This window comes from Lathyrus oleraceus, chromosome 6 (genome assembly GCF_024323335.1).
Source record: "Lathyrus oleraceus cultivar Zhongwan6 chromosome 6, CAAS_Psat_ZW6_1.0, whole genome shotgun sequence".
NCBI classification, from domain to species: Eukaryota; Viridiplantae; Streptophyta; class Magnoliopsida; order Fabales; family Fabaceae; genus Lathyrus; species Lathyrus oleraceus.
Genome location: NC_066584.1, coordinates 472511420 through 472583508, shown reverse-complemented (window position 1 = coordinate 472583508; position 72089 = coordinate 472511420).

The window sequence follows — 72089 nt, the reverse complement described above, 5'->3', positions numbered from 1 at the left end:
TCTGATCGAAGAGTTTTAATATTCTTACCTAGTTGGTTTTGTACTTCATTCTTGAATTCCTTGAACTTTTCAAAGGACTCTGATTTGTGTTTCATTAAATACACATAACCATATCTACTGAAATCATCAGTGAATGTGATGAAGTACTGAAAACTTCCTCTGGCTGGTATGTTCAGTGGTCCACACACATCAGTATGTATGAGGGCCAAAAGATCATTAGCTCTTTCACCTTTTCCTGTGAATGGAGACTTTGTCATCTTTCCAATTAAACAAGATCTGCATGTCTCATATGATTCATAATCAAAAGAGTCCAAGAGTCCATCTTTATGGAGTTTGGAAATGCGTTTCTCATTTATGTGGCCTAATCGACAATGCCAAAGGTAAGTTGGATTTAACTCGTTAGGTTTCATCCTTTTAGTATTAATGTTATATATAGGCATTTCGAGATCAAGGACATATAGTCCATTGCTCATTTGTGCAGTAGCATAGAATATATCATTCAAATAAATTGAGCAACAGTTGTTCTTTATTATAAATGAAAAACCAAACTTGTCCAAACAAGAAATGGAAATAATATTCCTGCTAATTGCAGGTACATAATAACAGTTCTCTAACTGAATTATTAAACCACTAGGTAAAGTTAATACATAAGTTCCTACGGCTAAAGCAACAACCTTTGCTCCATTGCCAACTCGTAGGTCAACTTCACCTTTTGCCAAATCTCTACTTCTTTTTAGCCCCTGCACATTTGTACAAATGTGAGAACCGCATCCAGTATCTAATATCCATGATGCAGAAGTAGATAGATTTATTTCAATAACAAAAATACCTGAAGTTGAAGTCTCTACTCCATTCTTCGTATCTTCCAGGTACTTTGGGCAGTTTCTCTTCCAGTGTCCGGTCTTACCGCAATGGAAGCAGGTGCCTGCCTTTGCTATGCCTCCAGTAGGCTTCAAAGCAGCAACAGTGGGTCTGGGTTTGGCAACTTCCTTGCCTTTCCCTTTATCACCCTGCTTGGTGGGCCTTTTGTTCTGTCTCTTTCCATTTCTGATCATCAGAATGGACTTCCCTTTTGTCTTCAGATTCTGTTCAGCTGTTCTTAACATGCCTAGCAGTCCAGGAAGAGATTTATCCATATCATTCATATTGAAATTTAGGACAAATTGACTGAATCTATCTGGCAACGATTGCAAGATCAAATCAGTCGCAAGTTCCTTTCCGAGGGGAAAACCCAACCTTTCAAGGTTTTCCACATACCCAATCATCTTGAGCACATGGGGACTTACAGGGGCTCCCTCAGCTAACTTGCTTTGAAAAAGGGCTTTTGAAACTTCAAACCTCTCATGCCTTGCTTGCTCTTGATAGAGTAACTTCAGGTGTTCGATCATATCGAACGCTGACATGTTCTCATGTTGCTTTTGCAATTCTGAGTTCATGGTAGCTAGCATGAGACAAGCAGTTTCATTGGCATCATCGACATGCTTCTTATAAGCATCTCTTTCTGCCTTAGGTGCAGAACTAGGAGGTTCCTCTTCAGGAACAGGAGTCTCCAAGACATACAGCTTTTTATCATGTTTGAGGACAATCCTCAGGTTTCGGTGCCAATCCAGGAAATTTGTCCCAGATAATTTTTCCTTGTCAAGGATTGATCGCAAGATGTTGTTAGAGGTGTTTGTTGTCATGGTAATCTACATAAGAATTAAGAAAATATAAGTATCATTGACATATTTAATTAGGCCTTTAATCAAATATGCTCCCACTATTTTACTCAAAACAAATGACCCTCATCATTTGATTCGGAAAATCCCGTTGGAAGATTTTCTAGTGGGTCGAGATCCATATTTCACTTCGTTCTAAGTCCGCGTAGGCGGATTACACAAAACTAGGTTATTTAGGTAGGAACTCCTTCCAGTTGTATCTCATACAACTCTCGAAAATTTCAGTTGGGTGAATAACTCCTTATTCCAATCCATCATATGGATTATTCCCAACTCTTACTTCTAAAACATATATGATATTATTATAATTAAGTTTGACCCATTGTCTTAGCAGTTGGATATTACAATTATCCCATCGCACCTTACTAATATAGAACATGCACCTCGCTTTGGCGAAACCTACATTATCCGATACTAGTCTTGATGAGTGCTAAAACTTGGAAAGCAAACACATATAATATCATCATAATTTGTTTAGTTAAGTTTGATCCATTGTTTTAGCAGTTGGATATTACAATTATCCCATCGCAGCTTACTAATATAGAACATGCACCTCGCTTTGGCGAAACCTACATTATCCGATACTAGTCTTGATGAGTGCTAAAACTTGGAAAGCATAAACTTAATATTTTAGTTTGAGGGAATTGCAATTGTTATGATCTCACCGGTTTGTTTATCATATAAATTGTCTCTCACATGCATCAACATACATTCACATGCATCAACATACATACAAACAAAATGAAACAGTTATGGCCCCTAGCGCAATTGTTCTCCCAAGCCAATGAGAGAACCTAAGCTAACCTAATAACGATCTAAGCTTCTCCAAGCAAGATCTTCAAGGTTGTCCTCCATTGATATTGAATTCTTCTCTTTCTTCATATCATTATTCTCCTTTGATATTGAATTCTTCTCTTTCTCCTTTGATATTGAATTCTTCTCTTTCTTCATATCATTACATTACAGAGGAAACTCGTTTTACATACGAGGGTTTGAGATGAGAAAAGAAGTTACATTAAGAGATCAAAAGGAGAGGCACGACACGCAGGTCGTATTTAAAAAACCCAAAACAAAATAAAGGACAACTAAGGCCATAACTGATCACCACAAGGCAATAATAATAAACACATTGTTATTATTAAATTTTAATTCCTTTAATTAATTAAAACCAAATTAAATTTCGGCGACCTGTCCAAAATTTTAATGAACAATTCATTTGAAATGGACATTGTTTTGCATGAACACAACCCTTGCGTAGTCACAAAACAAGGAACCCCAAAATTTTGACTCTGGGAGTGTGACGACCGTCACAGGCGTGTGACGACCGTCACAGGCAATGTGAGTGTGACGACCGTCATGGGTGTGTTACGACCGTCACGCATCCAGTTTGTTACGCCTGTTACGCTCGTCACACGAGCTTCACGCGGCCAAACTAATAGGACTTTGAAACAGTCTACGGACCTCTTCCAAAAAGCCCTAAATTCACAACTCCTTGACGGCACAACCCTTGCGCCGTCACCAACCCTAATGCGCCAATTTCAGACCGTCAAACACACCTCGATTGTTGATTCAGTATGATTGATCAACAGGTCATTGCTTCACCATACTAATGTCGGATTCCGAAGCAAATGACCATTGATCGCTCAAAGGAAAACAATCATTTAGTGTTCAATGAACGAAACAGAAACAGTATATCACATATACTGTATTTTGCATTAGGATTACTTATATCATATATAAGTTGATCGGTCTCAATTGCGTAACCTATGGACGATCGATGTATCGCTGCTTCACCATACTAATGTCGGATTCCGAAGCATAGTCAACATCAATCATCCAACTCGTACACTCATGATGCCAAATTTAATTACTCGTTTAATTAATTGATTCATTCTGTCTTTTAATCATATTAATACAGAAATTAAACACCTATCCGATTCATGGTTTCGTAAGTGGCTCTGATACCACTGAAGGAGAATTGCGGTCCAAAACGCAGCGGAAATTAAAATTTTCTCCTTTAGAGATCCTTACGAATGGTCATGATCAGTGATAGAATATTTACCTCTTGTGACGGTTGAAACCTTTGGTGCAGATCTCTTGTGACGATCAAAACCTTTGATGCAAATCCACGAAGCGATCACGAACGTTGAACGATGACAACGTCTCTACTCAGTCCACACGAACGGGTTCCTTCAATCCCAGTGCTAGCTGGTACGAATGAAGGCTTTGAGTGAGAGAGAGAGAGAGAGAGAGAGTGAAAACGAAAAGAATGCAACCGCAAATTTTTGCTTCTGCACAAGGGTTCTATTTATAGAACCACTTGTGTGGGCTTCAAGCTAAAAGCCCACTTAAGTATATTTTGGCCCATATCTTATAATATGCCCAAAATCACTTAAGCCCATGGTACCTTACCATTTTTCGTATTCTACTCAAGTACACCGTACCTTACGATGTTCTATAATTCACTTAAGGGCACCGTACCTTACGGTATTCCTTAGTTACTCTATCTCTCATCAATCCGTCCTTTGTGTGTGACCCTGTAGGTTTTCGTGACGTTGGCAATTATATTAAATCACGTATTTAACATAATAAACAGTGAGCGGTATCTAGCAACACATCACTGCTACCCAAGACACGAAAATGTCAAGTGATCTGACAATTCCTTCTGTGATAATAATTATGTGTATAATTACCCTTTTGCCCTTATGTCTATATTGAACACAAGGCATAGACCGTGTCATCCTTGTTCAGTTCAATATTTGGCCCGTAGACATTTATCCTGTTACGCAGGATGGGCAAATTCCATCTAGGACACTCATGTCCCTCAGCATGCTTTGTGGAGTACCCATCAACTGTCTTTATGGTTATCCAGTTACGGACAACGTTGGATCAGCAATAAAGCACTCGACTCTACATCTAGGATCCATAGTGGTTTCAGGTCGAAGAGTGGAATACACTATTATCACCATGAGAACAACTTATGACACCTTGCATAACTTTCTATATAGTATTCTCATAGCGGGTCAATCCGGTATAAATATTACTCCTAATATTCATACCTATGTTTAAGACTTGATAACTCCTTATCCATGATCCATGAGATGTGATCATCAGTCTATATACATAATAGTCTTAATGCTTTAATGTCATCCCACTTCACAATAAAGCTCGACTACGGATACTTTAAGAATAGTGTCCTTATGTTTAATGTGATCTCATGATTAAGTCATACTTGATACATTAAACAGACTAGCTATTCTAGGGACTTTATTAAACAAACGTAATAAAGAAAAAGCCTTTTATTATTAATAAATAATTCGATACAAGTACCAAAAGTATTGGCCTCTAGGGCTTACACCAACAATCAGCTCATTCATTTTGTCCTTCAGCTCGAGGATATCTGTGCTCGGGAGATCCATTAGTCTGGGAGTATTGCGCCTTGTGAAGTATCTGTGAGGACGGGTTGAGTGCAAAGGTACAGTTCTGCGAGCACGAGCAATGATTCCTGAAACAATCACGCACGTTAGCAACAGATACCTGCAAAATAAAGCACAAGTTATTATGATCATGCATGAATGCAGTGTTTATCCACATGAGGAACACTTTGTCTCTTGATCCTGGTTTCATTGAGACAGATAATAATCTGACAGCAATATTCTGATATTCAGCATTCAATTTCATCATACAGATCAGAGGTATACGATTCAGCAAAAATACCCCCAACCACGTGTGTGCTTGTGTGAGTGCATACGGTAACGCAAATAAAGCTTGAAGATCAATCACTGAATGAAAACAATCATCACATAACAAAATGCACAATAAGTGCCATAGTCATACATCAAATCAGATACAAATCTCCGGAATCGGGAAAGAAATACAAGCAAATGAATTCCGTCAACAAGCCTGACGGTAATCCAACACGAATGAAAGATCTAGCCTGATGAGGGTCCCACAAATGGCCCTATCTCATCAACCATCTTCGCGAACTCTGCGGCGAACCTGAGCTCTGTATTCTCCTGCTGTAATCTCCCCACCTCTTTCTGGTGAATCTTCATCTGCCTGAAGTAATGATCCCTCTCAGCCATGTAATGATCCCTCTCAGCGATGATCTTCACATTCTCTGTTTCCTTAACCTTCAGCTTGACCTCCCACTCAGCAATGAGGACTCTGACTTTGTCGTCCCTCTGATCTCTCACGAGGATTTGCCTCCTCTTCTCGTCTTCAATGACCTTTGAAGCTCTGGCTAGCCTCTCCTTCGTGATGTCGTGCTCTCTGATAGATGACGTTAAGGCTTGACTGATCTTCCCATAGTAAGCAGTATCCATCTCAAAGCGCTTTGCTTCCAGGGCATGTCGCTTATCCTGATCCTCCATCCTCACTCTAATCTCCTGATTAGCTGACTGAATCCGAGCAACACTCATCTCCAATTCAGCTTTCTCTGCAAGCAACTGATCTCTGGCTCTCTTCATCTCGAGGAATTCTTCCATACTGACAGAAGAACGCGGACCCTCAATCAAAGGACACCCAGGATCACCTCCCGGAAATGGTAGATGTGTGATCTCAATCCTCTTCCGAAGCCAATCATCGAATAGAGGAAAATACCGACTGTTGATCTTCCCATAAGGAACTTTACCCTTCCTTTGAATGTCACGCCACTCATCCAACACTTGCCTCAGCTTGGCCTGATTGCCATCAATCGGGAAGTAAAAGGACTCCTGAATCTCTTGACTAAGAGGAGGACCCTCCACAGCAAACCCCATCTGTCTCCCGAGAAGCACCGGGTTGTAATTGATGCAACCCTGAACTCCCACAAGAGGCACATTGGGTAAACTCCCGCAACTGTATATGAAATCCCGTCCAGCCAGACCATTATGAGTCCATGCTATATCATCAGCCCGCAAACCCATCAACCTGAAGGACCACTTAACAGTAGGATCAAGATGAGCAAAAGCACCTCGGGAAGGCAAATACCCCATAAACCACCTGAAGAGCATCTAAGCACAGCACCGGATCAAACCCCCTCGTCGCTTCTCGTTCCTGTTATGAACTGAGTAATAGACATCTCCGATCAGAATAGGAATAGGGTTCATCTGCATGAATAATCTGATAGCATTATGGTCCACAAAACTCTTCTGATTAGGAAACAGAATAATCCCATAAATGCTTACAGCAATCAAAGCACAAACCGTCTTCCAATTACCCACTGCAGCATATTCCTTGGCTCTAGCTTCCAAGAAACTCAAGTGAAAACCAGGTAATTTTCCCTTCTCTTTCAAACCCTCTCTGATCATCTCCGGGCTCAAATAAAGAGCGCGGGAAATCCCAAGGACATCGGGCTCCACCCTAGTGACATGGAAAGGAATCTGATCACGGATCTGCATACCCAGGATGCTAGCATAATCCTCCATCAGAGGTCCCAACAAATAATCTGGAAAAACAAAACATCTCAGCCCCGGATCATAGAACTGGAGAAGAGTATGAATGGCGCTCCTGTCGCTGTCAGTGAGTCTGAAAACCATCTTCAGGATACTACCGTATGCCTCCCTGAACATCCCCACATGGTCGGGCGTAATCAATGCTATCATCTCCTTCAGCACACCAATCTCTGGGTCGAAGAAACTGTAGGCAACATCATGCTTCAAACCGGTCCTCATATTTGAGCAGAAAGTCTCTCTACCAGGATCTCGATCAAAAATGTCCCTGCATATGGGTAAACATGTGTTAGATGCAGGTAAATGCATTATGAAATGATGCTGATGAATGAATGCAATGCATTGCCATCCTCCAAGTCATCTGATCATCTGTTGCTCTGAATCACGGCTCGGATCTCTGAACTGATCACAACCATCTGAGGGAACATGTAACCACAAATCCATCTCAAGGGTTCCGAAATAAACGGAAGACAGATACATCATCATCATCACCAGACAAACTCTGAGCAGATAATCACAACAATCTCTGAATCGGCCCGGGGAATCCTGAAATAAACGGATCCCCACTGATAAATAACTCGGACAACACTCCGGCGTCTCAGAAATAAATGACCCATAAATCCGACTCATAAATAGGACTCTGATCACCAGAACCAAAAGTCACCATCTGAGTCACCAACAGAACATCTGAAAGAATCACCCCTCACAGGTACATTCTAATCAGGTCATCCTAAGGCGGATAATAGTCTCGACAATCGGGCAAAGATACTCAATGGGTTTGCCCTTTCGGGTGTGCCATTGTAGCTCTCTTAAGATCGTCTAAACCAAAGATCCGGGAAATGATCGGTCACCAGAGTCAACAGCTCAAATGAAGTAACTCAACCAAAGTGGAGTACCCCACAGAGGAAAGCACTATCAAATGAACCTCGTCCGGCTTGTGGTACATCATGTTGCCAGGCACATGTTGACCTAACATGAAGGAGGCAACATGAGACCACACTAGTCCTAGGTGTATACTCGGGCCTGGATTTTAGCCCCACTCAGAACACCCACCCCAAAACCAAGGAACCACCTGCACAGAGGACGGCAACAACATGATAGTATGATGCATGCAAAGATTTATGCAAATATATACACTGTTAGAATAATAAATGCAATAAATAAAGCAAAACAAGCAACCTAAACTATCCTAGCACGCTAGGAAGGACTCGCTTAGGGAAGATGGACCAGCACAGGTCAACATCTTGCGAAGTCCCCAGCAAAGTCGCCAGCTGTCGCATCCGCGAAAAACAACCGGCGGGCTAAAACAAAAACAAACAGAGCCGCCACTGCGCGTTATTTATCCCAAAATAGGGAAAGGAAACGCTCAGAGAAACCTGGAAAGAGCATGGTCTCACGACCAAAGAGAAAGGGTACGGGAGTCGGTTACGCAAGGGGAAGGTATTAGCACCCCTCACGTCTGTCGTACTCGACGGGATCCACGTTCTAAAAGAAAGAAAAGGTTGCTAAAACATCACACACACACACACAAGGAACGCAGGTGGGGTTAAGAGGAAGAGGGCTCGCTAGGACATCGCATCCTATGCCTACATATCTCATCTGGAACGAGAATCAGAGCTACTGTAGTTCGGCTCACGCACGCCAAACAACACAAACACCCAAACAGGCAAACATGGAGCCTGAATGCCAATCACTGGGCTTACATCAGCATCCGAACCAAAACAGACACACACTGGAACCCAGATGCCACTTGATGGACTTACACCAGCTTCCAATCACACAACAACCAAACAAGCACAATCAGGATACGGACAGCCAATCGCTGGGCTTATATCCATATCCTGACACACCAAAGAGTTAACAAATAAACACACACAAAAAAGGAAAAAAAGTGCCCGGAGAGACCTCGCGCGGTCTCCTGCCTACGTACCTCATCTGGTATGAGGATCAGGGCGACGTAGTTCCCCCCAACGGGGAAGAAAGACTAGCCAGACACAAAGGGAAGACACACTACCAGGGAGTTGTACTCGAGCCTAATGTTATCATGCATCATTGCCCTATGTTATGGTTTCTACCTACTTGCACAACAGCAAGCTAATCCTATCCAGGAAAAACAAGCATGCAAGCATCAACAGATCAAAACAAACATTCACATTTCAGATAGCACACACTATATCCAGTCAAGTGAGGCTCAAACAAAGGGTTCGACTGCCTAAGCAAGTCATCTGTACAAGGGTAGTGTTAGCTCTTAACCTTGCCATTGAGGGGCTAAGGTGAAGCCAGATGAAACGTAAGTGAAGATTGGACTTCACAGCTCTTATCCCTGTCCAGGGAGAGCTTCAGACAAAGGAGTGTGGGTTCAGAAAGATGGAACCCTTCTACACTCAAAGACTCTGACACAACTGTACAAAGTACAAGATCTTGGGTTTGTGCCCCAATGCATCAACACAGTGGTGTGAGCAGAGGGACGACTCAACAGAATAGTGGGAGATAGACTGCATATCTCTATGATCCACCAATTGCCTTAATCAAGGTCTTTACCTGCTTAGGGACAAAGTTAAACAATCACAAACATCGCCTCTTAAGGAGGACTTCAGACAATTGCCTGGCCAAGTAACAGGCCAGGTCTTCCAGACTACATGGAGAATAGAAATCTACCTCAATTGGTTTAAAAACCAAGCAACAGCAAGCAAGTTCTCAAGGAACTGTAAGCAACTAAATGTACCTGAAATCAATCAAGTATCATCAGTACTCAGACAAACCAACAGTAAATAACAAATGTTAATCTGTACAGTCAACACAAGTTAATGCACATAAGTGCAAGCCATGAGCTCAAACTCAAGCATCAAACCCTACAACACAAAGTCAATGTTAGTCAAAAACAATTCATAAGTCAACTCAAATTGACTTGAAGCAATCTCCTTAAGCATTGTGCATTTCATCCTGAAAATCCACACCAAACATGAGAAACTAGACCACTAGGCCAAGCCTAGGGTCCAAAGGAGATAAAAAATTCTAAACAGCTAGTGAAAATTATCCAAAATCACATTCAAACAAATTAAAAGCAAATGCAATTGGTCCCATGCTCATATCAATCACCATTATCATTTCATGACCTAAAAGGTACAAACTAGGCAATGTGCAACCTCAAAGGACCAAACAGAACTATCTCAATCAAAAGCATACCAAAACAATTCAATTAATTCCACAAAACTTCACACCTAAACAGGACACATTCAATGCATAGCATGTCAAATTTCAGCTCAATTGGACAAAAGGAAGTAGGTCAATGAAAATCAAGAAGTTCAGACAATTCCAAACAAGCCAACACAAGGCATCCAAACAATCATCAACTTCCAAAAATCATAAAACAGTGACAACAATTAAGAAATGAATGGGATCAAAACCATAATGACCTTTAAGGTGTCTACCATCCACATACCAAATTTCACATTCATCCAATACACTATGAGAATTTCACAAACAAAATGCCAGCATGTGTCACACAAAGTTACCAAATTAGCACATAGGGAAGAAAATATTCAATCAATTAGAAAATGCAACCAATAAATCCAGTAAAATTCACATGTAATCTTGACATATCAATGCTCAATCATGCAAAAAATTAGCTCAATCAAACATCTCTAGGCATGGAAAATAAAATCATGAAGTTGACCTAGCTTGGTGTGACACAAATTGTCACACCTCAATTCAAAAATTCATATCTCCTTCACCAAGTATCCAAAAATCATAAACTCTACATGAAAATCACCATCAAGATGTCCAGAACAAGCATAAAAATTTTCATCCATTTCTTTGAAAGTATCATCATTTCATGAAGGATATGGCAAGACATGTGAAAATGTGACACATACAATCCAACCCTAGGCATTTTAATTTTCTACACATGCAAAAATTCCACAAAAATCATGATTAAATTCTACACATCTCAAGGAATATCATGCAAAAAATCTCACCAAAATTGGATAAGAAATGAGGAATCTATGAATTTTCTAAGTTCATGTGATCAAATGAAATAAAATAAGAAAAAAGAAAATGAAATAATAAATAATTAAAGCTGAAAATGGCATTGTTGTAATATTAAACAACTCGGCCAAAACGACGCCGTTCCAGTTAGATTACATGGCGCGCTATGAATGGCTCATACTGGCGGCAAACACAATTTCAAACAAGGCAATGGCAAATTTGGATCAAAACGTGTTCATATCATGTTCTTCATCAAGAACTTCCAGGTTTTGCAGAAAAAAATGAAAATCATCAAATCGCAACCAAAATCTACAAACTCCATATCCACGTGTTCGTCTTTCAACATAGATCAAAGATATGTAACTATTTTGCCCTAACTCTAACCATAGCGACGAGATCGAACGATTTAAGTTTGGACATCAAACATTCAAATCACAATATCTCTCTCTACACTCAACCAAATCACAAGCCACGAGTATCATGTTAACCTACACTGAAAGATCTACAAAAGCCACCTAATGATTTACGCAATTAAGGAAGTCGAATTTTGCACCTTATGATGAAGCAGTGATGAATCTGGATGTTTCCTCGAGCAAGAGCCAAAAACAGATGATGATTATGGATAAGGAAGTGGATTGGAACTCGTGCTTCAGCTCAAGATTGCTTCAATTGCAAGAATTAGCAAAATTCCATTGATGAACATATGCATGACAGTCGCGATTTGGCAAGGTTATGGCACCAATTTTGCAAAACAGTTGTGGATTAAGGCTTGTAGAAGATGAACCAAAGAAGAATCGTGCCAATTGATGAAGAATTGATGAAGATTGATGAAAAAAAGTGATGAAGATTTTGAGAGAATTTGGCAATTTTGGAGGGAAAGTTTGTTATGATTCTTGGAAGGTGCAATGTAATTAACAAATTTTGTTACAGTTAACCCTTTATACCTCACACTAATCCATCTCTTAACCTCCATTATCCAAAACCAAGTGATTAGTGTTAATTCATTTTCAATGAAAGTCCAAAAATGACCTTGCCAAATATTGCACCATGACAGCTCATGACAGTTGGAACAAGTCATATTTTGCATTTGGAGTGTGTTGGCATTGGTCTCATGTCCATTGGCCTTGTATTGCTCAAATTCACTATCTCACACCAAAAATTCAACATAGTCCACTTGAAATTTGACTTTTTGCATTGACCATTTTTGATGAATTTAGACCATTCATCATGAAAGTACATGTGAAATGGGGTTTGCTCATAAAAAGATCACTCAATTTGGACATTCCATGTGAAAGTTATGCCACTTTGATTATAGGCATTTTTGGAAAATGAATGGACCATAACTTGTCAACCATACATGAGAATTTCAAGTTCTTGGACTTTTTGGAAAGGTGAGAGCAAGATCTACAACTTTCATGTTGAACAAATTTTCATTTGAAGCTTTTGTGGACATGTAATTTTGTGGTGAAAAACTTTCCATTTTTGGAAACTTCCATTACAAGTCACTTTCCATTTTTGGCAATTTTTCTCCTGACTTTATTTTCTTCATTCTTGAGCTTTGACATGTCAAATGAAGCTTGTTTCAACATGAATGAAGTGTATCCAACTCTCTCCCACCTCCAAATCCATAAAATCAAGCACAGTTGACCACAATTGACTTTTCAACTAATAGATGAATTTGGCAATGCACTGATCAAGCTGAGCCCCAATTCTCTGATGAAATGGCTCAATGATGAAACCCTAGCTTCCATAAGCTCAATACAATCATATTATGATCCCCATATCCATTGTAGACCTCATCTCCTTGCCATGCCCTGATTGGCCCAATGCAACTGATTAGGGTTGACCAGTGGTCAAAACCCTAATCCCAAGGAATATGATCAATCTCTTGAACCTCTTGGATGATATCAAGACCATGATGATGATGATGTATCATTTCAACCAAGATGAAGACCCATCTCCTTGAGAACCAAAACCCTAACTCATAGCCCAATCCTCAGATGGCTAATGATCAGTCAATAAAACCCTAGGCTTGCCTCATAACCTCTTATCTTCTGACCAAGACTTAGGAGGATGATTTGCACAATGTAACCACATGATATGCAATATGCAATGCGTAATGACCTACAAATGACATGCAATATGTTAAACCAGTCCCAAGAGAGGAGGGCAAATTTTGAGGTGTTACATCAGTCTACTGTAAAATTTGCATCTCAGCTACTTGCCTGACACGGGTCGTGTCAGGTGACACGGGCACCCGTGTCAGAGCCCTGTTTTAAAAAAAAAAACTGTTTTTTTTTCACTATTTCCCTGTTCTCTGGTATCCAACAATCTTTTATGAGTTTAGCTCAACCTTCTTCTTCTACACTATGTGATGTACCTGTGATCCTACAAATAAACGTGTAAACACACCAAACATTGAAATAGTTAGAATAAAACCGCATGGTTTTCCTCCCACGAAGCGTTGCATTTAACGTCGCATGGCTCGAAGGTCGTCTCCCTCATCCTTGGAGACGAACATTATCGATCAGACCACTTTCCTGCCCCTAATAGTAGTGTTTCAACCTTTGTCCGTTCACCTTGAATGTATCCCCATTATTTGGATTTTTCAGTTTCATTGCTCCATGGGGAAACACTTTGTGAACCACAAACGGACCCGACCACCTGGATTTCAACTTTCCTGGAGGCTTTAATCTGGATTTGAACAAGAGCACTAGTTATCCCTCGACAAACTCTTTTCTCTGTAGCCCGATACTGTCAGAAATAGGATATATGGGACCTGCGTCCAATAATTTTACCACCTCTTTCCGAACTACCTCTTTCATTGCTTGGATGAGCTTCTCTTCTTTGACATTCTTTAAGCTCGATTTTGTAATAGCAGGACCTTTTCCTTCAAAATATAAAAATACATCTTTGAGGTTCTCCGGAAGTTGTTTCAACTCCGTTCCTTTCTTTGGCTCTTCGTCCTCCTCACTAAAGTGAGGTAGGCGTAAATCCTCCCACTGGTATGGTCAAGATCCTTTCCACGGGGGTTGTACATCCAGCACGGCTAGCACTTTGGAGTCCCCGTTGTCCACTTCTTTATCACTAGCGGAAATGGACAAACTCAACACTCTTTCCAAAGGTGATTGTGATGCATTCAAATGGCTATCATATGTCATCACCTTATCCAGAACCTCTATAGTGTGACTGGTACAAATATCATCCTTGTCCTTCATGGTGTTTCGAACATCGATTTTCAATTCCTCATCATAAACCTTCAATGTCATGGTTCCTTATTCTATGTTGATTACACACCTTCCCGTCTCCAAAAAAGGTCTACCAAGAATGAGAGGGATCTCTTCATCTTCTGGAATTTCTAGAATTACAAAATCAACCAGAAATACAAACTTTTCAATTTTCACCAAAACATCTTTAACAATACCATACGGTTTCTTGATCGAGTGATCGGTGAATTGGAGTGTCATCCTGGTATCTTGCACAACCCCTATACCAAGCTTCTTGTAAATGGATAACGACATGAGACTCACACTAGCTCCTAGATCAATAAGGGCTTTGTTGAATGACCTGTCTCCAATAGTACAAGGGACGGTAACAACTCCTCGATCTTTCTTCTTTATCGGAATCTTCATACCCTGCAAAATAGCACTACAAGTTTTAGTTAGAATAATCGGGTTGGTGTTGGCGGTTCGCCTCTTCGAAATGATGCCTTTCATGAACTTTGCATAAGTAGGCATTTGTTCAAGTGCCTCCAACAGAGGAATGTTAATCTCTAGCTTCTTGAACAACTCTAAGAATTTTTCAAAGTTTTTCTCATGTTATCCTTTTTTCTTATTTCTAGTGGGGGAAGGGAAGCTTAACAACCGGCTTGGGCTCAATGGCTGTTTCTTTCACAACAGGTTTCGGTGCTACCACTTCTTCCCTAACAACTTCATTTTCTTTGATCTCAAGGTCCACTTCGATCAATTGGTCTTCCTCTTCATCCACCTCCTCGACAACTTCATCCAATTTACCAATTCTTATTGTTACCGCGCTCACATTATTATGCTCTTTAGGATTTGTCACGGTTGCACTAGGTTGAGCGCCTTGTGCTTGAGAACTCGAAGCTAATTGCTGAGCAATTTGACCCATTTGGACTTCAAGATTTTTTATGGATGTTGTGGTGTTTTTCTGATAATTCCAGGTTTCTTCTTGAAATTGAACATGATGAGCTGCCATTCTTTCAATGGCAATCTCACACTCAGCTTTCTTAGGTGCCTGTTGTTGTTGTTGTTGTTGTTGTTGATATTGAGTTTGGTACGGACCATGTTGAGGGGTTGTTCCTTTTTGGTCTTTCCATGAGAAGTTGAGATGATTCTTCCAACCCGGATTGTACATGTTGGAATAAGGATTATTCTGCTTCAAAAATTTGATTTCCTCCACTTGTTGAGGAGTTGCAAACAGTTTGGTGCGGACCATTACGAATTTCACAGTAGACAGTAGGAATCGGTTGGACATGCGCCACCTGTTGGGTACCTATATTCATCGCCTTCAGCTTCTTATCAACTTCAGCAGCTATAATATCTTCAATACGAATTTTATTAGTTTCCAGCTTTAAATCTATAACCCCTTCTGGTTTGCTTTGACACCTATCGTACAACTCCATGTGCTCATTAGCAGCAATAGCTTCAATGATCTTTTTGATACCGGTGGCTGTTGAAAAATTTGCGAAACCATTGGTTACAGTATCAATCAGCTATTTGGTCTTTATTTTGAGACCATTCACAAACATCTGCATTTGTTCAGTTGCATCCATATTATGAGTTGGGCATGCTACTAGGACTCTCTTGAATATCTAATAAGCGTCTCCCAAAGTTTCCCCGTCCTTCTGCTTAAAATTCAGAATTTCATACCTCTTCCATAGAAATACCGATGCTGGAAAATACTCATTCAGGAAGGCTTTTTCCATTTCTTCCCAAGATGTGATGCTACCGAAAGGTAGGGAATAAACCCATTCTTCAGCTTCTTCTGCTAAGGTAAACGAGAACATTCTCAATTTCTTGCCTTCTTCGGTGTGACCATCAATTTTTAGAGTATTGCTCATGGTCAGAAACCTCTGCAAATGCTTGTTTGCATCTTCATTCACTTTTCCAGTAAAATGCTTCCTTTCAAGCTGATTAATGACACTCAGGTGCAGCTGGAAATTAGCCACGTTCACTGGTTGGTTGACAATAGTTAATCTGCCGGTTTGTGCATTTGCACCTCCGTAGTCTCCCAACAGTCTTTCTGGTGGCGGTGGAGCTTCAGCCATAATTTCGATCTCTCTATCGGAACCTGAATCTGAACCTGAATGGATGGAAAGTTGTTCTTCGTCTGATTCCAATCTGGCTAGTCGAGCTTGTATGAGTCTTGCCCGCAAGGTTCTCTCGATTCCTGCATCAAAAGGAAAATTAGCTGAGGCCTTACCTCGCATACAAGTATCATACACAAATTAGTTGATATAATCGAAATAAAATATTCAAAATAACGGAAAATAAATTTTAGTTGCAGAGCAACAAAATTTCAATTGAGATAATTTCAACTTATATTTGGCAATCCCTGACAACGACGCCAAAAACTTGATCGGGAAAATAGCAAGTGTACTATTTTACCAATATAGTAATAATAGGGAAGTTTCCTAAAGATCGATCTCGAGGATTATGCAACAGTATATGTGTAAATTATCACTCAATTGAACAAAACTAATAGTTGAGGGTTTTGGTAAAAATCACCGTAAGATAAAATAAAACAGAATAAATATTTTCACAGATTATAATAATATGTCAAGGATGGTGTGCGAAAATCTCATGTAATGACCCTTGAGTGTATATCTCCTTAGTAATGAGAATTGTTTCAATTACCGGATCTTAAGATTGTTTCCCCCTAAGACCTCAGAGGGAAACCTTTGGTATTCAATCTAACCTCTGAGTCCTTAGGTGATTATGATGAACCCAAGTCATTTTAATTTAACAAGAATAACCCGGTAACCATAGGGTATCCCTAGTCCTAGGTGATATCTACTATGGTTTCACTGTATACAAACCTTAACAATTGCAATCCTGCTAATGTTAACCATACATCAATCTTGATTTTTCTGATAAAGAAAGCATTATGCAAATTATGCAGTGAAATTGATAACAAATAACATATATTAAAGAAATTATAACATCAGAGTCATTACATGATCAATTCAGGGACACCCCTCTGGCATTGGGGGGTTTAACCTCTCATATTATTCAAATAAGATACAAGATAAAATTGAGACATTACAAAAAGTTTGGAATTCCATTGATCTTCAATCGCGCCCGCTCTTGAAGGATCTTCGTTCTTTGTCGCTTTCCACTACTTCAATCTTTATCATCTCTAATCTTTGATCATCAAAAAAGTCCATTTCTCCATATTCAAATCTCCCCTAAATAGTTCCTGATGACAATTTTTATCTAGCAAAAGTCCATAATGCCCTTCAGGATAAGTCGTGCCAAAAACAACAAAAAACTGGAAAATCAAGTGTCCAAGCCAACATTGGCCGTGTCAGGCAACATGACAGGCCGTGTTAGGCTTCTGATGTGAAAGGCTAGACACGCCCCTTCAGGGAGGCTGACACGGGCCATGTCAGCTCCTTGTTTTCCTCTTCCAAGTGTCCTCTCCTGACACGGCCCGTGTTGGGCAACACAGGTGGCCGTGTCAGGACTACTGTACTATCCAATTTTCCTCTTCCGACGGGCCCGGAACATCTGATTTGCTTGTTTATCCCTCCAATACTCTTGCTTACACCTGAAACCAATAAAACTACCACAAAGGGATATAAAATGGAGTATAATGATACAAATAACATGTAATCAACAACTGGAAACAACAATATAAAACATCTAAATTACTAAATAAAACAATAAAATAAGTAGACTAATGTGTTACCGACTTCGTACAAAGGTGCCGAATGAGTGTTAGAAAACAAGTAGAATTGGAGACTGATCAACAAGCTAAAGTCGATGTTGTTGATGAGGAATAAGAAGAAGACGAGATATTGGTTGATGAAATGGTGAGCGATGAAACTAACGACCACCAGCAAGAGCCATTACCATCTAGTCATGTATATTGTCCACCTTAGCACATGACAGGCTTAAACTTGGGTGCAGATGAACCATCGTCAAATATATTTCACAATCCTTATGTGCAAACTCAAGGATCATTGAGAGAAGGAGACAAATTTTGCACAAAAGAATACTGTGTCAGAGCTATTAAAAAGCATCACATAGAATTATCAATTGATTATAGGGTCGATCGAACTAATGTGATGAGGTATAAGATTTTTATCGTAATGAGTTATGCCTGTTTCGGTTGTCAGCATCTTAACAGAAGAGGAGTGATTCTTGGGAGATAGGTCCTATAGCTCCAGCTCACACTTGCATAATCACCAACCCGATGCAGGACCATCGTAAACCCAGCTCTCTATAAATATGCGGTGATCCGTCATTGAAGGTGAGTACAATAATCTCGCATATCGTTACATAATACAATTATACTCCCTCGTATAGGAAGGCATGAATAGTTAGGACTAAGGCGGTTGAAACAGTGTTCAGAAATTGGGAGAAGTCGTACAAAAAATTCCAAAATACTTGGTGGCACTTAAGCATTATGCTCTAGGGACTATTGTCAATTTGGAAACCTTGTCGGCATATACCCTAGACGGAACTTGTGTTGGTGGAAATGGCATATCTCACTGACTCTTCTGAGCGTATGAACCATGTATCAAAGGTTTTGCTTTCTGTAAACCTATTATACAAATTGATGGAACATGGTTGTACGAGAAATATAAAGGAACATTACTAATGGCAGTGGCATTTTTCCAATCGCCTTTTCTCTGGTTGAAGGGGAGAATGATGGTGGATGAGGTTTTTTCCTAAAAAATCTTCGATTAGACGTTGGTCCTCAACCTAACTTATGTTTAATCTCAGACAGACATCCATCAATTGTGAGTGTCTATAAAAACATTGATAATGGCTAGCAGAATCCTCCTTCAGTGTTTGTCTACTGCATTAGACATATCACTCAAAATTTCATGCGGGAGATCAAAGACAAAACATTGCGGAAGAAGGTTATGAATGCAGGGCATGCATTAACAGAACCTTCCTTCAAACATGATAAATGCCCAAAAATGGATAAAATTCACTTATAAAAAATAGCATTTATCGAATTACGGAAACACTTATTCATGAAATAATACACACTTTGTCAAGAAAATGATACTTCTAATGATGTTGGTTAAATATTGCAGGAATAGATCAAAGGAAGGAAAAAGCAAAGCAAAAATCATGTCATGTTTTGCTATGCGGGATCTCGTTTGCTTCGCGAAATCAAGACAGAAGTAAAACATCCAGATTCGCTAGCAGCGAGTAGCAGCGAAGAAATAGTGAAGGCCTGATTCGCTAAGCGAGCTCTAGTTCGCTTAGCGAAACCAAGTCAGAAGCAAAACATCCCAGTTTGCTTGTAGTGAGGCACAGTAAAGAGGTAGCGAAAGCTCTATTCGCTAAGCGAGCTCTGGTTCGCTTAGCAAAACTAAGTTAGTAGCAAAACATCTCAGTTTGCTGGCAACGAAGAGCAGTGAATGAAGTTCGCTTAGTGAAGTTTTGCGGCTCCTGGAAGGCGGTTTGACAACTCAAAAACTTAATGGAGAAGAAAGGAAGTTCTCTTAGCGAACTATACTTTGCTTAGCGAAGTTTGGCGACTCCTAAAGGTGGTTTGACAACTCAAAACTCAGTGGAGAAGAAATGATAGTTTGTTAAGCGAAACTTAATCTCGCTAAGCAAACTCAGGCGGCCAGAACCATTATAAAAAGGGACCAAGAGCAATGCAGAAGATATGTCTAATTTTCATGGATAACAGTTTGTAATATTTAGTGTATTCTGTAAAAGAGAGTTGTAATAGAGACTTAGGGGGTGGGTGGAATCAAAGAATCGAGCTAGATAAGCATCAAGGATCGAGGAATCGTCATTGATGCTCATTCATCTCCAATTCTTCATTTTTGTACAAGCTACCATGAAAATGGCTAGCTAATTTCCTCCTCTTGCAGAGATTGAAAGAATCTACCGTAGTCGTATGTATATTTATCGACTGTGTTCTTAATATAAACATGTTTTCATGATTATTGATTCTATCTTGATTTTATCGTCAAATTTTATGAGTTCGATTTGTTAATGAAAATTGCTTTCGAGTTTATGAACCAGAGATAATGAATCGATTAACCTCTAATTGCTAGACATATAATTAGTTTTAATATCCATCTCCAAATACTTGATCTTCATATAATCAGATTGTTTAATCGGTTGAGACATCATCGATTCAACAAAGTGATTGGAATCTTGAAACTTTCATGTAGACATACATGTTGTTTTGAAAAGTATGTGGAAATATGAATGAACACATGATTATGCCAAAATTAATCGGTACAGTGCATACATAAGCGGTATAGGACATCCAATCCCTGCAAGATAATTTGTCATATTACAATCCTACTTATTTTATTCTGTATATCTTACGTTTCGCTATTACTTTCTATTGAAACTTTTAAATTGTCCAAAAAACTTGAACTTAAACTATATCAATAAACATAAACATTGGTAATATCGCTCCAGTCTCTGTGGATACGATAACAAAATACTTCTTTTGATTTACTCAACATCAAAACACTAACGCGAAGACATAAAATTGACAAACGCAGATGCATCAAGGTGGATCGATAATATTCCATTAGAGAAATGGACTAGGGTATACGACAACAATCAACGATGGGGCCACATGACAACAAAACTCGTGGAATCAATGAACTTTGTCTTCGAAGGCATTTAAAACTTACTAATAATTGCTTTAGTCATAACAACCTATTCTAGGCTAGGGGCATTGTTTGAGATCAGATGCTCCAATTGGAGTTTAGTGTTACAATTGGGGCAGTTATTCAATGATGCTTCAATGAAATTCATTAAGGAGGAAGCTTCCAAAGCTAAAATACATGTGGTCATAGTGTTTAACCGTACTAAAGGTTGGTTCAGTGTTGCTGAGTCAATGGATAATAATGAAGGGAGGCCAAAGGGACACTATTGAATGGAACTAGATAGAGGTTGGTGCAACTGCGAGAAGTTCCAAGCCTTTCGTATGCCATGCTCCCATGTCATAGAGGCATGTTCAAATGTTCGACATGATCCTTCCAACTTACTATTTATCGTTTACAAAATCATAAACCTATGTAATGTTTACAACATTAGCTTTTTGGTGGTAGCAAACGAGGATTATTGGCCTACATATCAAGGGAACATACTCTGGTACAATGAAAAAATACGAAGAAAGAAAAAAGGGTTTCCATAACAGCATACATATTCAAACCGAAATGGATACGACAAACAAAATGGTGAGATTATATAATTCATGTCTCCAACTCTGACACAATCGTAAAAATTGTCCCAATGTTGAACCAAGCACATCATCATAATTCTAAATGTAACCATTTTGCTTTATCTTAAAAATAACTTTTATTTCATAAATATCATCACATTCGATTACAATAACACTTAAAAACAACAACTAAGCAATCATTTAAACACCAATTAAACAACAACACAAACAAATACAACAATTAAACAACAACGCAAACAAATACAACAATTAAACAACATAACTATGTGACTACAACCATCAAATAAAATTTTGTGAGAACTATACATTATCATGTGAACATCTATATCAGTTTTAACATTCACCCAAAAATTAACTTCTATCAAGCCTTTGAATTCTTCTGACTTTTCACCCTCTTCAATGTCTCCATCTAACCAACGTGAAGCTAGCGAAAATATACCCGAACGCATCGCATGTTTGAACATACAACAGAGTCGCCATAAAACTTTATTTATTCCTGAAGGAAAGGGGAAACATCGATAAAACATGGGGGAAAGAGATAATGGGTAAGGAATTCGGTTATAAAAGAGAAGTTATTATCACCCCTAACATATGTTGTACAGACGAGGACCATTTTGATTGTTCTATGCTCGGATGGGTGTGATATCTAAAAGTTACTCGTGAGAGGATAAAAGGAACGGAAGAGAAATAGATAGATGGAGTGATGAGAAAAGTAACCAAAGTCAAAGAAATGAAGGATTTGGTAAAAGTGACTGAAGGGTATGGTTTGGAACCAAAGGTAAAGGTATTATTGGAATCTATAAAGGGAATAAAATTTGTACCGTGGAGGGAAACAAGCATATTGGCAAAAAAAAGAAGGAATAAAAGGTTTGTTGACATGACAAACAACTTTTGGTACCAATGCAAACTCCGATTAAATCGTCCTAAAAGGGTATGTATGAAATTCCAAGGAAAACTGTATTTGGTTTCAAAGAAAGGCAGTATGTCACTGAAGTGAATGGTTTAATTATTGAAGGTAGATGACGGATCATGAAAGACATGGATGGTTCCCTAAGGCAGAAAAAGAAATAATTATGATTGTGCTCGTCAAGAATTTGCATCCTCGTGCATACGTATTCTCATCGTGCAATGAGAAGTTCATAACTCCGTAGTTCGTGGAACCAATACGGAACAAACTGAAGAAACAAAGAGATTTTTGCCTAAGCAACTAGGATTGACAAGACAAACACAATTAAAAGAGTATGACTGAAGTGGTGAAAAGTACAACTTATACTAAAAGACAATGGTGGCATGGGAATCCATGAAGGTAAATGAACTTTGAATCAAAGAGTAAACAAGCATATTGGCCAAAAAAAGGAATAATGTGTTTGACATTAAGGCAAACTTCTCTTGGTTCACAAGGTGGACTCTAATTAAATCGTCCTAAAAGGATACGTATGGAGTCCCAAAGGAAAATGATGTTTGGTACAAGGAACAACATATCACTATAGGGAACAAACAATTTGAAACTAAAAAGAATGGTACATTGAATCCATGAAGGAGTAAACCCTGAACCGAAGAGTAAAGAGGCATATTGGCCAAAAAATGAGGAATAAAGTGTTTGACATCAAGATAAACATCTCTTAGTTTATAAGGTGGACTCCGATCAAATCGTCCTAAAAGTATATGCATGAAATCCAAGGTATGAAGTATTTGATTTCAAAAGGATGGTATTGATTGATGATGAATAAATAAATAAGGTAGCTCGTGGAGGATCTGAATCCTCGTGCCTACGTATTCTCACCGTACAATGAGAAAGTCAGAGCTCCATAGTTCGGTTGACTACGAACCAAGACAACAAGAAACTAATGAGGCAAGAGAAATGATACATGATAGATGGAGAAATATGAAGAAGACTTATTATTCATTGGATAAGAACCATATTAAAGTCTTTGAGTAAAGGTGAATACGATGAGCAACTAGGTCATTCGTCCCATACCCAAAGATAGTCATAACGAGTTAACAGAATTCTCCACTATAATTCATTATTTAGTACTTAAGGCTCATGGCATGTGATTCTCATCATAACTTTCAAGTTGCTGAGGAAGAATACTTGATGCTCCTTATGACAATGAAGACTTTGTCAATCATTTAATTCGAATTGCACTAAAGTCTATGAACAAAGGTGAATACCTTAAGCAACTGGGTCATTCGTCCTATACCCAAGGATACCCTAGACAAGGATAGGAATATTCCACTCTCATCATTCTTTGTTACTTAACGTGTATGGCATACAACTTGAATCATGATTGATAAGCTCCTGATAGAGGCTTCTAATTGTTGCATTGTTGCTTGTGAAGAGAGACTTGACAGTCACTTGATTCAAACGGTGCTAAAGTCTATGAATATAGGTGAGTACGATGAGCAACTGGGTCATTTGTCCCGTACCCAAAGATATTCAAAATGAGTTAATGGAATTCTCCACTCTCATTTCTTATCTATTTCTTAAAGCTTATGTCACATAATTTGAATTTTGATTAACAAGCTCTTAAAGAAACACCTTTGATGTGCCTAGCATAGTGGTCCACTGCTTAATTTTTTTGGGATGCCTTGACTGGAAGTTTGAACTTGAGGCCTTGAGATCCACAACATTGCAGGAACTAGTCTCATTAAGTGATAAAGGGACTTTTCCTCACTTGAATAGGTTGAGGGATTATATACAAATAAAAGGATTTAGTTTATCCAAATTTCTTTTGATCAACTTAATCAAAGGGATTAATTAATGGTTAGTTATATACAACCTAATCTAAAGATCAAATGATTCACAAATCCCAAGCTAAGTGATCATACAAAGATTAGGCTCAAATTAAATCATAAAATACCACCTGAAAAACAATTGATTAGAAATGTTCCATTAATCTAACTCAAACCCTAATCTAAGGGAACATGAAATTCTATGACTAAAATAAAACCTTGGGTTAAAAAGGTCAATTTACATGGATGTGGATCAATTTCTAAATCAAATTTCAATTAAGAACTAACTAAATCCTAATTAAATTCTAATTAAAAACTAACCACAAATTCAAATTAGAACCTAATTAAATTCTAATTAAAAACCTAATTAGTCAATTAAATCCACAAATTGATTTTTTATGTGAAAACATTATCATGTAAAACAAAAATAAAGAAACAAAAAAGCTAAAAACATGAAAACAGAGCCAGGGGGTGTAACTAGCAGACCCAAGGTGCTAAGAATAAATGAGGCGCAAGCCCAAATGATAGGCCCAACCTCCACATTCAGTTCACACAGGGGGGAACACACCCAAACACAACTTTGGGTGTGAGGCCCAAACAAGGCCCATTCAGACTTGCAATTAGCATAAGAAGCCAAAGGATGGATAAGTGATCAGTCACCATTTGCATTGAGTTTTGTTACTGATCTGACTCGAAACAGAGGTTTTTGACACACTGTGCAAGCATTTATGATACATTTCGAGTTAGTTTTACTTCCGTCATTTTATTTAAGCAATTTTAATCATTGTTATGTTTTACTTTTTATTTTCGTGATTTTATGCGTGGTGTAACACCCCGATTAAAATAAGAGAATTATTTAATTGAGTTAATATTATTTTATTAATTTAATTAAATAAAGTTGAATTATTGGATTATTTTTATTATTATTATAGATGTTATTTATTTAATAATAATTAATTAAATAAAATAAATGGAATATGAAGAGTGGAAGGGTAAAAGTGGAAATTGGATAAAAGAGGCCAAAGTGAGGACTCAGGTTGTTTCACGTGTTTTGCCTCAGAGTCAGAGAAAGGGGGGAGAAACGCTGAAGAGAAAGAGAAGGAAGAGGAAAAGGCCAAAGATTGCTCAGAGCTTCCTTCAATCCAAAGAGGTAAGGGGTCTGAACCTTATTAAACAATAATATGCTGAAAATGGTGAAATATTGGATGAACGAAATTAGGATTTTAATCGAAAGAATTCGTAGAAATTATATGCAATGATGTTAGGATTTGTGAAATCGAATAGGGGACTATTATATTAGATGATATGAGTGATTTTGTGTGAAATTTGGACTGTGGAAGGATGAATTGGATAGATCTCGTAACAGAGGGAGCCATTGCAGATCTGGAAATTTGGTTTCTGGTCATACGCGTATGGCACTAGGCAATACGCGTATGAGATGGCTGGTACGCGTATGGCGCTAGGCAATACGCGTATGGATGAGGAAGATGATGTTTTGAACGTGTTGTGGTCTCTGTTGGTACGCGTATGGGAATGTGATACGCGTAGCATACGCGTATGGACATGGGCAATACGCGTATGGATTTGGTCAGGCGTGGGCAATACGCGTATGGGCATAGGCAATACGCGTATGGGCAGACTGTGGTCTTTCCGGGACTGTTGTTGTGCAGTTTTGGTTGTTTAGGCTGAGCGAGGTAACTTAGCTGATGCATGGTATATGAGGGATCATTTCCCGTTGCTTTGAGTGGTATAGATATTAGTAGAGTGTGATAATACTGTGTTTGATTATGTGGCATGATGTGATATGCTTTTGGTGATAGGATGTGTTAATGATGATGATAACATGACTATATGATGCTGTTGTTGCTATGTTGATTATGATGCATGCTTGGTGTGCATGCATTCATGAAAGGCCGATGCCTAGTGATGAACGGACTGAGTTCCAATGATGTTGTTGACTCCGGGCTTGTTGAGAGGCTTGGTTCCTTGCGGGGAACTCGGATTCTATGGTGATGAATCTGGGAGTGGTGATCCTGTAGTTGGTCACAAAATGGGTATACCGAGTCGTGTTGAGTCATGCATGGGTGTGTGCATTGCATTTGATATGTTGTTTGTTGATGTTCATGAGTATGTTGAGAATGATGATTATGATGAGCTAAGTTGGCATATTTATGTTTATATTTCTGTCGTTATATTATTATTTAATAATGTGATTCTCACCCCTTCTGCATGTGTTTATGTTCATCTATGATGAGCAATGTGCAGATAAAGAGGAGTAGCTATTGTTGAGGTTTGAAGAATAAGTGTAGAGTTATTCTACAGAGTCGAGTCAAATGCTCTGGTCATGTGACACCGGGGTTATGGGATTCGATAGATAATTGATTATTATTTACGTTGTTTATGATGACTAACATGTTGAGATGTTTTGTTGAGATAATGTTGAACCATTATTATGAATTGTTATATGATGAATGATAATGTTAATGTTGTTGTCCGCTGCGAAGTTTTAATAAAATAAATAATATGTTTTATGTTGTGATGCGATAATTGTTATGTTGTAAGAAATGTAAACTCTTCTACATGTTGTACTCTGATAATCTATTTAAATATGTCGTTTGGATAGAAGGGTGTTACATTAGTGGTATCAGAGCATGGTCAGTCCAGTCGGGTCATAATGTGATGTTTTCCCTGTTGGTCTATTAGTGTAAATGACACTGTCGATATTTAACGGTTGTGGTGGTGTTGTGCAGAGTATGGCTGGAGAAAATGACCGTGCGATTGCTGAGGCTTTGGCTGCTATGGCGCAGGCTATGCAGGCGCAGCAGAATCCGCCGGTCGACGAGTTTAGGAATTTGGGAAGGTTTCTGAAGAATAACCCTCCTACATTCAAGGGGCGCTATGATCCAGATGGTGCTCAGATTTGGCTGAAGGAAATTGAGAAGATTTTCCGGGTGATGACGTGTACTGAAGCACAGAAGGTGCAGTTTGGTACGCATATGTTATCTGAAGAGGCTGAAAACTGGTGGGATAACACTCGACAGAGGATTGAAGTACCAGGTGCTGAGATGACTTGGGAAAGGTTCAAGACGGCCTTTCTGGAGAAATATTTTCCTGCTGATGTGCGATGTAAGAAGGAGATGGAATTTCTGGGACTGAAGCAGGGTAACATGTCTGTTGCTGATTACGCTTCGAAGTTTGAGGAGCTGGTGCAGTATTGTCCTCATTATAATAATGCTGATGCTGAGGAATCCAAGTGTGTCAAGTTTGAGAACGGGTTGCGTCCCGAGATCAAACAAGGCATTGGTTACCAGGAGATTCGTAGGTTTCCTACACTGGTTAACAAGTGCAGGATATTTGATGAAGATAGCAAGGCTAGGACTGCTCACTACAAGAGTCTTAGTGAGAAGAAGAATAAGGATCGTGGTAGTCCTTATGCATCTCCGAATGGTAAAGGTAAGCAGAAAGTGGTAGATGAGAAGAAGCCAAGTGGGGGAGGATCTCCCATAGCTGGTAAATGTTTCAAGTGTGGCGAGCCAGGCCACCGTGCTGATAGCTGTACCAAGAAAGTGCTGAGATGTTTCCGATGCGGTCAGGCTGGTCATAGAGTTACGGAATGTAAGGATGCTGGTCCGACATGTTTTAATTGTGGCGAGAAAGGCCATATCAGTTTGCAGTGCTCGAAACCGAAGAAGGCGGCTACTGCAGCTCATACTACTGGTAGGGTGTTTGCTCTGAGTGGGACTGAAGCTCCTAAAGAAAATAATTTGATTAAAGGTACTTGCTTGATTAATAATGTTGAATTGCTTGCTATTGTTGACACTGGTGCTACTCATTCGTTTATTTCGTATGAGTGTGCGACCAGGATTGGTGTGATTATGTCGTCCCTAGGCGGAAGTATGGTGATAGATACTCCTGCTAATGGTTCTGTGAAGACTTTTGTTGTCTGTCGAGGTTGTCGTTTGACGATCTTTGAGAGAGAGTTCGTAGTTGATTTGGTGTGCTTGCCCTTGCACCAAATTGATATTATTCTGGGAATGAATTGGCTAGAATTCTATGGCGTGTTTATCAACTGCTATAGTAAGATGGTGCGGTTTTCTGAAGTTGGTGAGAATGATGAGGCAAGATTTCTATCTGCTAGGCAGGTGGGGGAATTTGTGAAAGATGAAGCTCAGATATTCGCTTTATTTGCGTCTCTGCAGGCGGATAAGAAAGTGGTGAGTGTAGATTTGCCTGTTGTCTGTGAATTTCAGGATGTGTTTCCGGAGGATGTAAGTGAATTACCTCCAGAACGTGAAGTCGAATTTGCCATTGACTTAGTACCAGGTACGAGTCCGGTGTCGATGTCTCCTTATAGAATGTCGGCAACTGAATTAGTTGAATTGAAGAAGCAACTTGAAGAATTGCTTGAGAAGAAGTTTGTGCGTCCAAGTGTTTCTCCTTGGGGTGCACCAGTATTGTTAGTGAAGAAGAAAGAAGGTACGATGAGGTTGTGTGTCGATTATCGGCAGTTGAATAAGGTGACTATCAAGAATCGGTATCCATTGCCGAGGATTGATGATCTGATGGATCAGTTGGTTGGAGCTCATGTTTTCAGTAAGATTGATTTACGGTCGAGTTATCATCAGATCCGAGTGAAGTCAGATGATATTGCGAAGACTGCTTTCCGTACGAGGTATGGTCATTATGAATACACTGTGATGCCGTTCGGTGTGTCTAATGCTCCAGGTGTGTTTATGGAATATATGAATCGTATATTTCATCCGTACCTTGATAATTTTGTTGTGGTGTTCATAGATGATATATTGATATATTCTAAGACGGAAGAAGAGCATGCAGGACATCTGAGAATTGTTTTGCAGGTGTTAAGAGAAAAGAAATTATATGCAAAGTTATCTAAATGTGAGTTCTGGTTGAAGGAAGTGAGTTTCCTTGGCCATGTGATTTCGAGTGGTGGGATTTCTGTTGATCCGGCTAAAGTTGATGCTGTATTACAGTGGGAGACTCCGAAGTCAGCTACTGAGATACGCAGCTTTCTGGGGTTAGCTGGTTATTATCGCAGATTTATTGAGGGCTTCTCTAAGTTGGCATTACCGTTGACGCAGTTGACTAAGAAGGGTCAAGTGTATGTGTGGGATGCAGCTTGTGAAGCGAGTTTTGTTGAGTTGAAGAGGCGGTTGACCAGTGCTCCAGTGTTGATCTTGCCTAATCCTGGTGAGCCCTTCGTTGTTTATTGTGATGCTTCTTTGATGGGTCTTGGTGGTGTTTTGATGCAGAATGGTAAAGTTGTAGCTTATGCTTCTAGACAGTTGAAAGTTCATGAGAGAAATTATCCTACGCATGATCTAGAACTTGCAGCTGTTGTATTTGTGTTGAAAATGTGGAGGCATTATCTGTATGGTTCCAGATTCGAAGTGTTCAGTGATCACAAGAGTCTGAAGTATCTGTTTGATCAGAAAGAGTTAAATATGAGGCAGAGAAGGTGGTTAGAATTACTGAAGGATTTTGACTTTGAATTGAGTTATCATCCCGGTAAGGCTAATGTAGTTGCAGATGCGCTGAGTAGAAAGTCTCTACATATGTCTATGATGATGGTTCAGGAGCTTGAGTTAATTGAACAGTTCCGTGATATGAGTTTGGGTTGTGAAGTTTCCGCTGATAGTGTAAAGTTGGGTATGCTGAAGTTGACTAGTGGAATTCTGGAAGATATTCAGAATGGTCAGCAAGTTGATGTCGCTCTAGTTGATCATATTACTATGGTTAACCAGGGTAATGGTGGTAATTTTGAGATTGATGAGAATGGCATCCTGCGATTTAAAGGTAGAGTTTGTGTTCCTGAGGTGTCTAAATTGAAAAGGAGTATTCTTGAAGAGGGCCATAGGAGTGGATTGAGTATCCATCCAGGTGCAACTAAAATGTATCAAGATTTGAAGAAGTTGTTTTGGTGGGCTGGTATGAAAAGAGATGTTGCTAAGTTCGTGTATGCCTGTTTGACTTGTCAGAAGTCAAAGATTGAACATCAGAAACCGGCAGGTATGATGCAACCTTTGAAGATTCCTGAATGGAAGTGGGATAGCATTTCCATGGATTTTGTGACGGGATTGCCGAGGACGACGAAAGGTAATGATTCTATTTGGGTGATTGTGGATCGATTGACTAAGTCGGCGCATTTCTTACCGATGAAGATTAATCACTCTTTAGAGAAGTTGGCAGAGTTGTATATTGAGGAGATAGTGAGGCTGCATGGTATTCCATCCAGTATTGTGTCTGATAGAGATCCCAGATTTACTTCTAGATTTTGGGAAAGTTTGCAGAAAGCGTTGGGAACTAAGTTGAGGTTGAGTTCAGCTTATCATCCTCAGACTGATGGTCAGACTGAAAGAACTATCCAATCCTTGGAGGATTTGTTGAGAGCTTGTGTGTTAGAGCAGAGTGGTTCTTGGGATAGTTATTTGCCGTTGGTGGAGTTTACTTATAATAATAGTTTTCATGCTAGTATCGGTATGGCTCCATATGAAGCATTGTATGGTAGGAGGTGTAGAACTCCATTGTGTTGGTATGAATCAGGTGAGAGTGTTGTACTCGGACCTGAGATTGTGCAGCAGACGACTGAAAGGGTTAAGATGATTCAGGAGAAAATGAAGATTTCTCAGAGTCGTCAGAAGAGTTATCATGATAACAGGAGAAAGGCACTTGAGTTCCAAGAGGGAGATCATGTGTTCTTGAGAGTTACTCCGACGACAGGTGTAGGTAGAGCTTTAAAGTCTAAAAAGCTTACTCCGAGGTTTGTGGGTCCGTATCAGATTTTGAAGAGGGTTGGGGAAGTGGCGTATCGGATAGCTTTACCGCCGTCGCTTTCTAATCTGCATGATGTGTTTCATGTATCTCAGTTGAGAAAATATATTGCGGATCCTTCGCATGTTGTTCAGTTGGATGATATCCAGGTGATGGATAATTTGACCGTTGAGGTGTTGCCAATTCGGATAGATGACCGAGAAGAGAAGACCCTGAGAGGTAAGAAGATTGCTCTAGTGAAAGTTGTTTTGGGAGGTCCAGCTGGTGAGAGCTTGACTTGGGAGCGTGAAGATCAGATGAAGGAGTCGTATCCGGCTCTATTTACTTGAGGTATGTTTTCGATGACGAAAACTCTTTTAGTGGGGGAGAGTTGTAACACCCCGATTAAAATAAGAGAATTATTTAATTGAGTTAATATTATTTTATTAATTTAATTAAATAAAGTTGAATTATTGGATTATTTTTATTATTATTATAGATGTTATTTATTTAATAATAATTAATTAAATAAAATAAATGGAATATGAAGAGTGGAAGGGTAAAAGTGGAAATTGGATAAAAGAGGCCAAAGTGAGGACTCAGGTTGTTTCACGTGTTTTGCCTCAGAGTCAGAGAAAGGGGGGAGAAACGCTGAAGAGAAAGAGAAGGAAGAGGAAAAGGCCAAAGATTGCTCAGAGCTTCCTTCAATCCAAAGAGGTAAGGGGTCTGAACCTTATTAAACAATAATATGCTGAAAATGGTGAAATATTGGATGAACGAAATTAGGATTTTAATCGAAAGAATTCGTAGAAATTATATGCAATGATGTTAGGATTTGTGAAATCGAATAGGGGACTATTATATTAGATGATATGAGTGATTTTGTGTGAAATTTGGACTGTGGAAGGATGAATTGGATAGATCTCGTAACAGAGGGAGCCATTGCAGATCTGGAAATTTGGTTTCTGGTCATACGCGTATGGCACTAGGCAATACGCGTATGAGATGGCTGGTACGCGTATGGCGCTAGGCAATACGCGTATGGATGAGGAAGATGATGTTTTGAACGTGTTGTGGTCTCTGTTGGTACGCGTATGGGAATGTGATACGCGTAGCATACGCGTATGGACATGGGCAATACGCGTATGGATTTGGTCAGGCGTGGGCAATACGCGTATGGGCATAGGCAATACGCGTATGGGCAGACTGTGGTCTTTCCGGGACTGTTGTTGTGCAGTTTTGGTTGTTTAGGCTGAGCGAGGTAACTTAGCTGATGCATGGTATATGAGGGATCATTTCCCGTTGCTTTGAGTGGTATAGATATTAGTAGAGTGTGATAATACTGTGTTTGATTATGTGGCATGATGTGATATGCTTTTGGTGATAGGATGTGTTAATGATGATGATAACATGACTATATGATGCTGTTGTTGCTATGTTGATTATGATGCATGCTTGGTGTGCATGCATTCATGAAAGGCCGATGCCTAGTGATGAACGGACTGAGTTCCAATGATGTTGTTGACTCCGGGCTTGTTGAGAGGCTTGGTTCCTTGCGGGGAACTCGGATTCTATGGTGATGAATCTGGGAGTGGTGATCCTATAGTTAGTCACAAAATGGGTATACCGAGTCGTGTTGAGTCATGCATGGGTGTGTGCATTGCATTTGATATGTTGTTTGTTGATGTTCATGAGTATGTTGAGAATGATGATTATGATGAGCTAAGTTGGCATATTTATGTTTATATTTCTGTCGTTATATTATTATTTAATAATGTGATTCTCACCCCTTCTGCATGTGTTTATGTTCATCTATGATGAGCAATGTGCAGATAAAGAGGAGTAGCTATTGTTGAGGTTTGAAGAATAAGTGTAGAGTTATTCTACAGAGTCGAGTCAAATGCTCTGGTCATGTGACACCGGGGTTATGGGATTCGATAGATAATTGATTATTATTTACGTTGTTTATGATGACTAACATGTTGAGATGTTTTGTTGAGATAATGTTGAACCATTATTATGAATTGTTATATGATGAATGATAATGTTAATGTTGTTGTCCGCTGCGAAGTTTTAATAAAATAAATAATATGTTTTATGTTGTGATGCGATAATTGTTATGTTGTAAGAAATGTAAACTCTTCTACATGTTGTACTCTGATAATCTATTTAAATATGTCGTTTGGGTAGAAGGGTGTTACACGTGGGATATCTGTGTTTTTGTCCGACAGGTCCAGGTAGAAGAACCAGAGACTTCTGAACGAGATAGTACGAGATTTCAGCAAGAAAAGGAGCAGAAAACCCCGGTACAGGAGGCCTGACACGGCCACCCGTGTCACCTGACACGGCCACCCGTGTCACCTGACACGGACCGTGTCAGGCAAGGGAGGACATGATGAAAAAAAAACCTTAAGAACATGGAAATTAGGGTAGATTGATTAAAGGTTTTCTCACCAAGGACTTTGGAGAAAATACCCTTAAGAACTGGTAGTAATTGATATTTGTTGATGCAATAGTGACTCAGAGTTATTACAGGGATAAATCATACACCTTCCCTGACATTGTTCCTTTTTCTCTATAAACCCTTATTTTCATCCTTCTTTACCTTTACTTTTATTATTACATTTTTACACCTAAAAACCAAATTAATACTTTTTGTTTAATTTAATGATAATTTAAACTCAATATTAACTTGCAGTCCCTTAGATCGACATTCGGGGAATTTTCCCATTATTACTATAAAAGGCAAAATAGTACACTTGCCATTTTCCCGATCAATAAGTCTAAGACCAAACAGGGTAATTCGGGAGTCAACATGCACAATGGATAAACATGTGAATTAAATGCCACTTATGTGGAATGTCGCGTCTCGAAAAATATGATTCCTCGTAATGGTCGCGGAAAAAATAGTTCGAACAGAGTCGCCACCGAACTTTATTTATCCCAATGAAGGAATAGGAAAATATCGATAAAACCTTTGAAAAATTGAATAATGGTCGTCACAACTATATTCGGGTTCGGGAGTCGATTACGCAAGGGGAAGATATTAGCACCCATCACGTCCATTGTACTCAACGGGAACCTTTTAGTTGAATTTGCAATTTGAATGTTAGCTAAATATTGTTTGCTTTCTTTGAATGAATAAAGATTTAAAATAGAGATGGATGGAAATCTCAAAAGGGGGAAAGAAAATTTTTTTATTAGGGTGCTCGCGAAGATGTAGCAATCTCCTGCCTACGTATCTTTATATTGCAATAAGGAAATCAGAGCATTCGTAGTTCGGGGAACTACAGTTGGTTAGTGTGAAGTCAAGCTTCTCTATGATGAATGTTTTTGATGAAGACAAAACTCCAAGCAACAAGAAGGCAAAGATGATATTCTATGATAAAGCATCTTGGTTCAAGAAGTTAAGCTTTTCACTTCAAGAAGGTATAATGAGAATACTTACCTTCACTAAAGTCTTAGATGCTCAAGTATTCATATGGCTATTGCATAACTTTTCATTGTGCATGGAAAATGACTTAGAATAATTTTGTGCATTTTCAAACTGGGTAAATCGATTTACCTATAAGGGAAATCGATTTACCACTGAAGCTTACATATTTTTTAAAAGCAAAATTTAAATTTTTCACTTAGGTAAATCGATTTACCACTTAGGGAAATCGATTTACCACTAGAGCATTACATTTCCAGAAGCGAAATTTCAAGTTTTTTAACTAGGTAAATCGATTTACCTCTTAGGGAAATCGATTTACCACTGAAAGATTTTGAAAATTTTAAACGTTGCAACAGGGTAATCGATTTACCCATTATGTAAATCGATTTACCACTATGCGTTTTTGAAAAATCATTGGTTGTTCATACACCTCTTCATGCACCATTTCATGGAACCTTTTCATTTCATCTTTGACAATTGTTCATGATTTTTTCAGAATATTACCATGTTTCATTTGAGGTGTTATGTGCATATAAATACATGATCTTTCAAATTCAAACATCACCTCTTCCAATCAATCTCTTAGAATTTTCAGAATTCACACTTATTGTTTTAAATCTTCATTCAAGATTTTTCTGCATATTTTCATATCATTCAAAACAGAAAATTCTTGAGCAATCTAATATTTTTGTATGGTGAATTATTTTCATTGGAAGAGAAGATCAAGCAAATTGATATTTCACATTGTGTGATCATTTTACTACAAACTTTATATTCAATCCATTGTTGTAATCCATATCTTATTTTTAATTGTTGAAAAATAAGATTGTGTGTTTTGTAAATACCTTGTTGTCCAGGATTGTTGGAAACAAGTGATGTGTTGAAGAGGATTGTTCTTCATACACTTGATTACCTATAGGTTAGATAGTAAGCATCACCATTGGTGTGAGTAGGTTGTACAATAATTCTAACTATAGTGAAATCTCTTTCGAGTCGAAAGGGGAGTGGAGTACCTTCGGAGTGTGAAGGGAACCACTATAATTTCCGGTGTCCTTTTACTTTCCGCAATTTATTTTTCAGCACTTAAACGAAAAATAACCAAGAACCGGAAACAAGATCGAAGAAATTTTTACCACCTAATTCACCCCCCCCCCTCTTAGGCGCATTTACAACTTACAGTTAGTGTCTTTTAGCGAACAACGATTTAGATCGTGTTCTAAAGGTTAAACGTTGGCTTTTACTCTCGGTAGAGGCTTAAGCACTAGTTTGTTATGCATGTTAGAAGGGATTAAATAATGTCCTTTATGAAAAGAGTTTTGATCACACGGGGGTGACAAGTTGAGTTAATATGTTTGATATTTGTTTGATTGGTTTCGATTGAATGGGGACGAGGAAAGATAAATTTGATGCATTAAGATATTTTGTTGGATGACGATTACTCGGATAGTCGAGTAAGGTAACTTGTATCCTAATAGTCGAGGAGAGTAATCGAAGGCTCTAGACCATCTCCCTTTTCATCCTTAATTGTAAAAGATTTGATAATAGTTAAGGTGTTTTGAATGGATGACGAATACTCAGAAGGTTGAGTAAGGAAACTCGTATCCTAATAGTTGAGGAGAGGAATCGAAGACTCTATACCATCTCCTTTTTCATCCTAGTGATTATGAAAACAATTTTGCGTATGGTTTATGTATTTTAGATAAACGACAAGTACTTGAATGACTGAGTAAGGAAACTCATATCCAAGTATTTGAGGAGAGGAATCGAAGGCTCAAGACTATCTCCCTTTTCGTTTAGTTTATTATGAAAATGATTTGATTTAATTGAGTTAGAAGTTTGTAGAGAAATGACAATTGTCTGACTAACCGAGTAAGAGAACTCGTATTCAAACAACCGAGGAGAGGAGTTGAACGCTCAAAATCATCCCCATTTTCATTTCCAAATGAAATGGTATTTAATTGTGATGAGGTATTTTAATTTGAATAAAAATACTCGATGTTGGATCGAGGTTTAGATGTGTGTTTGTGGATAAATTGGATTATGTTTAGTGAATCAGTCATCTACTCAATTAATTAAAATCGAATAGGTCTCGTTGTAAGAAAACCCAAGAGTAAGATATGTGAGGTTGATGACGATGCTTAAAAGTAATTGACTTACAAAGATATTTGAAAATAGGCTCGATTGAATCGAGAATGTTTGATTTTAGCGGTTTAAAGTGGTTTTGAATCGATGATGAATTTGAATGAGTTTTGTTTGAAAATGATTGTGAAATGATAGTGGAAGAAATCGATCAACATTTAATTACCAAAGTTAATTGATTAAAATTTGGTTAAATCGATTAATTAAGTTAATTAAGATTAATTATCAAAATTATTTAATTGAGTCAAATAATTAAGTTAATTAAAATTAATTAATTAAAATTAACTAATTAATCAAAGTTTAATTAATTAACTAATTTAATTAAAAGTGGTAGAAATAAATGTCAATGTTGATTTAATGGATTGAATTGAATCGGTCACAATGTGCTAAAGAACCGGTTTGTGCGAAATGACAACATGATTAATGGCATTCGCAAGATTATAACACGGTGAAATGTTATATTAATTTATTGAAATTTGGCGACATATCGGCATGATATTGCCGAATCCGCAAATTAAAAGCCCGATTTAACACAATGATATTAAAAGGTAGCAACCATGATATTGTTAAAATATTCACCCATTTATAACAACATACGGGGGTGCAACTAGAAGGCAAGAGGTGCAAATGAAAGAGTCAGGTAGGCTTAAACAAGTAGTCTAGACTTAAGCCCAACAACCAAATGTCATCAAACCCAATTGTACTATATATAAAAAGAATAGAATAAAAATAAAAATAATAAATAGTAAAAAAAATAACAGCTTGACCATAGAATATTTATGATGTTGACCCAATAGTAAAACAGAGCCTCTTTGAACCTAAAATCAAACGAATATAAAGATGGAACAATTTTCTCAGTAGAGATTTCTACAACAACACCTACAGATTTTTAAAACCGCAACACCGTATTCTACAGAATAATAACAAATGGTTATGTTATAAATTGAAATAAAAGGGGAAGAAAAAATCATAACACAAGAGTGAGAAAAACAACTTCCACCATATCGATATCGACCTCCAATAATGTAATATAGTCCATAATCAAACTATATACGTTAATACAAACGATTCATCTTCATATAATGACTTAATAGCAGTAGCAATTACCCCAAATGTGAAACAAAAAATAAATTGCGAAATCGAAGTCGAAGCATTCAAAAATCAAAACTGCAACATTAATACCTCAGCCATTCAAAAGCCAACATAGTCGACACAATCAATATTAGTAGTGTTAAAAAGTTTGAAACAAAAAAAGAAGGAAGAAGATCAACCACATCCAAATCCAGTACCAAAACAGCTTAAACGAATTGCCATTGCTTAACCAAACTATACATGAATCATCCACCGAACTATACACAGATCCAATCACAACAAATGATTATCACCTTTTTAAGCTTACATGATCATTTACTGAAGTTTAAAATAGGATTAGAACAAACACCAGAAATTGACATGATCTTATAACTGCACCAAGTGAGTATTCAGAATAGAAATGAATCCAATGTTCAAGCAACAACATAAACAATCGAAGAATTCATTTTGGATTATTACCGTCATTGTTGAGATGTCGAGACGTTGTTGCGGTGCCGAGTGATAACTTGTGATGCCCTACTGACCCTTTGGATCCATTCAAGAAACTCGCGGGGCTTGTCATGTTCTGACGGTTTCGACACTAATTGAATTTGACTGAGACATCATGCTTTAACATTCATCGTATTGATATTTATGATGCATCGACTTTGCATCGTGCTACTGAGTTGTGGTGGTGGTTTCCTTTCCTTCCCAAAACTTGGTGTTTGCCTTTCATTCTTCAAGTCATAAATATCATTATCGCATTGCTGCAGTAAGTTATGGTACAACACGGTTCATGATGGACGAAAAGGTGTAGATAGAAGGTGATGTTTTTATGGCGATAATATTTTCAGAGGAAGGAGTCAGAAGTATGGTGCATCGTTGTTGAGTTGAACGACATCGAGGTGTGTTGTCAAAGGCCGAAGGTTGTGTTTTATGGTGGTGAGGGTGATTCAGATGACAAAGTTGAAGGTGGGGAATGGAAGCAGCCCGATGAGGGTTTTGGTGTGGTTATAGAGATTGTTCGATGAGATTTGGATGATATGTAAGTGTTGGATCAATGGTTACTTAAGTGTAGATCGGAAGGTGCGAATTGGTGATGGTATGCGGTCGAGGTTGCAGATTGGAAATAGTGGTGGGACGGTATTTAGCTATTGGTAATAAGCATTTGTGAAGGATGCTTGTACGGTGGAGAAAACACAATCGCGGCGGCAATCTGGGTTTCTCAACGGCAAGGTTTGGTGGAGGATTGAGGGTGAAAGGAGGAATCTAGTGGTGGGTTTGTGGTGTTGTACAAAGAAGTAGAGAGTGGTGTTGAGGTCGTCGTATGCAAGTGAATGAAGGGACAAAGGTTTCACGAAGGGAGATGATGGTCCGGTGATGGAAGAAGGAGATGCGGATGATGAGTGTTGTGAGGAGGGAGATGATGTGTGTAGTTAAGATGTTTAGGGTGGAGGTTGTGTCCTCCGGTGACTGGTGGTTAAAGTGGTGTCAAACGGAAAAACGACAGAGGGAGTATCGATTGGAGAGGAAGAAGATTTTTGATATCCTTCCCTTTGTTGGTTGTCGAAGCCCCGGATAAGAAGTCATTGCTAGCTATATGAGGACACGTGGTTGTTTTTTATTGGAGGGCATTTTCTAGCTATTATTTATTCACATGATTGGTCAATTGTGTGGTCTTCTCTATTCTGCAGCCAATTATTTCAATTTGTCTGGTTATTAATTCCAAGTAAAAGAATCCAATGCAAATGTTTTATATCTCTTTTTTTTCTCTTTTTTTTTAATATTAGAAAGGAGTTGGCAACTTAAACTAAAAATAAAATTCAATCTATTTAAAATAAACTCAAACTAATTATTTAATTAATTCTAATTTGTTTAAATGATTATTTTGATAAGAAAAACAAAATTAAAAAGATAAAAGATGGATAAAAGTCGGATGTGAAAACGCTCAAAAAAATAAATTGAATGTACTAAAGTGATCAACGTGAAATAAACTTCTCGGAAAAATACAGTGTTTGATTTAATTTTGAAATAATCAAAACGCGACTGAAAGAGTAATCGAAAAACAAAATGAGCACACCAAGCTAAACTACGTGAACCGTAGATTAACAATACTGACGTCTGCAAGCTTGATTTCAAAACTTTTTACCCATTGATTTTGCATGTGCTTTGAGAAATGATTTAACCAATTTGTCTGTATATTCGAGAATTTATTCCGGGTGATATTTTAGGCATTATTCAAAAATGAAACGTGTGTTATACTATATAGATGATGCAAACTGAAAATAAAATCGAATTTATAAAAAATTTAAAATGCCCAGACAAAATTAGGGTATGATAGCTGCCCCTATTTAATTACCTTGAACCAAAAAGTATGAATGACAACAGTCTTCATACATTCACGGTGGAAGATAATTAAATACGAAAAGACTGGAATTTTGTCCTTTGAGATGCAAGGATGAAATGCAGAAAGAAAATGCAGTGAGAAATGTTATTAGAAGGTAAAATGAAACAATCAAGACTCTTTGGGAATCATCATAACAATATCTTGGATGCCATGATCGAGATATTCCAATAGTGGAATGATACCTCAACTGAATCTAAGACTTTCTGAAAATTAGCAGAACAGTATCTTGAACTGAACACACGAGATTCCTTGAGGATCAATGAATTAGTATCTTACATGATATAATCGAGATATTCCAACAAGGGAATGATACCTCAATCGTATCTAAGATTCTCCGAGGATACTTAGAGCAGTATCTCCAAGAACAAACGAGATTCTTCATATTAATGAAGCAGTATCTCAAACAGATAAATGAGATTCTTAAGATGAATGAAGCAGTATTTCAAATGGAGAAATGAGATTCTTCGGATAAATGAAGCAGTATCTCAAACGAATAAATGAGATTCTTTAGATAAATGAAGCAGTATCTCAAATGGAGAAATGAGATTCTTCAGATAAATGAAGCAGTATCTCAAACGGAGAAATGAGATTCTTCAGATAAATGAAGCAGTATCTCAAATAGAAAGATGAGATTCTTCAGATAAATGAAGCAGTATCTCAAATGGATATATGAGATTCTTCAGATAAATGGACCAGTATCTCAAATAGATAAATGAGATTCTTCAGATAAATGAAGCAGTATCTCAAATGTTCGTCTGTTGGGGGAAATAGTTTTTAAAAAAGACTCCCTTTGAAGAAAGTTTATTGGTAAAGCTCTGTAGGGGGAAAAACTCATAAGAGACTTTTTAGGGTAACCTCTGCTTGGGGAGAAATGAAGAAAATGTTGGGGATTTTCATTATCAACCATAAAGTTGAAGAATGACTTACTAGGAAATAATTCCATGAGCACAATACGGTAATAACTCAATCGACTTAAATGAGGAATGTATGGGATACATATGATCGTCCATGGATCCTGAATTATATAATGTTTGATGTTTTGTATGATGTTCCACTTCGGATGGAAGTACTTATGCATGTAATGATGAGTGAGATGTATGCAAGTATGCAATTGTTGGGGATATTTAGATGTGCATGTAGGAATGCAAATTATTTTGTTCATTTTTTATGAAATTCTCATTTTTGTGGGAGTGTTATGCATGGGGATGATGATGATTGATAGGATTGTGTTTGGTGAAATTATTGTTTGGCAGGAAAATTATGCATGAACTGATGCATGTGATGTATGTGGGAATGCAACTGGGTACTTGGATTTTTTGTAGGGCTTTACTTGGTTTCTGAAGGGATTATTGGGGAATATCATCGTCAAAGGGTTGATGGAATATAGTGAATATCGACATCAAAGGGTTTATGGAAAAGATCATCATCAGAGGGATGATGGAAAAGATTGAAAAAATCTATCATCGTCAAAGGGTTAATAGAAAGAAACTTCACTATGGAGTGACATCACCAAAGGATTGGTGAAAAATAATTTGTTGTAAAATGTCATCATCAGAGGGCTGATGGAAAGGTAATTGTCATTATCAAAGGGTTGACGAAAAGAAAATTTGTCATCGTCAAAGGGTTAACGAAAAGGACTTCACTGTGGAGTGACATCATCAAAAAGTTAATGGATAAGAAACTATATATGTAATATTATCGTCAAAGGGTTGACGGAAAGAAACTTCACTATGGAGTGGCATCATCAAAGGGTTAATGGAAAAAATTTATCATCATCAAAGGGTTGACATAAATAATTAAGGAATGTCATCACCAAAGGGTTGGTGGAAAAGAATTTGTCATCGTCAAAGGGTTGACAGAAAGAAACTTCACTATGGAGTGACTTCGTCAAAGGATTGACGAAAGAGATTGTCATCATCAGAGGGATGATGGAAAATATTTAGTATAATCATCATCAAAGGGTTGATGGAAAGGGATTCACTATGGAGTGACATCACCAAAGGGTTGGTGGAAAAGATTTTGTCATCGTCAAAGGGTTGACGGAAAGGTAATTGTCATCATCAGAGAGTTGATGGAAAAGATTGTCATCATCAGAGGGTTGATGGAAAAGAAACTTTCATCGTTAAAGGGTTGACGGGAATAAGTAAAGAAATGCATCACCAAAGGGTTGGTGGAAAAGAATTTATCATCATCAAAGAGTTGATGGAAAAGAAACTATATATGTAATATCATCGTCAAAGGGTTGACGGAAAGAAAATTCACTATGGAGTGGCATCATCAAAGGGTTGATGGAAAATAATTTGTCATCGTCAAAGGGTTGACGGAAAGGATCAAAGAATGTCATCACCAAAGGGTTGGTGGAAAAGATTATCATCATCAGAGGGCTGACGGGAAAGATTTTCATCATCAAAGGGTTGATGGGAAGGAAATATTATGTTGTGTATACATATGGTGCATGTTAATGCAACTTCCTGATTTGGCAGGAAAGTTATGCATGTTTATTGTATGTAATGCAAGAGGGTTACTGGTTGTTTTGGGATTGATCTTCCTTTTCAAAGGTGAGACTTTTTGGGTAACAATGTTGATTGGATTTGAGTTTATGAAGATGCTAGCAAAGTGGACTTTTAATGGTTGCCAATATGGATTGGACTTTAGTTTTGGAGATGCTAATAGGGATTGGAATTTGTTTTTTTTTGGTAATTGCCAATGCGGATTGGACTTTTGGTTGGTGAAAGATTTCGACTTCCCGAAACTTTGTATTTGACTATGCGATTATTGAAGGATAAATATGGATGCTCTTGGTGCCCCAAGCTTCATCCATTATTGATATGTTACATGTTTGTTCCTGAGGGAGTCTCAACTTCTTTGACTGGTATGCCATGATGGATTGTAAATAATTTTGTAAGCGTAGCGACGTAATCAATGCATGATGGTTATGCTCTTGCTCTGCCCCAAGGCTCTTTGCAACTTGTTTGCCCTAACCTGCAGGGTCTTCGAAGGAATTTACCTTTGAAAGGAAATCATGGGAACGATTATACCATGGCCTGAACCAAATTTGTCTCAGTGTATAATTCTTGCAGTGTTTTGCCCCTGATTGAGCTTTTGAATGGCTTGCCCAGATAAACTGAATATTTTGAAAAGATTTGCCTCCTTGATTAACTGATGCTTGGAGATTTGTTTTAGCCTGACCAATTCTCAGGTTATCATAGTCATCAGATGCCATGCCCATGATCTGTAGGGTTAGGAGGTGGTCTTAATTCAAGTCAGCACTAACGAATGTTCAAGTTCCTCTAATTGTTACTTATTGTTGGAATTTCCTTTATGTCAAGTACTGACTTGCAGTTAAGGTTGTTCATTCAATCAATGGTAATTTCAATGCAACATTCATGCAAGTTTGACAATAAAAATTCATTTAAATAATGCGGTAGTGTGTGAAGAATGGACCATTAGTCCAAATGCAGTGTTGATTTAGCTAGTGTGGAAGATACACCGGGAATATGATGCCAGGTGATTAGCGAATATTTTTAGGAGTCAGTTTACGCAACCTTGATGTAGTATGCTTTCAGAATAAACTCTGCTTCAATTAGGTCTTTTAAGGGTTGTAACATGGTCTGGTTCACGGTTTATTTAAAACGAAGGATATAAGGCTCAAATTTGGTTTATACCCACCCATTCTTTGTGATGATCTCCAGTCTATGTTCAGTTAATTCAAGACATACATTTGTCTCTCGAAAGGATTAGACGGTGTAAGAGTAAAGATGATGATTTAAGATTCGCTTGAAATAGCAGTCACCTTATTTTTCTTTTGTCATAGATATCGGTGACCCTTTGGATTTTGATATGGTGGTCACTGAATCTTGTTTTGTTTTTGCTGGAGGATTTGACGACCTCCTTTGCTTTTAACTTTATTGATCCTTAACTTTTGCCTGGACGGCTTTTCGAAGCTCTTGGTCCACCGGGATTGCCTTAATTGTGCCTAAGTCTCCTTTTTGAGGTGTTCGACTTAGCGGGCCATCTTATTTTTTCTGATTTTGCTAAAGGGTTGTGACTGCCAAGTCATCTGGTTATTGAAGAACAACCAAAATAACCTTTGGATTTTGCATGGTTCCTTCTACACTTCAGGATGTGTGCGAAGAATATCATGTGGTTGATCCTCAAACGGGATGCTTTTTCTTGTAATTTGAATGCGTAGTCAGATTAACTGAACACTACTCTGCCCCAGGTTAAGCGTAGGGGTTTGTAGATCCGAAAGAAACTCCTACTTCTAGGCTCGAAGTGGTTGACTAGGGACTAACTCCTTATCTTTCCAGTGTTTGGGGATTTGAAACAATGCATATACATCATCAAAAAAAAATTATCCGAAAGCATACAATCAACAATTTTGGGTATTTCATTTTCTTCATCCTCCCTTGAATCTTTGCTAAAACAACAGTTTGATAAGTGAATGGGAGAATTTTTAGTTTTATTTTTTATATATAAATGGAAAAGATGAGTGAATACGAAAGGATTCGTTCAAGACATGCATGATCATTTCATTAATATTACCATTAAAGGAAAACAACAATACTTAAAAGAAAATAAGTGTTCAACATGAAAAGAAAATACAAATGAAAATAATGAAATAGCCAAATGATTGTCAATGCAGAGGAAGCTCTCTCGCGCTTCGTTCGTTGGCGGGATAGCCTCCTTTATAGTTGGTCTATCTGGTTTTTCATCAAGTCCACATCTCCTCTCAAGGCAATATGACTCTGTTCCAATGGATCCATGATCTTTTAAGGGCAACTTCAAGTCCGATATGAGTGTCGGGAGGTCAACTGCAGGTTATGGACGAAGGATGGATGGTTTTTTTTTGTATTTTGTGTGGAAAATGATATGAAATGTATGATGATGAATGCATATGTAATGGTATGTGAATGAATGTAATGCCATCTTCAGGATCACATGTACAATGCGTTCTTAGGTTAATCAGAATAACAGGTAAATAAATGGTATCTCTGAATAAAGGAACCCCAGGGGTAGGCTCTACAGTTTGTAGGTTCCTAAAGTCCTGGATCCTTCTTGAAAACGTCACTGCCATGACGAAGGATCGTCGAACAGTAATACCCTCAAGATAATCTCTTCTAGGTGAGGTCTTCATATTGTCCCAACAAGGAAGGCTCCTTGGGGCCTCTACTACACAACTCTCGAGTCCAAGGTTCTAACAAGGTTCTCAGACTCATAAATCAAGGTTGGAAATATTACTGTAAGGTAATAATACGTCCAATGGATCTCATCTGATTAGGGATTTCGGATTAACCCAACAAGTATGAAATCTCGTAGGTTAATAGTACACAACCATCGAAGATGGAACGGGTTAGAAGGTCCCTAGAGTCACTGATCCAACTTGAAACACCATCGTCGTGACGAAGGCTCGTCGGACAATAATATCTCAAGAGGATCTACTCTAGGCGGGGTATTCGTATCGTCCAAACAAGGAAGGCTCCTTGTGGGCCTCTACTACATAATGTTGCACCCCAAAATTTGCCCTCTATTTTTAACTCTAACCAATTTTTTGTTTCACATTCATTTGCATCATCTTCATAGCATAACATTTTTTTCTTAATATTAGTCGGAATAATTTCTCGGAATTTACAAACAGACTGGTCAAATTAACTTTTTAACTGTGCCTAAAATTAGTCAACGAAAAAATGTCAAGTTTAAGTTTGCAAATGTCGGTAACATTAATCTGCGGTTCACGTGGTTTAATTTGACATGCTAAAAATATTTTTACGACTATTTTTGGTCATATGTTGATCAGTCTGAGCAGTTTAAACGGTCATAATTTTTATTTCAAAATCCGACCAAACGCTGTATTTTTCCGAGTCATTTATTTCGCGCTGATTACTTTGACGTGTTCATTTTATTTTTTCGAGCATTTTGGTGCCCGACTTTTATTTTTTTTTAGTCTATTTATTTTTATATTGGGTCTAGAATAAATAAATAGGTTAATTAGTTTTTATTTTAATTTTAACTATTTTAATTATTTAACTTTATTCAGTTTTTAATTTAATATTGGGTTTCAAAATAAACTTAGGCCCATTATCATTAACCTAATTTGTTTCTATATATATTTACTAGCATGACTGATAGAGGGAGGCAAAAAGACAGAACAAAAAAGAGAAACTGAGAGTGGCTGATCTATACTATCGTACACACAGTTTGGTAATAGTTTATATATGATATATACTTTATCTATTTTGTTGATATATTTGTTACTGTGTTTCAAATACATGTTCATATGTGTGACTGTGTTATGTATTCCAGATACATGCGGTTTGGTTAAATATATCAGGATATCGTCGTTTTGCTTTTTTATGCACATAAGTATAACATGTATAATAATTTGGTTCATTGTATTATGTATTTGATGTGTTTGTTTTTATATAAGTTTTACATGTCTCATAATATATAATATAATATAATAATAATTTTGTTGTTAATAAAAATGCATATGGATCATATAATATATAATTTATAATATGTAACTAGTGTGTTAAATATATATATATTTCTATTTTATGTTATAATTTGATTATGTTTTCGGATCGGATCGTGTCAATACGCCGTTTTCACATATACGTGTATGAGGCGTGACATTTGTGTTATCCGATCCAGTTGCGATGATCGCAATTTTGCGCTAGCAACGCCGTTATTTTTTTTTTAATTCTTTTTTTTTACATACATATATTTAGATCTGCACATTTTTTTTTCATAACTAACTACCCTGATTTTTCCTAAACTCTGACAATTTCGCCACAAACTCTAAATTTCAAACCTAAAACTTTAACCGTGTTATTTCCTTTAAACCATAAACTTTTTCTTAAACCTTAACAAACCTTATTATTATTTCCTATTTTCGCTCATATTTATGTTATTCATACACTGTAACTGCTTCGCCTTTGTAATATTTTAAGTTTTAACTTGTAATATTTTCAGTTTTACTTTTCGCCATCTTTATTATGTAACTGCACCAAAGCGTTGTAATAATTAGGGTTTTATTTTCTGCCATTTTATTTTTCTGCCATTTAAATTCCTGCCATTGATCTTATATTAACTGTGTGGTTTAGTAATGTAGGGCGTGAAAACCTATTAAATTAATTATTCAATATTTTTCTATAACCTTTATATTTTTTGCAAATAAATAATAAATACTAACTATTTTAATAACTTTTTTTTTATTACTTACTTATAATAATAAATCCTTATATATTTTGTAAATAAAATCTAATTGACCATTTTTCTAATTGAATAATAATAATAAACCTATTAATCTAATAATTTGATATTTTCTATAATCTTTATTTATTTTGTAAATAACTAACTTAATATTTTTCATATAACTCTTTTATTTTATAATTTGTACATTAATGTATTTTAAATTCTTTTATTATTACTAATTTATTTTAAACTCATATTTTTCTAATAACTTCTAAAAAAATCTAACTTGTTTAACCTAAAATAATTTCTTTTAAAATTCTAACATTTTTATTATCACTTTATTATTATTGTTATTTTATTATTGCTTTATTACCATGGTTTATTTATTATTTTATTATTATTTGCTTTTATCTATTCTATTTTTGCTTCATTATTTTCCTTATTTTAATTTTGTTTTATTTATAATATTATGAACAAATGTATAGGTTGTAAATTTATTCTTTCTCGCCTGATTATTATGTATCTGTCCCATAGCCATGTAATAGTTTAGGAATTTATTTTTCTTGCTTTTATTTTTGTAAATATTTATTGCGTGGTTAGTAATTTAGGGAGTGCAAAAAACTAACTGTAAATAATTGAACTTAGAAAATTAAATTCAAGACAAATATCTGAAAAATAACACTCACACACGTAAGTCGATCTTTGATCGCCATCTGTACTTCCTAGGGTATTCCTCTTGGTTGCCTTCTTTAAATGGTCAAGTCCCTCGAAAATAGGGGTGTCTTAAGCAAAGTCCCTTCAAACAGAAAAATCATCAAGTCCCTATAAACTTAAAAGATCAAGTCCCTACGAGGTTGCCTACGATATAATGATCTTGTCCCTTCGGTAAATATGATGATAGTCCCTACGAGTTGCTAAAGACACCCCTTATGTTGCCTTCATTGACCATACGATGACCCTACGCCCGTCCCTTAAACACATCCAAGGTAATGACTACCTATTCCTTAATAATAGGGACAGTCTTACCATTGAAAGAATATACGAGAACACGAAAGACTTAATCTAGGGTAGGTATCTCATAGTTACTTGCTCACACTTTTCAAAATTACTTTTACACCTCACAATTTCTAAACTAGGCTTTGTATACTGTAACACCCAGAATATTGTTAGATTAATTTAAATATTATTTTAATATGATTATTTGAAGGTAAAATGAATTATTAAATAATATTGGGAATTATTATTATTATTATAGATGTTATTTATTTTAATAATAATTAAATAAATAAAATAAATGGAATATGAAGAGTGGAAGGGTAAAAGTGGAAATGGATAAAAGAGGCCAAGGTGAGAACTCAGAGTGTTTTTCACGTATTTTTGCCTCAGAGTCAGAGAAAGGGAGAAACGCTGAAGAGAAAGAGAAGGAAGAGGAAAAGGCCAAAGATTGCTCAGAACTTCCTTCAATCCAAAGAGGTAAGGGGTCTGAACCTTATTAAACGATAATATGCGAGCAAATTCATGATATATGTTGGATTGTTGATGGATTTTGGGGATTTTAGGGAGATTGGGAAAGTTTGGGGTTTTGATGGAAATTCTCCGATCTGTGAGTTTTGTTGAGTTATATGCTTAGAAGCCCGCGCGTCCACTGTTTCCGCACTTAAAATCTTATTTATGCACATAACAGCCAAATGACGTTCGCCATTATGCCTTTGGCGTTCGCCATTTGGGCTTTTTTTCCAGAATAAGAGCGTTTAACGCTAATGGCGTTCGCCATTAGCCTAATGGCGTTCGCCATATCAGTTTGACGGACAGTTTTTCCAGAATAAGAGCGTTTAACGCTAATGGCGTTCGCCATATCAGTTTGACGGACAGCTTTCGCGTTTTAAACTCCCAGATGTGATATCGTTGTAATGTTGTTGTTGTTTTGTTGAGTTGTATGTCATGCTATTAATGATGATGATAACATGACTATATGATGTTGTTGTTGCTATGTTGATTATGATGCATGTTTGGTGTGCATGCATTCATGAAAGGCCGATGCCTAGTGATGAACGGACTGAGTTCCAATGATGTTGTTGACTCCGGGCTTGTGGAGAAGCTTGGTTCCTTGCGGGGAACTCGGATTCTATGGTGATGAATCTGGGAGTGGTGATCCTGTAGTTGGTCACAAAATGGGTATACCGAGTCGTGTTGAGTCATGCATGGGTGTGTGCATTGCAATTGATATGTTGTTTTGTTGATGTTCATGAGTATGTTGATTATGATGATTATGATGAGCTGTGTTGGCATATGTGAAATATATTTATGTTTATATTTCTGTCGTTATATTATTATTTAATAATGTAATTCTCACCCCTTCTGCATGTGTTTATGTTCATCTATGATGAGCAATGTGCAGATAAAGAGGAGTAGCTATTGTTGAGGTTTGAAGAATAAGTGTAGAGTTATTCTACGGAGTCGAGTCAAATGCTCTGGTCATGTGACACCGGGGTTATGGGATTCGATAGATAATTGGTTATTATTTACGTTGTTTATGATGACTAATATGTTGAGATGCTTTGTTGAGATAATGTTGAAACATTATTATGAATTGTTATATGATGAATGATAATATTTGTGTTGTTGTCCGCTGCGAAGTTTTAATAAAATAAATAATATGTTTTATGTTGTGAAGCGATAAGTGTTATGTTGTAAGAAATGTAAACTCTTCTACATGTTGTACTCTGATAATTTATTTAAATATGTCGTTTGGGTAGAAGGGTGTTACATTAGTGGTATCAGAGCATAGTCAGTCCAGTCGAGTCATAATGTGATGTTTTCCCTGTTGGTCGATTAGTGTAAATGACACTGTCGATATTTAACGGTGGTGGTTGTGTTGTGCAGAGTATGGCTGGAGAAAATGACCGTGCGATTGCTGAGGCTTTGGCTGCTATGGCGCAGGCTATGCAGGCGCAGCAGAATCCGCCGGTCGACGAGTTTAAGAATTTGGGAAGGTTTCTGAAGAATAACCCTCCTACATTCAAAGGGCGCTATGATCCAGATGGTGCTCAGATTTGGCTGAGGGAAATTGAGAAGATTTTCCGGGTGATGACGTGTACTGAAGCACAGAAGGTACAGTTTGGTACGCATATGTTATCTGAAGAGGCTGAAAACTGGTGGGATAACACTCGCCAGAGAATTGAAGTACCAGGTGCTGAGATGACTTGGGAAAGGTTCAAGACGGTCTTTCTGGAGAAATATTTTCCTGCTGATGTGCGATGTAAGAAGGAGATGGAATTTCTAGAACTGAAGCAGGGTAACATGTCTGTTGCTGATTACGCTTCGAAGTTTGAGGAGCTGGTGCAGTATTGTCCTCATTATAATGATGCTGATGCTGAGGAATCCAAGTATGTCAAGTTTGAGAACGGGTTGCGTCCCGAGATCAAACAAGGCATTGGTTACCAGGAGATTCGTAGGTTTCCTACACTGGTTAATAAGTGCAGGATATTTGATGAAGATAGCAAGGCTAGGACTGCTCATTACAAGAGTCTTAGTGAGAAGAAGAATAAGGATCGTGGTAGTCCTTATGCATCTCCGAATGGTAAAAGTAAGCAGAAAGTAGTAGATGAGAAGAAGCCAAGTGGGGGAGGATCTCCCATAGCTGGTAAATGTTTCAAGTGTGGCGAGCCAGGCCACCGTGCTGATAGCTGTACCAAGAAAGTGCTGAGATGTTTCCGATGCGGTCAGGCTGGTCATAGAGTTACTGAATGTAAGGATGCTGGTCCGACATGTTTTAATTGTGGCGAGAAAGGCCATATCAGTTCGCAGTGCTCGAAACCGAAGAAGGCGGCTACTGCAGCTCATACTACCGGTAGGGTGTTTGCCCTGAGTGGGGCTGAAGCTCCTAAAGAAGATAATCTGATTAAAGGTACTTGCTTGATTAATAATGTTGAATTGCTTGCTATTGTTGACACTGGTGCTACTCATTCGTTTATTTCGTATGAGTGTGCGACCAGGATTGGTGTGATTATGTCGTCCCTAGGCGGAAGTATGGTGATAGATACTCCTGCTAATGGTTCTGTGAAGACTTCTGTTCTCTGTCGAGGTTGTCATTTGACGATCTTTGAGAGAGAGTTCGTGATTGATTTGGTGTGCTTACCCTTGCACCAAATTGATATTATTCTGGGAATGAATTGGCTAGAATTCTATGGCGTGTTTATCAACTGCTATAGGAAGACGGTGCGGTTTTCTGAAGTTGGTGAGAATGATGAGGCAAGATTTCTATCTGCTAGGCAGGTGGGGGATTTTGTGAAAGATGAAGCTCAGATATTCGCTTTATTTGCGTCTCTGCAAGCGGATAAGAAAGTGGTGAGTGTAGATTTGCCTGTTGTCTGTGAATTTCAGGATGTGTTTCCGGAGGATGTAAGTGATTTATCTCCAGAACGTGAAGTCGAATTTGCCATTGACTTAGTACCAGGTACGAGTCCAGTGTCGATGTCTCCTTATAGAATGTCGGCAACTGAATTAGTTGAATTGAAGAAGCAACTTGAAGAATTGCTTGAGAAGAAGTTTGTGCGTCCAAGTGTTTCTCCTTGGGGTGCACCAGTATTGTTAGTGAAGAAGAAAGAAGGTACGATGAGGTTGTGTGTCGATTATCGGCAGTTGAATAAGGTGACTATCAAGAATCGGTATCCATTGCCGAGGATTGATGATTTGATGGACCAGTTGGTTGGAGCTCATGTTTTCAGTAAGATTGATTTGCGGTCGGGTTATCATCAGATCCGAGTGAAGTCAGATGATATTGCGAAGACTGCTTTCCGTACGAGGTATGGTCATTATGAATACACTGTGATGCCGTTCGGTGTGTCTAATGCTCCAGGTGTGTTTATGGAATATATGAATCGTATATTTCATCCGTACCTTGATAATTTTGTTGTGGTGTTCATAGATGATATATTGATATATTCTAAGACGGAAGAAGAGCATGCAGGACATCTGAGAATTGTTTTGCAGGTGTTAAGAGAAAAGAAATTATATGCAAAGTTATCTAAATGTGAGTTCTGGTTGAAGGAAGTGAGTTTCCTTGGCCATGTGATTTCGAGTGGTGGGATTTCTGTTGATCCTGCTAAAGTTGATGTTGTATTACAGTGGGAGACTCCGAAGTCTGCTACTGAGATACGCAGTTTTCTGGGGTTAGATGGTTATTATCGCAGATTTATTGAGGGCTTCTCTAAGTTGGCATTGCCGTTGACGCAGTTGACTAAGAAGGGTCAAGTGTATGTGTGGGATGCAGCTTGTGAAGCGAGTTTTGTTGAGTTGAAGAGGCGGTTGACCAGTGCTCCAGTGTTGATCTTGCCTAATCCTGGTGAGTCCTTCGTTGTTTATCGTGATGCTTCTTTGATGGGTCTTGGTGGTGTTTTGATGCAGAATGGTAAAGTTGTAGCTTATGCTTCTAGACAGTTGAAAGTTCATGAGAGGAATTATCCTACGCATGATCTAGAACTTGCAGCTGTTGTATTTGTGTTGAAAATGTGGAGGCATTATCTGTATGGTTCCAGATTCGAAGTGTTCAGTGATCACAAGAGTCTGAAGTATCTGTTTGATCAGAAAGAGTTAAATATGAGGCAGAGAAGGTGGTTAGAATTACTGAAGGATTTTGACTTTGAATTGAGTTATCATCCCGGTAAGGCTAATGTAGTTGCAGATGCGCTGAGTAGAAAGTCTCTACATATGTCTATGATGATGGTTCGGGAGCTTGAGTTAATTGAACAGTTCCGTGATATGAGTTTGGGTTGTGAAGTTTCCGCTGATAGTGTAAAGTTGGGTATGCTGAAGTTGACTAGTGAAATTCTGGAAGATATTCGGAATGGTCAGCAAGTTGATGTCGCTCTAGTTGATCATATTACTATGGTTAACCAGGGTAATGGTGGTAATTTTGAGATTGATGAGAATGGCATCCTGCGATTTAAAGGTAGAGTTTGTGTTCCTGAGGTGTCTGAATTGAAAAAGAGTATTCTTGAAGAGGGCCATAGGAGTGGATTGAGTATCCATCCAGGTGCAACTAAAATGTATCAAGATTTGAAGAAGTTGTTTTGGTGGGCTGGTATGAAAAGAGATGTTGCTAAGTTTGTGTATGCCTGTTTGACTTGTCAGAAGTCAAAGATTGAACATCAGAAACCGGCAGGTATGATGCAACCTTTGAAGATTCCTGAATGGAAGTGGGATAGCATTTCCATGGATTTTGTGACGGGATTGCCAAGGACGGTGAAAGGTAATGATTCTATTTGGGTGATTGTGGATCGATTGACTAAGTCGGCGCATTTCTTGCCGATGAAGATTAATCACTCTTTAGAGAAGTTGGCAGAGTTGTATATTGAGGAGATAGTGAGGCTGCATGGTATTCCATCCAGTATTGTGTTTGATAGAGATCCCAGATTTACTTCTAGATTTTGGGAAAGTTTGCAGAAAGCGTTGGGGACTAAGTTGAGGTTGAGTTCAGCTTATCATCCTCAGACTGATGGTCAGACTGAAAGAACTATCCAATCCTTGGAGGATTTGTTGAGAGCTTGTGTGTTGGAGCAGAGTGGTTCTTGGGATAGTTATTTGCCGTTGGTGGAGTTTACTTATAATAATAGTTTTCATGCTAGTATCGGTATGGCTCCATATGAAGCATTGTATGGTAGGAGGTGTAGAACTCCATTGTGTTGGTATGAACCAGGTGAGAGTGTTGTACTCGGACCTGAGATTGTGCAGCAGACGACTGAAAGGGTTAAGATGATTCAGGAGAAAATGAAGATTTCTCAGAGTCGTCAGAAGAGTTATCATGATAAGAGGAGGAAGGCACTTGAGTTCCAAGAAGGAGATCATGTGTTCTTGAGAGTTACTCCGACGACAGGTGTGGGTAGAGCTTTAAAGTCTAAATAGCTTACTCCGAGGTTTGTGGGTCCGTATCAGGTTTTGAAGAGGGTTGGGGAAGTGGCGTATCGGATAGCTTTACCGCCATCGCTTTCTAATCTGCATGATGTGTTTCATGTATCTCAGTTGAGAAAATATATTGCGGATCCTTCGCATGTTGTTCAGTTGGATGATATCCAGGTGAGGGATAATTTGACCGTTGAGGTGTTGCCAATTCGGATAGATGACCGAGAAGAGAAGACCCTGAGAGGTAAGAAGATTGCTCTAGTGAAAGTTGTTTGGGGAGGTCCAGCTGGTGAGAGCTTGACTTGGGAGCGTGAAGATCAGATGAAGGAGTCGTATCCGGCTCTATTTGCTTGAGGTATGTTTTCGAGGACGAAAACTTCTAAAGTGGGGGAGAGTTGTAACACCCAGAATATTGTTAGATTAATTTAAATATTATTTTAATATGATTATTTGAAGGTAAAATGAATTATTAAATAATATTGGGAATTATTATTATTATAGATGTTATTTATTTTAATAATAATTAAATAAATAAAATAAATGGAATATGAAGAGTGGAAGGGTAAAAGTGGAAATGGATAAAAGAGGCCAAGGTGAGAACTCAGAGTGTTTTTCACGTATTTTTGCCTCAGAGTCAGAGAAAGGGAGAAACGCTGAAGAGAAAGAGAAGGAAGAGGAAAAGGCCAAAGATTGCTCAGAACTTCCTTCAATCCAAAGAGGTAAGGGGTCTGAACCTTATTAAACGATAATATGCGAGCAAATTCATGATATATGTTGGATTGTTGATGGATTTTGGGGATTTTAGGGAGATTGGGAAAGTTTGGGGTTTTGATGGAAATTCTCCGATCTGTGAGTTTTGTTGAGTTATATGCTTAGAAGCCCGCGCGTCCACTGTTTCCGCACTTAAAATCTTATTTATGCACATAACAGCCAAATGACGTTCGCCATTATGCCTTTGGCGTTCGCCATTTGGGCTTTTTTTCCAGAATAAGAGCGTTTAACGCTAATGGCGTTCGCCATTAGCCTAATGGCGTTCGCCATATCAGTTTGACGGACAGTTTTTCCAGAATAAGAGCGTTTAACGCTAATGGCGTTCGCCATTAGCCTAATGGCGTTCGCCATATCAGTTTGACGGACAGCTTTCGCGTTTTAAACTCCCAGATGTGATATCGTTGTAATGTTGTTGTTGTTTTGTTGAGTTGTATGTCATGCTATTAATGATGATGATAACATGACTATATGATGCTGTTGTTGCTATGTTGATTATGATGCATGTTTGGTGTGCATGCATTCATGAAAGGCCGATGCCTAGTGATGAACGGACTGAGTTCCAATGATGTTGTTGACTCCGGGCTTGTGGAGAAGCTTGGTTCCTTGCGGGGAACTCGGATTCTATGGTGATGAATCTGGGAGTGGTGATCCTGTAGTTGGTCACAAAATGGGTATACCGAGTCGTGTTGAGTCATGCATGGGTGTGTGCATTGCAATTGATATGTTGTTTTGTTGATGTTCATGAGTATGTTGATTATGATGATTATGATGAGCTGTGTTGGCATATGTGAAATATATTTATGTTTATATTTCTGTCGTTATATTATTATTTAATAATGTAATTCTCACCCCTTCTGCATGTGTTTATGTTCATCTATGATGAGCAATGTGCAGATAAAGAGGAGTAGCTATTGTTGAGGTTTGAAGAATAAGTGTAGAGTTATTCTACGGAGTCGAGTCAAATGCTCTGGTCATGTGACACCGGGGTTATGGGATTCGATAGATAATTGGTTATTATTTACGTTGTTTATGATGACTAATATGTTGAGATGCTTTGTTGAGATAATGTTGAAACATTATTATGAATTGTTATATGATGAATGATAATATTTGTGTTGTTGTCCGCTGCGAAGTTTTAATAAAATAAATAATATGTTTTATGTTGTGATGCGATAAGTGTTATGTTGTAAGAAATGTAAACTCTTCTACATGTTGTACTCTGATAATTTATTTAAATATGTCGTTTGGGTAGAAGGGTGTTACATATACACCCATACGAGGGTCATTACAAAGTACTTAAAGAAATTTTTCTAATCACACACTACACTCTTGCAAACAAACAAAGTGAGCTAAGTAACTAAGAGCCCATGGATAACCATGGATATAAAGGGTGCTAATACCTTCCCTTTGTATAACCTACCCCCCGAACTCAAAATCTTTTTTAAGGTCTTTCCTGTTCTTTTATGTCCTTTCCTTTTGGATAAAATAAAAGTCGGTGGCGACTCTTTCTATCTGCAACATTTAACTAAAGTCAGTTCTTCCACCGTGTTACAGAACTGGCGACTCTGCTGGGGACTTAATAAAAGAGGGGTACCCTTAGGAATTAGATCACTTTAAAATTGTTTGCCTTGTTTGCTTTATACTTATCTGTTGGGTGCTCTTATGTGTGAAAGACCCTAACCCGGATCTAGTGTACCTTAGGTAAATGGCAATAGACCAAGGAAACTGTACGGCGTATATCGATATGGTTGATCTGGTGGCCATAGTTAGTGTGACTTCTTGGTTGGTGCTTATGTTCCTTAAGCAAGTTGAGGATAATATGAGACTGCCATATGTTGTCAATACACTAACTGACTTTTAGAAGCCTAGTCATCCCATCTTGGCCTTTAGAAAGTAGTGAGATAACCGGCTTTGGTGAAGACTGAAGTTGGTTGATACTCGATACTACACTCATTGAGATCCTAAACTTGGAGGGTTTTGGTTGGCAAGTAAGTTGCCTACTGAACAACCACCCTTGTGAAGGATCAATGATTTTGAGATCCCTTAGAACCTGGTTACTTTTGTAGGACAGGATGAATCAACTAAACTTCAGGGGAGGGTACTTACCTTTAAACCTCATGCAAGCCTTCAAACCTAGGGCTATTGTGTGACTTGTTTGTGTGTGCCACATGTTTGTGATTGAGCATAACATCATAGCATCATCATGCATCATAAGCATAGCATTTTCACTAACCATTTCAAGGACCAAAGGATTTATCTTTGTTCTTTGTTGCAGGTCATGGCTTCTGCTCGTAGGAATACTATCCGGATCAACTTTGTAGGAATACCTCCTAAGCTTAAGGAATTGGTCTCTCAAGTTTCTGAAAACTCCCAGTTCATCAAGAGGCATGGTCACCTACTGGATCTAGTCACTTCAGGGTTCAATGAAGACATGATGAGTGTCCTGTTTCAGTTCTTTGACCCTAAACATCATTGCTTCACATTTCCCGACTATCAGCTGGTTCCTACAATGGAAGAGTTCTCCAAGCTTCTGGGTATACCTATTCTTGATCAGAAACCCTTCACAGGCTTGGAAAAAGAGCCTAAACCTGAAGTCATTGCTGCAGCCTTACATTTAAAGAAATCAGACATTGTCCTAGAAACAAGGAGTGGAGTTAAGGGTATTCTTGCTAAGGTATTGATGGAGAAAGCTCAAGTATTCCTGAAGGCTATGAGTTATGATGCTTTTGAGGAGATCTTAGCCCTATTGATTTATGGCTTAGTACTGTTCCCCAATCCAGACCAGTTCATAGACGTACATGCCATCAACATATTTCTGACTCGCAATCCAGTGCCTACATTACTTGGAGACATCTTACACTCTCTTCATACCCGTACTACGAAGGCACGAGGAACTCTGATGTGTTGCATACCTCTATTATCTAGGTGGTTTATTTCTCACCTTCCTCGATCAGTGATGAAGAATGAACAAGGGTTCAAGTGGTCCAAGAGGATTATGTCACTTTCTCATTCAGATATTCATTGGTGCTCTAGATCTATGGAGAATGTTACCATCATTGACCGTTGTGGGGAGTTCCCTAATGTGCCACTCCTTGGCATAAGAGGGGGCATTACCTACAACCCTTCTTTAGCTCTATGTCAGTTTGGTTACGCTCGGACTGATGGTCCTCATGACATGCTTATTCAGGGTATTGTGTTCGACTACGACAACGATCTTCAAGGTTACCGTCAAAGGTTCATACGAGCATGGGGTAAAGTGAACAAGGTTGACAGCAAGACTCTGGAACCCAAGTACACTATTCCTATGGAACCATATCTCAGATGGGTACGATCTCGTGCTCAGACTCTTATGATGCCATATCCTGCTATCCTGCCAGTTACCATGGAGCCTGTTGCTGAAGGAGATACTTCTTACATCATTCTTCATCCAGACATGCCCACTGACATGGAAGAGTTACAGAGGTCCTGGATCCAGTTGAAGGAGCAAAGAGATACTTTTGAGACTCATTACAAGGCAAGTCAGGAAAGAATCCTGGAGCTAACAAAACAACTTCACGAGGAGCGGAATCTCAACTCATACCTCAACACAAAGAGGAAACGTCCATGGGAGACTTAAAACCCCATTTTTTGTATTCATTTCATTTTTATTGTAAGCCCAAGGGGCAAACAAGTTTATTACTAATAAAAGTTTACTTTTTGGTGGTTTAAACAAATTTAAATCCTACGGTCCTTGAAAACATTGCATAAGCATCTACATACCATATTATTGCATCACAAGTTTCTTATGAACAGGTATCTTATCTTCTCGCTGTTTACCTCAGCAGAAATGGCTCTTGAACAAACTGTCAAAGATCTCCAGGCTCAGAATGCACAATTCCAAGAGTTGATTCTGAACTTGTCCAAGGGGCAAGATGAGTTGAAGACATTGCTGGCTAAGAAGAAGAAGAAGACTAGAAGATCAGGAGGCCTTATCAATCTGGGAAGAAGATTCAGAGGCCCTATCAAGACAAAGGAACAGGTTGATGATTATGAGTCTGAAAATTCTAAGAAAGAGGGAGGTAGTCTCCATGATACTGTGGGAGATTCTGATTCTGAAGCAAATTATTATCATGATCCTAATGAAGATAAGTACAAGATGATGGTGGATAGAATGAATGCTATGGAGTTACAAAAATCTTCTGGGCTGGATTTTGAAGATCTGAGTTTAATATCTGGAGTGGTTATACCTATTGGTTTCAAGGTTCCTGCTTTTGTGGTGTATGATGGTGTCTCATGTCCCAAGCTGCATTTAAGATCCTATGTCCGGAGGATTCAACCACATACTGCTGATAAGAAGTTATGGATTCATTTCTTCCAAGAGAGCTTGTCTGGAGCTCAATTGGAATGGTACTATCAATTGGAGAGTGTCAATATCCGTGATTGGAGTGATCTTGCTGAGGCCTTCTATAGGCAATACCAATACAATGCTGATTTAGCACCTACTCGCATGCAGCTACAAAGCATGTCAATGGGTGCTAAGGAGAATTTCAAGGAGTATGCCCAGAAATGGAGAGACCTGGCTGGCAGAGTCCAACCTCCTCTGACTGACAGGGAGCTAGTGGATATGTTTATGAGTACGCTGAATAGTCCTTTCTATAGTCACCTCATTGGAAGCTCATCATCTGGTTTCACTGAGCTGATAATGACTGGAGAGCGTGTGGAAAGTGGCATAAGAAATGGTAAGATACAGGTGGGTGCCTCTTCATCAGGCACTGCAAAGAAGCCCCCTAGTGGAAAGAAGGAGTCTAATGCTGTGTATGGTCAACCTGGCCGTAACAGAAGTCACCAATCCGTAGGAGCAGTTCACATTTCTAATCCTACTCCTGCAACACCAGAGCTACCACTGAGTAATCAACAGAAGCCTAGAAGACAATTCACCAAGATCAACATGTCACTGGCCCAAGCCTTGCAACACATGTTGAAAGGGGAACTCATTACTTTGAAGGACCCTCCTCAGAATCCTAATACTTCCTCTCCTCGGTACAATCCTAATGCACGATGTGCCTATCATTCTAATTGTCCGGGACATGACACCAACAGTTGCTGGGTGCTGAAAAATAAGATTCAAGATATGATTGAAGCTGGGGAGATTGAATTTGACCCTCCTGGGACTCCAAATGTGATTACTGCTCCCATGCCCAATCATGAGAAGACTGTTAATGTTGTTGATGAAGTTTCATATGTTTCCTCAGTAGCAAATGTGACTACTCCCTTATCTATTATCAAGAAGAAGCTGGTGCAGGCTGGATTCTTTCCAGGTTGCAACAAGGACTGTTTTTATTGTGCCTACAAACCTGATAGCTGCTGGAAGTTGAAAGATGGTATTCAACGCCTCATGGACAATTACACTATATTGTTTGAGAGAACTCCTTCTGTGGAAAGTATGTGTGAACACCTAACTCGAGGTAAGAAGTTTGAAGATGTGGATATGGTTGATAAAGTGCCAGTGAAGATTACCTCCAAAGGCCCTGTCAAGATCACTTCCAAGGGTCCTATCAAAATTACTGTTGAAGGCCTGGTGAAGACTGTTGCTGAAGTTAGAGTGCCTCCCATGATTATTACCACTCTTGGCCCTATTCCTTATACTTCTGATAAAGCTATACCCTGGAATTACGGTTCTGATGTTTATATCCATGGTGTTAAGCAGGAACCTTTGACTGATACACCTGTTACTGATGATAACCTTGATGTTGATAATATTGTTGGATCTAGTAAGATCACCAGAAGTGGAAGAATTTTCTCTCCTCCAGCTACCTCAAAAAATACAGTTCTTCCAACTACTACCTCCACTTCTGAGCCAAGTACTGATGCTCGAGGCAAAGGTCCTGTGGTTGAACCTGTGCAAGCTGAAGCACCGACTGCTGAAAATCTCTCTAAATAGATGGAAGAAGTGCTGAAGATCATTCGTAAGAGTGATTATGATATTGTTGACCAGTTGGGGCATACTCCCTCCAAAATTTCCATGTTGTCTTTGTTGTTGTGTTCTGAGGCTCATGCTAAAGCCTTGATCAAATTCTTAAGGACTGCTCATGTACCAAATGAAATTTCTGTGGATCAATTTGAAAATTGTGTTGCACATCTGACTTATGATAATGGGTTAGGTTTTTCTGATGCTAACTTGACTCCTGCAAAAAGAAACCATAACAGAGCTTTACATATCTCCATTGAATGTAGGGGCACTACCTTGTCTCATGTGTTGATAGACAATGGCTCTTCATTGAATGTACTTCCCAAAGAGGTTCTGAACAAGCTCAGTCCTGAAGATGCTGTGTTAAGATCAAGTAATATAGTGGTGAGAGCCTTTGATGGTTCAAGAAGAGTGGTGCATGGAGAAATAGATCTCCCGATCAAAGTAGGCTCTCAAGTCTTCGATTCTACCTTCTATGTAATGGATATTCGTCCTGCGTACTCTTGTTTGCTTGGGCGCCCCTGGATCCACGGGGCAGGTGCTGTAACCTCCACTCTACATCAGAAGTTGAGATATCCAGTGAAGGGAAAGATCGTAACTGTTTATGGAGAGGAAGAATATATGGTCAGTCATGTGAATACATTTAAGTATGTTGAAGTGGAAGGTGAATATGTTGAGACTCCTTGCCAGACATTTGAAGTAGTTCCTTGGGTCGTTCCCGCTACTGAAGCTCCTCCTGTGGTTAAAAGAGTTCCTGTGGTTACCAGAGTACCTCCTACAATGGCTTCCCTCAAAGATGCTAGAGCTGTGGTTGAAGAAGGTGGTTGCACTATTTGGGGTCAGCTTCCCGACATTCCTTACAAGTCTGACAAGTTTGGTTTGGGTTTCACTGCAGAGTCCCAGAAGGCTGTTCGTCGTGCTCGTGTTGTTCGTATCACCAATCCAGGGAACATGAAAGATCAAATCAATGTTGTGGGTGACTATAATGAAGACTACAATCTGGATAACTGGATTTTTCCTACTGTGGGTGATGGGCTCAACAATTGGAAGACTGAAGACGTTATTCCTATCTCCTTTAGTCAGGAGTAAATACTATTACTGTGTTGTTATTTTTAAGTTTGAATAATTAAACTTTTAAGCCTTGTGCCTTACCCGGGGCACAATGGTATGCTTGTTTCGGAATGTCATTTCATTTGCATACTTCATTCAATAAAAATCAATGGACGTTTTGTTTTCGTAAATATTGGGCTCTTTGTTTTTCTTTTATTTTATTTTCATCAGCTATGTGTTCTTACACACACTCACATCACTAAAATGCAGATCCTCATCCACTCTGGATCTTGTTGATAACAGTTCTACTATTGCCAATTATAATTTCGAGAATCCGATCTATCAAGCTGAAGATGGAAAGGATGAAGATTGTGAAGTACCTGTAGAGCTTGCTAGGTTATTACAACAAGAAGAGAAAGCTATACAGCCACATGAAGAGCTAATCGAAGTTGTGAATCTGGGAACTGAAGAAAACAGGAAAGAGGTCAAGATAGGAGCTGAATTAGAAGATGGTGTCAAGAGCAGATTAATTCAAATGTTACGTGATTATGTGGAAATCTTTGCTTGGTCCTATGAAGATATGCCAGGGTTGGATACGGACATTGTGGTTCACCGTTTACCGGTAAAAGAAGATTGTCGTCCAAAGAAGCAGAAGGTTCGTCGCATGCGTCCTGAAATGTCAGAAAAGATTAAAGCAGAGGTAATGAAACAATTTGATGCAGGGTTCTTAGCTGTGACTTCTTATCCTCAATGGGTTGCAAATATGGTACCGGTACCTAAGAAAGATGGTAAAGTACGTATGTGTGTAGACTACAGGGATTTGAATAAGGCCAGCCCCAAAGATGACTTTCCACTGCCTCATATTGATGTTCTGGTAGACAACACTGCTCAGCATAAAGTATTCTCTTTCATGGATGGTTTCTCTGGTTACAATCAAATCAAGATGGCACCTGAAGATATGGAGAAGACTACATTTGTTACACAGTGGGGTACCTTTTGCTATAAAGTGATGCCATTTGGTTTCAAGAATGCCGGGGCAACATATCAGCGTGCTATGGTGGCTTTGTTTCACGATATGATTCATCATGAGATAGAGGTATATGTGGATGATATGATAGCCAAGTCCCAGAATGAAGAGCAACACCTTGATCATCTGCATAAGTTGTTTGAAAGGTTGAAGAAATACAAATTGAGATTGAACCCAAACAAGTGTACTTTTGGAGTTAGGTCTGGTAAACTCCTGGGTTTCATTGTCAGTGGAAAAGGTATTGAAGTAGACCCTGCAAAAGTGAAAGCTATACAAGAGATGCCAGCTCCCCGTACTGAGAAGGAAGTTAGAGGTTTCTTGGGACGATTGAATTACATTGCAAGATTTATTTCCTAATTAATTGCTACCTGTGAACCAATCTTCAAGTTGTTAAAGAAAGATCAAGTAATGGAGTGGAATGATGAGTGCCAGACAACCTTTGATGAAATCAAGAGATATCTCCTAGAACCTCCAATTTTGATGCCACCAGTTGATGGAAGAACCTTGATTATGTACTTAACAGTATTAGACAACTCAATGGGGTGTGTGTTGGGGCAACATGACGAGTCTGGTCGAAAAGAACAGGCAATATACTACCTTAGCAAAAAGTTTACCGACTGTGAAACAAGATACTCACTACTCGAGAAAACTTGCTGCACTTTGGCATGGGCTGCTCGCCGACTAAGACAGTATATGTTGACTCATACTACCTTATTGATTTCGAAGATGGATCCAATCAAGTACATATTCGAGAAACCTGCTCTCTCCGGACGAATAGCGAGATGGCAAATGATCTTAACAGAATATGATATACAGTACACTACTCAGAAGGCCATTAAAGGAAGTGTTGTAGCTGATCATTTGGCTCATCAGGCAGTGGATGATTATCAGTCAATGAGTTTTGAATTCCCCGATGAAGACATTATGATTATTACCAAAGAACCTGGACAATATGACGGACCTGAACAAGGATCCCGATGGACTATGGTTTTTGATGGAGCTTCTAATGCACTTGGTAATGGTGTTGGTGTTGTGATCATTTCCCCTGAAGGTTGTCATACCCCGATTACTGCAAGACTTTGTTTCTATTGTACCAATAACATGGCTGAGTATGAGGCATGTATCCTGGGCATCAAAGCTGCCATTGATATGAAAATTCAGTTCCTTGACGTATATGGAGATTCAGCCCTGGTAGTGAGTCAGATTAAAGGAGATTGGGATACCAAGCATGAAAATCTTATTCCCTACAGAGAGCATGTGTTGTCTTTGATCCCACATTTTGAAGAGATTACCTTTGGACACATTCCACGAGGAGAGAATCAGTTGGCAGATGCATTAGCCACCATGGCATCTATGTTTGAGATTAGCTGGGATGATGAAGCTCCCAAGATTACTATTGATAGATTTGAGAAGCCTGCATACTGCAATGAGATTGATACTGAAGGAGGAGAGGAAAAGCCTTGGTTCTATGAAGTAAAAAGATATCTTGAAACTCAGGAGTTCCCTGAAGGGGCATCTGTCAAAGATAAGAAGTTTCTGAGGAGGTTTTCTGCTAAGTTCTTCTTGAGTAATGGAATTTTGTACAAACGCAATCATGATTCAACTTTGCTTCGTTGTGTGGATAAGAAGGAAGCAACAGAGATTATGGAAGACATGCATGATGGGATTTTTGGCACTCATTCTAGTGGTCATACTATGACAAAGAAGATATTGAGAGCAGGATACTATTGGTCTACCATGGAAGCTGACTGCTATCAACATTCCAGGACATGTCACAAGTGTCAAATCTATGCTAATAAAGTGCATATACCTCCGGCTCCATTAAATGTGTTGACTGCTCCTTGGCCTTTTGCCATGTGGGGCATTGATATGATTGGTGAGATCAAGCCTACTGCTTCTAATGGGCATCGTTTCATCCTAGTTGCTATTGATTACTTTACAAAGTGGGTAGAGGCAGCCTCATTCGCATCTGTTACCAAGAATGTTGTGGCTCGATTCATTAAGAATAATCTCATATGTAGGTATGGCATCCCTGAAAGGATTATCACAGACAATGGCTCTAATCTGAACAATACCATGATTACTGATCTCTGCATGCAGTTCAAGATTAAGCATCACAACTCTTCTCCGTATTGTCCGAAGATGAATGGGGCAGTAGAAGCTGCTAATAAGAACATTAAGAAGATTCTACAGAAGATGACTGTTACTTACAAGGATTGGCACGAGATGTTACCATTTGCTCTTCATGGTTATCGTACTACAATACGTACTTCAACAGGGGCAACCCCATTCTCCTTAGTCTATGGTATGGAAGCAGTTCTGCCCATTGAAGTTCAGATCCCTTCCTTAAGAATCATGAAGGATGCAGGCTTGGATGAAGATGAGTGGATTCAGACTCGACTCGACCAGATAAATTTGATTGATGAGAAGAGGTTGGCAGCTGTTTGTCATGGTCAGATGTACCAGAAACGGATGATCAAAGCTTTCAATAAGAAGGTTAAGCCAAAGGTATATCAGGCTGGTGACTTGGTAATCAAGCGTATCATACTACCACAGGGTGATCCTAGGGGCAAGTGGACTCCTACATATGAGGGACCATTTGTGGTCAAAAGAGTATTCTCAGGAGGTGCCATGATGCTTACTACTATGGATGGTGAAGACTTTCCACAGCCTGTAAACGCAGACATAGTTAACAAATACTACACATAAAAAGAGACCCGCTAGGTTGACTGGCCTAGGCAAAAATAAGGGCATCCCGGCAAACCAAAAGGGTTCGGGCAAAAATTAGGGATATATATAAAAAAAAATGTACACCCGGCAAGTCGAAAACCTGAAAAGGCGGCTTGGGCAAAAAAGGGTATCCCGGTGGATTGAAAACCTGAAAGGGCAATCCAGGCAAAAGTTAGGGATTAAAGCGTATGACTATGTCTCGTTTGGATCACTCATGTAACTTCAACTGATGGTGCTACCTAAATCAAGTTCAAACAGATAAAGATAAATCCAATCGTTTCTGTCTCAACAGCAGAAGATGAGATATTTGAAGATAATGGCAATAGTAGAATTGAAACTCAATAGGATCATTTTTCACATAGCTGTTTTCTTTGTTTTATAAAAAATTTACGACGAATTCCTCTTACTAGGATTTCTGTCTCCTTGTACAAACTTGCCTATGTATAGGTCACTTTGTGATATAAATAAAATTTCATCTTTGAATCCAGATTTACTTTTACTCTATTTACATAAGCGAAAACGTCCATTGGTTGTGTTTGAATGTATGTATGCTTTTGAATACGATTGATGTTTACCAGAAATGCATAAAATGCAGTAATAGTATTTACTAAGGACGAACGAGGGTAGTAGTTCAACGAAGCTTTGTCGGTTCATCCCCACTACAAATCCCCAGTAGAGCAAATCTATCTTTATAGATGCTTCGAATTACGTCTCCCCTTGAATTTATGTCCATCTCTTTTATCCTCAGTCGGGATACTCAGGAACTTATTCCTTCAATAGAAGTACGACGAACGAATACGGGAAGTGACAAATACTATACTATCAAACAAGACGGGAACGAGTTCCTCATATTCTTCAGCAACGAATCGGGATTTATTTTCCCTAGCCAGCAGTTGTTATACAAAGATATCCGGACGCTTCAGGCAACATGATTCATACATACATCATTTACATCATACCATGGCATATCCATAAGTGCATAATACATTTACTTAGATGCACCATGCCATGCATGCATACATATTGCATAAACTAACCTTTTCCTTGCAGGATGGTTATATACAGATAAAATACTATCAACAATTCACAACAGGTCAGAAACGATCTATACGAAGATCTAGTGCTGATACTTAATCATTACTCAAGGTGTCCTTGGATAGTAGGCAAACGGTCTATACGAAGATCTATTCCCTAGTCCAGGATGTTTTCAGGAGAGTTAATCCTGATACTCTTTTGTCCTCAGATAGTAGGCAAACGGTCTATACGAAGATCTATTCCCTAGTCCATGATATTTTCAGGAGATTTCATCCTGATATTCTTTTGTTCTTGGATAGTAGGCAAACGGTCTATACGAAGATCTATTCCCTAGTCCAGGATATTTTCAGGAGATTTCATCCTGACACTCTTTTGTTCTTGGATATTAGGCAAACGGTCTATACGAAGATCTATTCCCTAATCCAGGATATTTCCATAAGAGATAATCATCACGAAGATTTATTTCTACTGGTCTATTCAACAATTCAAAACAGTTCAGAGACGATCTATACGAAGGTCTAGTGCTGATACTTAATTCAGAAAGAAATCGACACGAAGATTTGGTTCTGACACTTAAATTATAAGTATGTTCTTAGATACGATTCAGAGACGGCCTATACGAAGACCTAGTACTGATATCCAGTATCAACATCAAGATATTATCACCTCCTGATATTATGGATGGCATCTATAAGCCCATCTCCAGTTCTTCCAAGTGGCATCTTCAAGCCCACTTAAGCATATACAACCAGTCATCAGTGTTACTTTACGCACCGGCAAGTGCAAATTTTTGGGCTTTTGTGTTCAATCCCCTTCAACCTTCCAAGTCACGAATGGCACACAGGCCAATCTAACTCCTCAGATTTCAGAAAATTGAACAGGGGCAGCTGTTGCACCCCAAAATTTGCCCTCTATTTTTAACTCTAACCAATTTTTTGTTTCACATTCATTTGCATCATCTTCATAGCATAACATTTTTTTTCTTAATATTAGCCGGAATAATTTCTCGGAATTTACAAACAGACTGGTCAAATTAACTTTTTAACTGTGCCTAAAATTAGTCAACGAAAAAATGTCAAGTTTAAGTTTGCAAATGTCGGTAACATTAATCTGCAGTTCACGTGGTTTAATTTGACATGCTAAAAATATTTTTACGACTATTTTTGGTCATATGTTGATCAGTCTGAGCAGTTTAAACGGTCATAATTTTTATTTCAAAATCCGACCAAACGCTGTATTTTTCCAAGTCATTTATTTCGCGCTGATTATTTTGACGTGTTCATTTTATTTTTTCGAGCATTTTGGTGCCCGACTTTTATTTTTTTTGAGTCTATTTATTTTTATATTGGGTCTAGAATAAATAAATAGGTTAATTAGTTTTTATTTTAATTTTAACTATTTTAATTATTTAACTTTATTCAGTTTTTAATTTAATATTGGGTTTCAAAATAAACTTAGGCCCATTATCATTAACCTAATTTGTTTCTATATATATTTACTAGCATGACTGATAGAGGGAGGCAAAAAGACAGAACAAAAAAGAGAAACTGAGAGTGGCTGATCTATACTATCGTACACACAGTTTGGTAATAGTTTATATATGATATATACTTTATCTATTTTGTTGATATATTTGTTACTGTGTTTCAAATACATGTTCATATGTGTGACTGTGTTATGTATTCCAGATACATGCGGTTTGGTTAAATATATCAGGATATAGCCGTTTTGCTTTTTTATGCACATAAGTATAACATGTATAATAATTTGGTTCATTGTATTATGTATTTGATGTGTTTGTTTTTATATAAGTTTTACATGTCTCATAATATATAATATAATATAATAATAATTTTGTTGTTAATAAAAATGCATATGGATCATATAATATATAATTTATAATATGTAACTAGTCTGTTAAATATATATATATTTCTATTTTATGTTATAATTTTGATTATGTTTTCGGATCAGATCGTGTCAATACGCCGTTTTCACATATACGTGTATGAGGCGTGACATTTGTGTTATCCGATCCAGTTGCGATGATCGCAATTTTGCGCTAGCAACGCCGTTGTTTTTTTTAATTCATATATTTTTTTTTACATACATATATTTAGATCTGCACATTTTTTTTCATAACTAACTACCCTGATTTTTCCTAAACCCGGACAATTTCGCCACAAACTCTAATTTCAAACCTAAAACTTTAACCGTGTTATTTCCTTTAAACCATAAACCTTTTCTTAAACCTTAACAAACCTTATTATTATTTCCTATTTTCGCTCATATTTATGTTATTCATACACTGTAACTGCTTCGCCCTTCTAATATTTTAAGTTTTAACTTGTAATATTTTCAGTTTTACTTTTCGCCATCTTTATTATGTAACTGCACCAAAGCGTTGTAATAATTAGGGTTTTATTTTCTGCCATTTATTTTCTTCCATTTTATTTTTCTGCCATTTAAATTCCTGCCATTGATCCTATATTAACTGCGTGGTTTAGTAATGTAGGGCATGAAAACCTATTAAATTAATTATTCAATATTTTTCTATAACCTTTATATTTTTTGCAAATAAATAATAAATACTAACTATTTTAATAACTTTTTTTTTATTACTTACTTATAATAATAAATCCTTATATATTTTGTAAATAAAATCTAATTGACCATTTTTCTAATTGAATAATAATAATAAACCTATTAATCTAATAATTTGATATTTTCTATAATCTTTATTTATTTTGTAAATAACTAACTTAATATTTTTCATATAACTCTTTTATTTTATAATTTGTACATTAATGTATTTTAAATTCTTTTATTATTACTAATTTATTTTAAACTCATATTTTTCTAATAACTTCTAAAAAAATCTAACTTGTTTAACCTAAAATAATTTCTTTTAAAACTCTAACCTTTTTATTATCACTTTATTATTATTGTTATTTTATTATTGCTTTATTACCATGGTTTATTTATTATTTTATTATTATTTGCTTTTATCTATTCTATTTTTGCTTCATTATTTTCCTTATTTTAATTTTGTTTTATTTATAATATTAGGAACAAATGTATAGGTTGTAAATTTATTCTTTCTCGCCTGATTATTATGTATCTGTTCCTTAGCCATGTAATAGTTTAGGAATTTCTTTTTCTTGCTTTTATTTTTGTAAATATTTATTGCGTGGTTAGTAATTTAGGGAGTGCAAAAAACTAACTGTAAATAATTGAACTTAGAAAATTAAATTCAAGACAAATATCTGAAAAATAACACTCACACACGTAAGTCGATCTTTGATCGCCATCTGTACTTCCTAGGGTATTCCTCTTGGTTGCCTTCTTTAAATGGTCAGGTCCCTCGAAAATAGGGGTGTCTTAAGCAAAGTCCCTTCAAACAGAAAAATCATCAAGTCCCTATAAACTTAAAAGATCAAGTCCCTACGAGGTTGCCTACGATATAATGATCTTGTCCCTTCGGTAAATATGATGATAGTCCCTACGAGTTGCTAAAGACACCCCTTATGTTGCCTTCATTGACCATACGATGACCCTACGCCCGTCCCTTAAACACATCCAAGGTAATGACTACCTATTCCTTAATAATAGGGACAGTCTTACCATTGAAAGAATATACGAGAACATGAAAGACTTAATCTAGGGTAGGTAACTCATAGTTACTTGCTCACATTTTTCAAAATTACTTTTACACCTCACAATTTCTAAACTAGGCTTTGTATACACCCATACGAGGGTCATTACAAAGTACTTAAAGAAATTTTTCTAATCACACACTACACTCTTGCAAACAAACAAAGTGAGCTAAGTAACTAAGAGCCCATGGATAACCATGGATATAAAGGGTGCTAATACCTTCCCTTTGTATAACCTACCCCCCGAACTCAAAATCTTTTTTAAGGTCTTTCCTGTTCTTTTATGTCCTTTCCTTTTGGATAAAATAAAAGTCGGTGGCGACTCTTGCTATCCGCAACATTTAACTAAAGTCAGTTCTCTCACCGTGTTACACATAACCACCATCTTAATTCTATGATTTTTCTCAGACTCGGGTAGAGAGTCTATCTCACAAAGTGCCAATAATTAGAGAGCCCCAATAACAAAATGAGAACCAACAACCAATTACAAATAGCAATAATACAATGAGATAAAGAAAAGAAGATAGAAGAAATAAAGTGAATAAAGCTAACATCCATCACAAATTAGTCTAAGTTAGGCTTGACTCTCTCTTGCTTGGAGCATAATCCCCAGCAGAGTCTCCATCTGTCGCATCTCGAAAAATAGGATTCATCGCGATGGTCGCGGAAAAAATAGTTCGAACAGAGTCACCACCGAACTTTATTTATCCTAATGAAGGAATAGGAAAATATCGATAAAACCTTTGAAAAATTTAATAATGGTCGTCGCAACCATATTCGGGTTCGGGAGTCGATTACGCAAGGGGGAGATGTTAGCACCCCCCACGTCCGTAGTACTCAACGGGAACCTTTTAGTTGAATTTGCGATTTGAATGTTAGCTAAATGTTGTTTGTTTTCTTCGAATGAATAAATATTGAAAATAGAGATGGATGGAAACCTCAAAAGGGGGAAATGGAGGTTTTTTAGTAGTGTGTTCACGAAGATCTAACAATCTCCTGCCTATGTATCCTTATAATGCAATAAGGAAATCAGAGCATTCGTAGTTCGGGGAACTACAATTGGTTAGTCTCTTTTAGCGAACAATTATTTAGATCGCATTCTAAAGGCTAAACATTGGCTTGTTTTACTCTCGGTGGAGGCTTAAGCACTAGTTTATTATGCGTGTTAGAAGGGATTAAACAGTGTCCTTTTTGAAAAGAGTTTTGATCACACGGGGGTGACAAGTTAAGTTAATATGTTTGATGTTTATTTGATTGGTTTCGATTGCACGGGGACGAGGAAAGATAGATTTGATGTATTAAGATATTTTATTGGATGACGATTACTCGAATAGTCGAGTAAGGTAACTCATATCCTAATAGTCGAGAAGAGGAATCAAAGACTCTAGATCATCTCCCTTTTCATCCTTAATTGTAAAAGGATTTTATAATAGTTAAGGTGTTTTGAATGGACGACGAATACTCAGATAGTCGTGTAAGGAAACTCGTATCCTAATAGTCGAGGAGAGAAATCGAAGGCTCTAGACCATCTCCATTTTCATCCTAGGGATTATGAAAATAAGTTTGTGTATGGTTTATGTATTTTAGATAAATGATAAGTACTTGAATGACTGAGTAAGGAAACTCATATCCAAGTATTTGAGGAGAGGAATCGAAG